Source organism: Glycine max, chromosome 6, assembly GCF_000004515.6.
Source record: "Glycine max cultivar Williams 82 chromosome 6, Glycine_max_v4.0, whole genome shotgun sequence".
In the NCBI taxonomy this organism is placed as follows: Eukaryota; Viridiplantae; Streptophyta; class Magnoliopsida; order Fabales; family Fabaceae; genus Glycine; species Glycine max.
Window position 1 is genome coordinate 18,120,396 of NC_038242.2, and position 72,089 is coordinate 18,192,484.

The 72,089-nt window shown below is 33.5% G+C and overlaps 4 protein-coding genes and 1 long non-coding RNA gene across 25 annotated transcripts; 1 reads left to right on the plus strand and 4 right to left on the minus strand.

Annotated features, from left to right (window-relative positions):
* Positions 1 to 13,104: 13,104 nt before the first annotated feature.
* On the plus strand, positions 13,105 to 18,581 carry LOC100806170 (heparanase-like protein 1). 3 transcript variants are annotated; one of them, XM_041016617.1, is made up of 11 exons: positions 13,105 to 13,481; positions 13,677 to 13,747; positions 14,243 to 14,510; positions 14,634 to 14,670; positions 14,835 to 15,018; positions 15,717 to 15,865; positions 15,943 to 16,176; positions 16,897 to 17,086; positions 17,229 to 17,354; positions 17,496 to 17,598; positions 18,011 to 18,581. In XM_041016617.1, the coding sequence occupies exons 3-11, from the start codon at positions 14,301 to 14,303 to the stop codon at positions 18,419 to 18,421; spliced, it is 1,644 nt and encodes a 547-aa protein (XP_040872551.1). In that variant the 5' UTR covers positions 13,105 to 13,481; positions 13,677 to 13,747; positions 14,243 to 14,300; the 3' UTR covers positions 18,422 to 18,581. The 3 variants fall into 3 exon arrangements, with proteins under 3 accessions (XP_040872551.1, XP_003527099.1, XP_006581995.1); XM_003527051.5 differs by lacking the exon at positions 13,677 to 13,747; XM_006581932.4 differs by lacking the exon at positions 13,677 to 13,747 and having other exon boundaries at positions 13,106 to 13,350.
* A 2,030-nt stretch (positions 18,582 to 20,611) lies between these two features.
* On the minus strand, positions 20,612 to 23,107 carry LOC100806698 (SNAP25 homologous protein SNAP33). Of its 2 annotated transcripts, none has more exons than XM_003527052.4 (6): positions 22,928 to 23,107; positions 22,180 to 22,693; positions 21,959 to 22,052; positions 21,524 to 21,654; positions 21,053 to 21,150; positions 20,612 to 20,870 (listed from the first exon to the last, which is right to left on the minus strand). In XM_003527052.4, the coding sequence occupies exons 2-6, from the start codon at positions 22,633 to 22,635 to the stop codon at positions 20,771 to 20,773; spliced, it is 879 nt and encodes a 292-aa protein (XP_003527100.1). In that variant the 5' UTR covers positions 22,636 to 22,693; positions 22,928 to 23,107; the 3' UTR covers positions 20,612 to 20,770. The 2 variants fall into 2 exon arrangements, with proteins under 2 accessions (XP_003527100.1, XP_014632074.1); XM_014776588.3 differs by having other exon boundaries at positions 22,180 to 22,687; positions 22,928 to 23,091.
* Positions 23,108 to 25,693: 2,586 nt separating this feature from the next.
* On the minus strand, positions 25,694 to 32,226 carry LOC102669583 (uncharacterized). Of its 18 annotated transcripts, none has more exons than XR_005892065.1 (13): positions 31,615 to 32,226; positions 31,472 to 31,519; positions 30,924 to 30,989; positions 30,739 to 30,819; positions 30,540 to 30,611; positions 30,313 to 30,465; positions 30,019 to 30,091; positions 29,868 to 29,938; positions 29,595 to 29,644; positions 27,458 to 29,418; positions 26,372 to 26,772; positions 26,126 to 26,277; positions 25,694 to 25,880 (listed from the first exon to the last, which is right to left on the minus strand). It is a non-coding gene; the product is annotated as an uncharacterized lncRNA (long non-coding RNA). The 18 variants fall into 18 exon arrangements; XR_005892063.1 differs by having other exon boundaries at positions 30,313 to 30,468; positions 30,540 to 30,654; XR_005892070.1 differs by having other exon boundaries at positions 30,313 to 30,373; positions 30,917 to 30,989.
* A 1,955-nt stretch (positions 32,227 to 34,181) lies between these two features.
* Positions 34,182 to 47,961, minus strand: LOC102669438 (exocyst complex component EXO70B1). Its single transcript, XM_006581938.3, has 2 exons — positions 47,852 to 47,961; positions 34,182 to 36,069 (listed from the first exon to the last, which is right to left on the minus strand). Exon 2 carries the CDS (start codon positions 35,819 to 35,821, stop codon positions 34,586 to 34,588), a length of 1,236 nt encoding a protein of 411 aa, XP_006582001.2. The 5' UTR covers positions 35,822 to 36,069; positions 47,852 to 47,961; the 3' UTR covers positions 34,182 to 34,585.
* On the minus strand, positions 45,516 to 48,001 carry LOC100789752 (exocyst complex component EXO70B1). Its single transcript, XM_003528166.4, has one exon. The coding sequence runs from the start codon at positions 47,903 to 47,905 to the stop codon at positions 45,932 to 45,934; it is 1,974 nt and encodes a 657-aa protein (XP_003528214.1). The 5' UTR covers positions 47,906 to 48,001; the 3' UTR covers positions 45,516 to 45,931.
* Positions 48,002 to 72,089: the final 24,088 nt, after the last annotated feature.

Sequence of the window (72,089 nt, forward strand, 5' to 3'; positions counted from 1 at the left end):
AAGTTAATTTTTAAGACTTACGGATCAACTTCATCCGTAAGTCTTTTACGGATCAAGTTACAGATCAACTTGATCCGTAAGTCTTTTACGGATCAAGTTGATCCGTAAGTTTTTTACGGATCAAGTTGATCCGTAAGTTTTTTACGGATCAAGTTGATCCATAAGTATTAAAAATCAACTTACGGATCAACTTGATCCGTAAGGGGAGAAATTAGCAGGGACAGTTTTTCCATTTTAAAAGAATGTTGGGTGCACCAGCAATAATGCTGGGTGCACCTAGCAACACTCGGGAGTTAATTGGTATACCCATGGCTTCCACAAACTTTGTATTTCTTCAAAAAATCTATATCTCTATAATAAATGAACAACCAAAACGCACACTCTGTTCCCAATTTTGCGCAATTTCCCAATTTTGTTTCCTCTATTTTTCTTCCGCTAATTTCACAGTTTTTTTCAAAATTCCAAATTTCAAAATTCACAAATTATGGTTTCTTCCTCTAGCCGAGGTACCTACATCTGCACCTCCGAGCTAGCATAGATGTGGAAGTACACTACCCAAACCTATGAGGTCACGCCGCCGAGCTAGGAAGTTTGTTCATGTCAACATACAATCCCAACCTCAGCAAATTTTTGTGTTTCCATCTTGTGCACTGGAAGCTTTTGCACCTCTGCATGTTTAACCACCTCATCTCATTGAGCAACGTTACCCCATCAAAGGGATTTGTGTGGGTTAGTAATCGTCGTCCACTTCAGTCTTACTTTGGAAAGCATTTTTGTATCTATCGTCTCATGCTTTGTTTTAAAGTTAATTAATGGTATTTTAATGAATGTCAACAACCTTAAAATTATTGTGTTTTTTTTAAGTATTTAAAATTTTCTAAACTTTGCAGTTCTTTTAAGTATATGTTGGTCACCCTAGTAGAGGATAATTGTATTGATAATAAATCTTTAAATGGTATGTCATCCAATTGACATGAGACAGGGGCTAATTGTGCTTAGCTGGTGTAACAGATCTCAGTAAATGTGGATCAGACTCAACAAAGGCTGAGAAGCATTACTACCTCAAAATATGATTTGTATTCAATTAGTCATACAACACTACTAATAGGTTAAATAACAATCAAACAAATGAGTAACACCAAATAACTTACACTATCAATAACATCATTATTCTCGTGCACCAATGATATAGATGGCTCATCTTCATCCTTAGTAATATAATAACCAAGCTAGTTAATAACTAATGCACTCAATATTAAATAGACAACTACTTATTAAACGTTACCCGAAGGTCCAAGCTTGGAAACTTAGCAAGAACAAAGCTGATTAATGCCTCATCTTAAGATAACTGAGAAACAGAATGACGTGTATTGCCAGGGACTACCTTGAATCTAAAGGCCAATCTTTTTCCCAATACACGATTAAGTGCTTCAGGTATATCTATTGGATCAAAAACTCCTTCCTATGTAATTAAATATATGAAACCATTAATATGGCACTACAATATTATCTGTGCAAAAGGAATATTGACACATGATGGTAGATATAATATGTTTTACCTCATAAATAATTATCTGCTTAATGTCAGTTGCAGTCTCATTTATCAGAGCATAACATTCACGATCCCAGAGTGTAAAAATGGCATATTCAAGAGATTGAGCTACTCTAACCTCTACACGAAACCTATGGCACAACTTGATGAATTAAGAGCTATACACAAAAATAATAAAATTGATTCCATGAAAATTGTTATTTACAAATCAGACAAGCTCAACTTACTTTGGTATTGTACTTGCACTTTCATTACCACAACCAACACAAATAAAAGACAAAGCCTCTTCATAAACCTTTTTGTTACATTTGAGACAGGCTTCATAAATCCAACCATTGGCTACCAACAAATTCGTTATAGTAGCCACAATCACACACATACACTCCTACAACAAAGTTAGGACATTAAATCACAAATAAAAAAACTGAAAGCCAAAGAATGTATCAATATTAATTCAAACCTTTTTCACTTGGCTAACTTTATCAAAACATTTGACATGTGCATTATGCAAAAAGCGATCTCCAAAAAAATACAATGAAGATCCAAAAGTCTGACTTCCTCTTTGGATACAAGGAATCATCGTTATTTGACTTGGATCCATTCTGAAATAAGGAAAGAAATGTAATGATAACTAAACATTAACTACTAATAACTACATGATAACAAAGATTTCATCAATACGAAGTAGCCAATCGATCCTTGAATTCCACAATTTCCTTCATGTTGTTATTCACAAATATTTGGGAACCATACACTGTATTGCTATAGGATAACATATATCAAACGAAACAATCTTTACGTTAATCATTGGCTACATAGAAACATGCCTATAAATTGGAATCTATAAACATTAATTCTAGCTTAAAAATGAATAACCTCTAGCTTCTTTCATTTTAGCCATACTTAACAATAACACCACCGACCTAGTAACATGCCTATCCAAATAGTCCTTAAGCTCCATAGCTAGTGCCTCCCACAAAGTACAATTGTTGATACTTCCACTGTGACATATTAGGAATGAATTATAAATGTAGGTAACATTAAATAACAACTCTGGTTCTTATAATAAACTAATGAATATCATTCATCTTTCATTGTAAAAACTACTTTCTTTGGCTTCCCATGCAAATTCCACTAACCAATTTCAACAACCTCACCAATAACATCTTCAAGGAAAAACCAAAATTAAACAACATAACGACATTAACATGTTAAAAATATCATTTTTCAAATATTCAAAAATTGTACTCGTTAAATAGTTAGGGGTGGCAGAGCCATTTACAATGGCATCAAACATTGTGAAATTGTACATTGTCTCAGATATTTCAGATATTTCGTGTATTTTGTGTGGCGTAATTTAGTTGCTTTCACAAAGTTAATTTTAAAAGCATGGTGTGTAGCCTTATATTGACCACTATTGCTCTCTACTACAAAGTTCTGAATAACATAAGTTTGGCCAACTTGAAAATTTACATTCTCCATTTGAACATCAATATTCTTCATTTGAGCTAGAATTTTATCACCCTATACAATCAACATTTGAAGTCACAATTTACAAAAGTATTGTTGTAAACAACTAACAACAACCAATAGATACACATAACCGAAAAAAAAAAAAATTAACCTGACTTTCTTGTCAACTAAAATTAGCTCAATCGTAAACTTACGTGATCTTGGTATAGTCCACATGTTTATAAGTCGAACAACAACCTTCAAAGTTTCCTTGTCGTCATTTATTTCGGCTATGGAATTCAATCTACAAAATAGTGCTAAACAAATACACGAATGATAGTTATATGCAAATTTCATAATGATTTCTATTATTATCAACAAAATGGATCCATAACACTAGTATTAGATCAATAAGAACCACTACATTGAAAAAAAAAAGTAACACATTTAAATCCTTACCAACCGCTATTAACCTTAGCTCTACAATTGCAAAGTTTAGAAAATTTTAAATACTTAAAAAAACACAATAATACAGAAAGAAGGTTGTTAACACTCATTAAAATGCCATTAATCTAACTTTAAAACAGAGCATGGGATGATAGATAGAAAAATGCTTTCCAAGGTGAGACTGAGGTGGACGACGATTACTGACCCACACAAATCCCTCTGACGAGGTAACATTGCTCAATAAGGTGAGGTTGTTTAACATGCACAGGTGTAGAAGCTTACTAGAACGAAAGATGGAAATGGAGAAATGAGCTGACATTGCTCAACATGCATAGGTGCAAGAGCTTCCTGTACACAAGATGGAAACACAAAAATGAGCTGAGGTTGGGATTGTATGTTGACATGCACAAACTTCCTAGCTTGGTGACGTTACCTCATAGGTTTGGGTAGTATACTTCTACATCTATGCTCGCTCAAAGGTGTAGAGGTAGGTATCTCGATCAAGGAAAGAAACCGTAATTTGTGGATTTTGAAATTTGAAATTTTGAAAAAAAAACCAGGAAATATGAAGAAGAAGAATAGAGAAAACAAAATTAGAAATAAAGGATTGTGCGAAATTGGAAATAGAGAAAACAAATTTATTTTAATAGATGAAAATTTGTGAGTGTAACACATGTGGGTTTTGGTTGTTCTTTTATTAAAGAGATATAGATTTTTAAAAAGATCTTTTCTTTTAGAAAAGCATATTTATTTATTACAGCCTTACATTTGAGAGGCGGGGAACTCCTTTACAACTACAAAATTATATACTTAAATACTAAAGACAAAATATTCTACTTTTATTACCGATCATTACGTGCATACATTAATTAATAATCTCGTTGAAAATTATCGCAGTCAACTCAATTATTTTATGTAAGAAAGTAAAATGGAAAGCATTAATCAGTCAAGAGATTTTTTGTCCGAAATTTTTAGAATAACTTTCCATTATTATTTTATTTTGACTTTATTAATATTTTAAGAAGTTAGAAAAAAGAAAAACCTTTAAACTCGAGTAGAATAAGACAAAATTTTGCACTTAACATATTGCAGGTTTTAAGCCTTTCACTCGGTTTTTTATAGTGAGATAATAACAAAACATTATAAGTATTTTTAAAATTTGAAGACTTTTCCTTATTTTGGAATGGAGTATAATTTCTTTCTCCTAAAATTTTATTAATAACAATATATAGAAGTTTAAAAAGAATCGAAAAAAAAAAATCTTGGCTGAAAATTTTTGCATCATTACTCTTGCATGAGAAAGATGTTGCCATGGACATCGTTTGTATAAATTAATCTAATCAATGATAAACATGATCATTTAATTTTGAACTATTTGACAACCACATTTAAATCCTGATAATTTTTAACTAAATTTCTGCGTGAATATGTGACATTAATTTGAGTCAATTGCAGATTATGGAATTAAACCACATCGAACAACATTCTTGCTGGCATCAAAAGCAAAGAAGAAAACATCCCCTATGGCCTATTCTAGGGAATATGGTTCTCCACAAAAGCAACTTAAGCGTTTCCCTCAAGGCAGCGAGATAAATTATTTATTAGGTTGGACGTTAAATAATAGTATTTCAACACTATTAAATTATAAATAATATGGGATGGACTAACGAGCTTCCTTGACGTTCTATTTGTGATTTCAAATAAAAATTATCTAATTTTACATATTGAATATTTTTAAAATTTTTAAGAAATAAAAATAATTTAATTAGAAAAAGTAAGAAACATTTTTACTCAGTATTTTTATTTTTAAGATATCCTTAACAAGACTCTCATAAATGCCAAAGAATTTTTATTACATTTAATTGATGATAATATTAATAGGTTTTCTTATTAAATTAATTTATTCAGCAACCTAAATTTTTAAAAAATTAACTTAATTTTGTCAATTTTTAGCTATATGTTTAACTATTTTGTTTTTTTCATTTAAAAAAACTATTTTGGTTCCGTTATTATTTTAACATTTTTTTATATGAGATCTCAATCCTTTAATTATGAAACGGTGCATTAGGTCCTTTTTATGAATGGACACTTCTACACAGAAACGTATTTTCCTTCACCATCAATTTGCACATCTATTGTTTCCATATTAATTGTCATTTTATTTAATACACCAATTACTATTGTTAGTAAAATTAGATGCGTAATAAATGGTAGGGGTAAAGCATATTAATGATAAATTAAGGCAGAGAAATACTTAAAAAGTGGCAAATAAAATGAGATAAGAGAGCAACATTTTTTATATAAAAACAATAAAAAAAAAATTGATGTGCTGTTAAACCCATCCATTTTTCTTGATCAAAATAATTTTTTTTGTCGGACTTTACTTAGATTCTAATCAAATATTGAATTAATCAAGATTTCTTTAAATCATAAACGGAGGGTTAAGACAAATTAAAACCCATTCAATCCAATCTTTAATTATTATTATTATTATTCTCATGTTTTTAATCCAAAGTATTTATTGACTTTTCTATAACTAATTTTTATTAAAAAATTTATTGGTTGATCAATTTTAATGAAATATTTCTTTATAATTACATTTTTATATTCATCAAATTCAAAATTTTACATAAAAAAATCAAGTCTAATAATACTCTATCCAATGTCTTGTTGATAACCCATACAATCTAATATAAATTGTAAAACTGAAAATTAATTGAATAAACAAAATAAAAAACGTTTTATTCAATTAAATTCAACTCAACTTATAATACATACCAAGTTCTATTTATAAAATTAGTAAATTACCATATAACTCATATTTATAAAATTACCATATAGATTAAATAAAATATACTATCTTTTTAGTTCTTAAACTTTTTAAATTTTTTTAATTATGAATTTTCATTTTTATCTTTTTTAATTATTTAATTTTCTTTCATTCTTACTTTTAGTCCCTTCACTTTTTTGTTAAGGACTAAAAATTAAAAAACAATAAAAAACTTATAAAAATAAAAATCCTACAAAATTTAGGGAATAAAAAAATAATTAATTTAATTAAATATTTACATAGATATTTAACAAATAAGTATACTAATTTATTTATTCATTCTTACCATCTAAAGTTATCTTATTATTCTAATATATTTTATAAACGATTAATTATGAATTAATGTAAATTCATTTTTATCTCTTATCCTATTTTGTTATACAATTGTGCTTTATATAATAAATTTTAGTATAAAAAACATAAATAGAAAAAATACCTAGAGGGGAAAAATAGATAACTTATTTTAACTAAGTTACTTACCAACAACATTTAACATAAGTGGTAATGACTTGTATCTCTCAACTAAGTAGTTCATAATTCGAATCTTGGTTACCCTTTGGATATAGAATAAATCATGTTGGGAGGGGAATACCCACCTTATGCACACTCAAGGTCCCTTATGAAGATTTGTCACTACTTTCAGCTGGAATAACTTGAAGGCTTTTCCTACCTTAGAGTGAGTGTCATCCCGTGGATATTTTCTTTCCAACATGATTTATTTCATACCTTAGAACTAACTAAGATTAGCACCCTAGACTACTTGATTAAAGAACCTAATATCTACCACTTTGTGTCAACTGTTGTTGATTTTATAATTGTAATATAATGAATCAAATTTGACATGCTCTTTTTTTTTTTTTATTTCAATTATTCTTTTGTCAAGAGTCAATAACTAGATGTTGACATTTATTTAAGGGAATGTAATCTCTACAAATTTTGATGTGGTATTTAAACTAATTTATATTGAACTAAATTTATTTTATACCTAGATCAAATGGTTTTTTAACCTAAAATTTGATTCAGTGTGCCCAAGGTCCCTGACAAAAATTTTCCACTGCTTTTGACGAGAACAACTTGAAGGCTTTTCCTGCCTTGGACCGAGTGCATCTGATCCCTCTAAATTTTTCTATAAAAAAACAAATAGAATTGAACTCCTTAAATACATATCAATATTCTTAACTTTTGATCGAGGGCAAAAAAAATATTAACAAAAAAAGAATGAAGAATCCAATCCAATTCAAACTATTTTTATTTGTAATTTTTTTTCTGACCACGATATTGGTACAATTTTACCCCCGTTGGAAGACTAGTCTTTGTTGGGAATCTTGAGTGTGCACAATGTGAATATTATTCTCCTAACACGATTTATTCCATACCTTAGGGTCAACCAGGATTAGAGCCCTAGATCACTTGGTTAAGGAACTCAATATCTACCACTTGTATCAACCGTTGTTGGTTTTTATAATTGTAATATAATTAATCAAATTTGGTGTGTTCTTTTTTTTTTGAATTCAATTATTCTTTTGTCAAGAGTCAAGAACTAGATATTGAGATTTATTTAAGGGAATATCATCTCTCTACAAATTTGATGTGGTATTTAAACTAGTCTAAATTGAACTATATTTATTTTTATACCAATATCAAATTATTATTTTTTAACCTAAAATTTGATGCAAACCAATTTTTGAACACATTTAACTTGGATTCACAACAATGTTAGGCAAGTTTTCAGCTACATTTTATTGTGTTTAAAAATTAGAAGTGTATTACAATGTGGGTTTGCCCCTAACTTAACCCTACAAAATCAACTTGTAAGGTAAGAATTATTTCTCACATATATACTCTATCTCGATACCATCTCTAGCTAATGTGGGACTTCAACTCACCCTTTTGCACATGACTATCCACCACAATGTGGAACTTCACACGCCTTTTTGCCCACGACTACCCGCTACAACTGGATGATACAATTTGAAGATCCTAGAGGAATTTCTCTCTTTTAGAGATGATAATACAAATTGAAGTTCCTAGATGATCTCTCAATAGATTTGCAAGTGTTTGTCCAAGAGCTGTTGAGAGAGTATTTGACAATTAAGTTCTCTTAGAATATCTCTCTCTTACTTTTCGAAGTCAGACACACATATAAATAGGCAACCCACTAGCCTTTTCAAAATGGTTTGAAGAGATGTGCCTTTTCAAAAAGCTTTTTCTAAAATTCTTCACTGGTAATCGATTACAGATTTCTGACAATTGATTACACAGTTATATTTTGAAGGGTCATGACTTTTTAAATTGAATTTCAAGAGTTCCATTGCTGGTAATCAATTAAACATCAATGGTAATCGATTACAACTTTTAAATTCAAATTTCAAAACCCTTCTAAAAGCTGATTTTTCAAAATTATCTTCTGGTAATCGATTACACTGCCTAATAATCAATTACCAGAGCCTTGGATGTCTTGGAAACACTTTGTTTTGAGGCAAAGCTTGATCTTGAATTAATTTGTCTTTTAGTAATCGATTACCAGAACCTTGATCTCTTGGAAACACTTTGTTTTGAGGCAAAAGCTTGATCTTGAATTAATTTGTCCTCTGGTAATTGATTACACTGCCTGGTAATCGATTACCAAAGCCTTAATCTCTTGGAAACACTTTGTTGTGAGGCAAAAACTTGATCTTGAATTAATCTTGAAGCAATGCTTGTTTGTTGAAGCAACCTTGTATTAATATTGAAGCAATGCTTAACCTTTGAATGTTTGTTGAAGTAATCTTGAAAGCCACCTTATTTGATTATTCTTTGGCATCATCATAATCATGTATTCATACATTCATACTCTAGGTGTTCACATTCTCCCCCTTTTTGATGATGACAATCATTATCAAGTGAATTCTTTTCGACATCATCAAAACCTGCATGATTCACAAATGTGTGTTCGAATATACAATAGATGTGTGTTTATATAGGTTAATTACATTAATTATGCATAAATAGAAGATATTTTGTCCTCTAAACAAAAAATAATGTGTCTATAAACCGTTATTATTAATAGAATCAAAATATTATATTATGATTTTCAACACTCCTCTTCAAGCTGAAGCTTACTAAGCTTTTGGCTTCTTATAAGAAAATAATTTATTCCCAACAAATAAATAGAAAACATAATAGATTGAGCTCCAACAAACATAATAGCTTGAAAAATAACTCAAGGATGTTGGAGAAGACAAATATCCTTGCCAGATAGCTAGAATGACCATCATTAGTGAGAGAAAATTTATGGCAACCAAAGTAAGGTTCGTTCTTTTTTAAACCACATTGGGAAGTTTCAAATCATAAATGTTGGAGACCCAATTTATTTAAACTTCAAGCTAACACATGGCAATGGAAGCCATTATCGAACAAGAAAACAAAGGCAACAGTGAAATAAATGCAAACCAAAATAAGGCCCGACAAATGATAGAGTCTCGAAATGACCCAAAATTGATTGACTTTGTGCTCCTCAGTCCAACAAACCAATCACTAGAAACGATGACGAAAAAGGTGGTTGGACGTGCTACCACATGCCATAGAAGTGCCTAACGCGAAAACTATTTAGTGTACCTTGGAGACGCGCACGAGGGCGTGTTAGAGGTCAATTTGCGACTTCATAAATGATGGCTTCCAGATTGGCCAAAGGTATGTCAAATGGCGGGTTCGGTTGGCAAAAAACTCATCGACTTAGTGGCTGAAAAATCTGTTGAAAAAAGACAACATTAAAAAAAGACAACTATTACTAGAGTTAGAATATTATATTTTGATTTTCAACTTGTACCATCCAATTCTTCTGTAAAAAAAAGTCATATTTTTATATATACTGTAGGGTTTTATTAGCTTTTTTCTTATATACCATAGATATCTTTCATTGAAAACAATCTTGTTTGAGCCTGGTAGGATCACTATGAGCAACAAAGTTCTCCTTCCTAGTGTTTAATGCAACTGCATGACTTGAACTCGAGACCTCATGCTAGTTTATTAACTAGTGTTATGTGTATTAGTTAAGAAATTAATGAATAATTTTTTTGATTAAAAAATGTGTTGAAGTTTATTGGAAATCAAGATAAGAGAAGCCAGCATTGTCGCATATTGCATAGATAGATTGGCTATTGGAGGAATGCTAGCGATACTTTCTCTAACACTTTCTCTATATTGGTTGAAATTTATTAGAAATTATCAATTTGGTAGATCATACTTCTCATTGAATAACTCTCTCTCTCTCTCTCTTGATTTAGAAGTGAAATTCACCAAAATTTATGATTTCAAATAATTTTTAATCAATCATAAAGAGATGAAGCTTAATTGTAATTAAAAGTTTAATTGGATCCATCAATTATTAAAAAGTTCAATAAGACCCTTTAATTGTTTAAAAACACTAAATCGTACCCTTTATATCACCAAAATAAACATTTTTACATTAGTTTCCAATACAACTAATGCAAAACAATAAATTTTTACATCAATTGATGTAAAAAATAACGTCCTTGTTAACAATTGTGGTTGCTATAAAGTATAAATAGACATTTTTATATCAACTTTCAATACAACCGATGTAAAAAGACAATTTTATATTGGTTGACAATATAACGGATTATAAAGTCTATTTATACAACTTCCGCCAATCAAACTATTTGTGGTGATGAAAAGGACACAATTGTAGTGTTTTTAAACAATTAGAGAATTTGATTAAACTTTTTAATAATTAAGGAATTCAATTAAACTTTTTAATAATTATGTAATTCAATTAAACTTTTAATTATAATAAATAAACCAATTATATAATTAAGCCTATCTTTAAAGACTTATCGATGTGGTGTATATGTTTCTAAGATTTAACAGTTTCATCGTAATAATTGTTGGGACAACAAATTTAGTAAAATAATTTTTTATGTGAACTAAAAACTCAAAGGTAAATGAAGAAAACTTCTAAATATATTTATATGAGACAATAATACATGCATGTGAAAAAATTCTTATATTATCAAATAATCACAAATTATACGTTAATACCTCTATTTCTATATATAACCCAAATTATAAGTGATGTTTGTTCTATTATTAATTTTTTATCATTAATATTTATAAGTGGATAAATCATGTGTTTTGGTCTTCAAATTTTTTGTCATTTATGGTTTTGGTCCTTAAACTTTGTGGAAGCTTATCAACGTCCCTAAAGTTTTTTCATCCAATGTTTTCATCCTTTCCGTCCATTTTGACTGTTAAGTGATGATGTGATGTTTGTTTTATTACTAATTTATTACCATTCATTTTTTGGTGGCTAAAGACCACCAAAAATTGAAGAACCCATATGAAAAAATCAACCAAAATGAAGAACACACGAACCAAACAAAATCAAACCTGTCCAAAAAACAGTGAATCAAGTCGCGTTCGATAACAAGAAGATCTGTTTTGTTCATGCAACTTAGGCAACGAAATCAAGCATATGAGTATGCGTTTTGCTTGTCTACTCATGGGAAACAAAACCCCTCAATTAATTTTGAAGATCGTTGAACAATGAAGGAGAAATGTGAGAAGGTCGAAGATGTGTTTACAAATAGCACCCATAATAGATTTTTTTTTCAAATAATCTTTCATTTTTTTTAACGAAAATCCAAGTTTAAATATGAGTTTTGCTCGATATTAATAGATATACTAAAACTCTCTATCAATTTTGAGAAATGATTGTCCATACAAGAACAATTCAATTCAAAAGTTTTTAGGATTTGAAGGTTTCACGAGAAACTAAATTTTCTCAATTCTCTTAAATTTGTTCATGAAATTGTATGAATCTTTGATATCTTATTTCAGTTATAACATTGAACAAAAAGACCTTTGAAACAAGTTAACTTAAACAATTTCTGGCATTTTTTAATCACAAAAATGTAATAAAATAAAATAATAATAAAATGAACTCTATGTCGTCACTTAATGGTCAAAATGGATGAAAGGACCACAACATTTAGAGGAGAGAGATGAGCATTAAAGATAATGATAGTTTTGGAAAAATATAAAAAAGTAGGATAAATTTATTAATTAAATTAATTATTTTTCTTAATTTTGATGAATTAGATAATTTAATATTATAAATTGGAACAAAGGTAATAATTTTATTGACTTTTATAATATAAAAAGTTATTTTCATTATGATTTATGATTAGTTAACACTCTAATAGTCTTTTATATTCTAAATGCATAGGTTAGATTTTAAACTGAACGGATAACAAAACTTAGTGTTAAATCATGCTTAAAAATAAGGTAAGATCAGGTCAAAGAGATCAAGTTAAAATAAAATATCTATTTTTACAAGTATTAAATATTTAAATTGATTAAAAAAGGTATTTCTAAATTAATTAATTAGAAATATTGTCCATTTTAAATATTTAACAATATATATACCATAAATAGGAGATACCATTTCAATAACTTATATTGATTAACATTGACTTATACTATATAATCTTCTCTTTATGTCTTTATGAAATAAGTGTCATACTTAGTAATTACTTAAATTTAGGTTGTTTTAGAATATACTTTTTTTTATTGATTTTTAATTTTATCTTCTTCAATCTAAATTAATACTTACTAATTATTTTTTTAATGATAACATATTAGTAACCTATATTTCGTTTATTTTTCCATAACCATCTAAAGTCTAAACAACACATATGTCATACATAATGTAGCAATCATTTCGCCCCCTATGTAATTAATAAGTTTAGCTTATTTTATCCACAACTTTCTACTTATTCTGCGATTTCAAACGCGAACGTAGAAAAGAAGTGAACGTAAGCGTCACATTATTTATTATCCTTTTTCCTTTCAACTTTCAAAACCAAGGACTCATGTTTTCTAACTAATCTGTTGGATTATGAATTTTTTTTATTACTATTGTGATTGTGACACAAATCTCAGCAGTATACCGACACTGAAAACCAGAGAAAAGAAAAGCACCTTTTTTCCGCCATTATTGGCCCTTCTTGAAACTTGGTCATCAATTGCGATGAAGGACTCAACATCTTGACACCACCCCATTTCCTAAGTTTGCTCCTTTCTCTGCTCCTTCTTATTGGTTTTCATTTTTGTCTTCTGGGGTTCCCTTTGTTCTTTTCATGTGTGATGTGTTCATGATTCATAGCTCCACATTTTGCATCTATCAATCAGTCATGTCAGGTCAAAACCCACTTCACTTTACTCTTTTCCAAGATTTTAAATTGCAGTCGTGATCTGTGAGAAATGGCAGACAAATACGATTGATGTAATTACAAATCTTGATGTTGCAGCTGAAATTGTGGTTTTTTAAAACCTTGTGCCTTCTTATTTAATATCTTCTACTATGATCTCATGATTTTTTAATGTATCATTCAGATCTCCCTCTCTTTATATATACTATAACTTATTATCCGTGTGGATACAGTCTCTGTCTCTGGTTGACCTAGGTAATGAATTTATTTTATTTAATTAACGTGTGATTGGGAACATAATAATAAGAATTCTGACTTTGAAAGTTGCTTCTGCAATGCTCAAAATCTTGAGAAGCAGTTCTCAGTTTTTGTTGTTGCCTTTTGGTACAATAAAGTTGTTTTGGACACTATTGATCATGATAGGGACACATCATGGTAGGACACAAATGTTGCTCTTCACTGTTACCATCATCTAACTAGTGTTAACTTATGTTTTGAAATTATCAATTTGGGGATCATAATACTCATTTCATTTCATATTTTTTTTTGAAAATGATTACGACTATTATCATTTTCCATTTCGGAAAAATTAGACATTCATAATGTTCATTCCCCTTTTAGTCTTTTAATTTTAGTTTCTACTTAACAATTTAACCATGACCAACCATTAGGTAGTGCTAACAGCTCATGATTGCAATAATGTAGCTTCATAAGATCTGCTTGTAAATTTTCTTTTATTCTTTACTCCAGTTGATTTGGATTAGTCGTGTTGGACCTGGATGCTGCTGCTAATACAGTTGATCCACAAATGAGATTCCGCATTGCATTGTTTCTCTTTTTGGCTTCTCTTCAAGCCACTTTAAGTCAAGATATTGAACATGGTTCACTTCTAGTAGATGGAGCTCAGACTAAGGCTGAAACAGGTGATAACTTTATTTGTGCCACTATTGATTGGTGGCCTCATGATAAGTGTGACTATAACCATTGCCCTTGGGGATATTCTTCTGTTGTAAATTTGGTGAGTGTTTTGGAATGCATTTGTATAGAAATTGAAATGAACACTTTAGAATTTATGTTTCCCTTCCACTCTCAATCAAGTAATTTTATTTATTGTTCACTTCAATGTGGATTGATTTTTCAGGACTTGTCTCATCCTTTCCTAGCCAAGGCAATCCAAGGTGTGTATATCTGCATTACTTCTATATGATTTAGAAAATCACTTACTCTGATGACATTCTATTGTTTTGTGACTGCATAAGGTTACAATGTATTTTATGAAATATCTTTTTGGAGTAATTATGTTAAGCATGATATTATTCTTTTCATAATGGTTGGATGATAGCCCTCAAGCCATTGAGGATAAGACTTGGAGGTTCTTTGCAAGACCGGGTGCTGTATGATGTAGGAAGTTTGAAGTCTCCTTGCCATCCCCTTCAAAGTGTTAAAGGTGAATTGTTTGGATTTTCAAAAGGATGTTTACACATGAAAAGGTGGGATGAGCTGAATCAGTTTTTCAACGAGACAGGGTGAGAATTTTAACATTGAGACTTATTGTTATCTTCACCACCTTTCTCATCCCCTCTTCCTTCGAGCCAAAGCAAAAGTATGAAAAATAAAATGAGGTATTTAATTTGGGTACTTTAAAAAAGAAATAACTTTCATTTGCTTGATAGCTGCTGAAGGAAGTTCCCGTTTCTGTTTATGTTTTATCTCAAGAATACATGCTACTGGACATCCCCCTTCATTGGTGCATGAGGCTCACTACTTGCATTCTGAGTTATTTCCTCGACCTTAGTTTGGGACGACTCTTCCAACTTAGTTGCTTATTCTAATGATATGCAGTTCTTATACCTCCATTGGTGGTATAATAGGCTCTCTAGTTGCATCACTGAGTTATTTTGTCACTCTTGATCATGCTAAAGAAAGGATATAATTTCAAAGTAGTCGCTTTGCCCTGATGTTTTATTTATTCTTATTGTTGAAGATCATCAGTTATGGTCTTCTGTACATCAGAAATAGTTTTTGTTATGATGAATATCTGAGATATTAGGCTATGATCTATAAGCTTGATTCCATTCTTGTAACCTCACTTTGTGTGAATAAATTAAGACAGAATTTGAATGTCAGTGTGTGCATGATTTAATATACTACGTATTTATATGCATTATGTAAGAAAGGGATGAGGGAGGGGTGATGTAATTTAACTGGAGTCCTTCACTTGCAGGGCCATTGTGACATTTGGCTTGAATTTACTCCATGGGAAGCACCAGATTAGTCATAATGTTTGGGAAGGCGCCTGGGACCCTACAAATGCTTATAATTTTATAGAGTACACTATTTCAAAGGGATACAAGATTGATTCATGGGAACTTGGTAGGATAACAGGCATGTTTATTTGTTATGTTCATTTTTGGTTTGATTTAGCCTTATTCTTGCATCTGCTGCTATAGGTAATGAGTTGAGTGGTAAGGGCATTGGTGCAAGTGTTGGTGTTGCACAATATGGGAAAGACTTGATAAAGCTTAAACAAATTCTAAGCACATTATACGAGAACTCCAATTTCAAGCCTTCACTTGTGGCACCTGGGGGATTTTATGAAAAGCATTGGTATGACAGGCTTCTTCAGGTTTCGGGTTCAGGCATAATCAATGTTCTGACTCATCATATATATAATTTGGGCCCAGGTTTGTTTGTCACTAACTTAATTCTTTCAACTATATAGGCTTTCTTACCAAATATTTTATAATCTAAAATATCTAGACAATCCTTCCTTTGCTTTTATTGTCATTTCTTGTGAGTAGTAGTACGCTGGCATGAAATCAGTTGAGGCAATAAGTCATGTTTAATTGGTAGACTATTGCTTCTCTTTCATTAACAAGATGGATGATGTTTATTTTCGTATTTGTTTGTTCCTTTTCTATGTATTACATTCTTTAAAAAGAAAATACTGTAATTTCTTAAAAACCAAATAATTGCAAGAGATTTTACTAAAATAGACCATGAAAGGCCTCTTTTGACAAAACTCATTATCTAGAGAGCTAGTATATGAAGGTTGGAATTGCTAATTTATGTAGAGATCGTCTTAGCCTCCAATCTCCTTGATTATCTTCAAAGCTACCAAAAGATGCTTACACGAATATGAATGCCAACATGGAATTGGCCATGCAGAACTACCTCGTCATATACTCTAAATACACTCAGCATTTCTGTTTAATTTATTTTTCTCACGAGTGCTTACTTTTTCCTTGCATCGAAAGACATGCACTGGCATTTGGTATATTTATTTCAATATTTAACCTTATCAGCTTATCTTGTACCAAGGGTGATACACTCCGTTCACTTGCTTGAAAAATACTATTGTCTGTCATCCATGATCAGTGTTTCTAAGTTGATTTTGCTTTCAGGTAGTGACGAGCATCTTGAAAGGAAGATTCTAGATCCTGAACGCTTGAGCAGGGTGGAATCAATTTTCAGCAATCTTTCAGAAACCATTCAAAAATATGGTCCTTGGTGTTCTGCATGGGTTGGAGAAGCTGGAGGGGCATACAACAGTGGTGGCAATGATGTTTCTAACAGATTTCTAAACAGCTTTTGGTGGGTAAAATTGGTTGTCCATTTCTTCCATCATTTTCTGTTCTTTTTAATTTCGAAAGGATGGATTATGATGTTTTTTTGTTATATTCAGCAAAAAAACTACTTGTGATTTATTGTAAGTTTTGAACTTTAAATGACTCAGGTACTTAGATCAACTTGGAATGGCATCCAGCTACAGCACTAAAGTCTATTGCAGGCAGACTTTAATTGGAGGAAACTATGGCCTTCTCAATACCACCACCTTTGCTCCCAATCCTGACTACTACAGGCAAGTACTAATTGAAAATTGCAAAAAATGAAAAGAGAATTCTCTCTTTATTTCCTTGAAGGTTACTTCAAGATTTTTGGTGATTATTATGTCATGTTTTGAACATATCTAATCCTTGGTTCTGGCTTTGTTTCTAAACAGTGCACTTTTGTGGCATCAGTTAATGGGGAAGAAGGTTCTTGCAGTTTCAAGTGATGTTTCTTCACCCTTTTTACGCACTTATGCCCATTGTGCAAAGGACAGAGTAAGTTTCCTAAGTTAGTTCGACTCGTATAGCAAGAGACAATATTAGAGTCTCATTAATGTGTGGTTCATTATATGATGTTTTATTACCATTCCAATTACTAAAACTTCAAACATCATATGAGGCTTAACATACTGACATATGATATGTAAATTTGATCGTTAGAATAAGGAATGTGACACGTTTGAGTTATATGCACAAAAGTTTACAACAGATTGAATTTTTCCCAACCTCCCAATAAAAAAACTTTGCCAGTCTTAATATGCTAGCAATTCTCCTTATTTAAGTGAAATTTGCAAGAATTTGAGTTTTATATCCTTTAAGATTCTACAAGGCATCTAAAGAATCTGTTCTGACTCTTTCAGTATTTACTTTCGCCATCTTTCCAGTTCTCATAAATTTCATTGTACAGGCAGGTGTAACGTTACTTCTGATCAACCTAAGCAATCAGACTGATTTCATACTCACTGTTCGAAACCCGGTGACTGCAAGTGTTGTAGAAAATGAAGTGGCCACAGGCACCCATAAGGAAAGTTCATTCTTTGATAAACTCAAGAAAACATTTTCTTGGGTTGGAACAAAAGGGTCAGAGGTCACATTCAGAGAAGAGTACCACTTGACTCCAAAAGATGGTTACCTCAGAAGCCAAACCATGGTGCTGAATGGCATTCCATTGGAGTTAACAGACGAAGGAGATCTTCCACGGTTGGATCCAGTGCGCAATAACTTGCGATCTCCAATATACATGACTCCTTTGTCCATTGCATTTGTTGTATACCCTAACTTTGATGCTCCAGCTTGTGCTACTCACAGAAAACTTTAGTCTAAGGTTTCTATAATAAACCAAGTAACTTAGGCACTAGGTGGAATGCAATTGCAAGCTCATGGTAATTGTAAGTAGTGAGCTATTGTTGTCTTCACAAGAAAGTTTCAACCTTTGCAATAATTTGATATTGAAGAAGCATGCAAGTTGTATCATCTAATTGTGAGTAAATTGTTTGATCCAATTCAGTTTTTGAGTTCCATGAAAGTGATTTTGTTTCACTCTTCAGTAGCCAATGCCATCGATTAATTTCATTTGTAATTGCACACATGTAAATTTTCACCAGTTTCAAATTATAATGAAGAGATTGAGTTAAATATATTCTGTCTTTAAAAATACCATGATACTAAATTTTCTCAGTCCTTGTAATTTATTTTATTATTTATAGTCTTTATATTTTACAAAATAAAGCGGATTTAGCTCCTCAGTCCTCAATAAGGACTAAAAACACGTTGGGACACTAAAATCACACCAAAAGTGAATAAAACTTTTATAGTGACTAATAGTATGTATGATTTAGAAAAGAAAAATGGGTAATGAAAGAAAAGAGAAGCAAAAAAAAAAAAAAATGAATAGAAAGAGATGATTTTGCAGCTTATTTGATAGGAAATAAAGTTAAAAAAAATATTTTCTATTATTTGGTTATTATGCAGAAAGTGAAAAGAAAAAAAAAGTATATGAAATGATCTAAATATATCTAACAAAAATAGTAGTATTCAAAAGTAAGAGTAAATTAGCCATTTTATTTCACAAAATCTAATTTTCCTTTTTTACTCCATCCATTTTGGACGATTTAAAAAATTTATAGGTCTCATGTACTTTTGCATCCTCCCTTCTCTCCTGGAACCAAAACAAATGGCGGAAGGAATGAATTTGACTATTTTTTTTCCATCGCCTCTTCTTCTGTCTTCGCACTTTCGGCTGTTTCAAACAGCCCATATTTTTTTTTTAAAAATGTGATATTTTCAAGAGTAAAATATTTGAACTAAAGAGATTAATGGCCAAAATCTAACTCATTCTGACATTTGATGATGGGTGTATGACTGTATGTGTGTTGCATGGGCTATACTTAATAGTATTTTAAGTTCAGCCCTCTCTTTTTGCTTAGCACACCTCCAATTTTTGTCAAAAATTACTCCAATGCTCTTTGTAACATGTTTGATTTTATTCTTTAGGAAATTACATTCCAGAAGTAATAACCCACACACACAATGCACTATCCTTCTCTTTTCATCTTTTATTTTTCCTCCCACTGCCTCATCACAATTCAATATTGTTCTCCACTCCATTCCCTTTTCCCTCCATATTGTGGCCTAAGAGTCAAAAACATGAAAACAAGAAATGCTTCAGAATTTTCACTTTGCAAGAGCTAACATATGCCACCAACAGTTTCAATGAGAAGCTCATGATTGGAGAAGAGGATTTCGGGAATGTATATAAAGTATGCACACAAGCAAAAATTCACAAACTTTTGGAATTCAGTTTCAAGTATGCAACATTTTGACACTTTCACAATTCAATTTCCGGAACTATGGATCCAACCATGTATACAAAGAGACATTATTGGAATAAATTTTGAAAAGAAAACAGAAGAGAGATGTGCTTAGGAAAAAAGGAATGTATAAATAAAGGGCCTTAAAGTTAAGCAGAGCTGTTCTATATGGGCCTAAAGAACTGAGCCCAGTATAACGTTGATTATAAAAGCCCAAAACCCGGGACAAAATGGATCTCTAACAGTGAACGTAGAGATGTTAAATTTCAAAAAAATTATAAATTTTTTTTTTGGAAAATTCTCTCAACAAGCTGACAAAAAAAATCCTAATCAAACATTCAGACGAAACATCTAAATGTAATAATTGATTTGAATCAGTTCAAAAGACCAAAGCATTAAAGAGAAAAACCATGATGTTTGACAATGTCAAGTCTAATTAACATATATTCCTAGAAAACATTGGAGAACCGTACTTAAGGACAAACCCTCTCCCACTAAACCTAGGAAGAATAGCATGAAGAACGCTTGAAAGTTGAAACATTCTGTAATACAAAGTGTTACTTTTATGTGAAAGAATTATATTATATGCACTTATCCGTTTCCTAGTCAAAGAGAACAAGGTTATGAAATGAATCATGCCAGAAAATTAAGGTAGCGTAGGAATCACCAACATTGACGATAGAGATTAGAATCATAAATAATCTCAAATCAACCAATACAATATATATTTCAGAGACAAATATTTCACAAGCGGATTGTACATTACTATATTTGAAACCAGTATCCTGGAACATTGGAAGCTCCTTTAATTGAATAATGCAAGGTAAAAATTAGTATCAATCTCATGATATACGCCCCTATTTCCCAAGCAAACGATGACTACGTTGATTAGCACCATTCACACGGACGGTCAACTTCTCCATATCATTGTCAAAACCGTCCAAGGCTTGGTTTTGCCTGCAACATTACCAAAATCAGTAAATTATGCCATCTTGAAGAAAGTGAAATGGTTCTGAACAACTAAGCAACTATTAACTGTTAGTTAAACTATTCACTTTTGCAAAAGATTTCAATCAGTTCAGTGTTAAAGAATCTCAGTAAGGTAAAATTAGAGAAATCATAGAATCCAATCAATTTACCTCCCGATTTCAGATCCCATGTCAATGGCCATGCCTTTCAGTTCTCCCAAGAGATCACTTAAATCTGACAGTGCATCATCTTGCTTCCCTTTTTCAACCTGTTTCAGGACATTCTATTCAGTTTCTGAATTCAATGTTGAGAATTAATATAGCAGTATTGTACATGGCAAAGGTGAAAATCATAACATGAAAATTACAGGCTTCAGGATGGAATAAACTATAGAACATGGATGGCTTATGGGGATTGGGGAGAAACAAAAAAGAGGTTAGTTGCAAAATTGTCCTTGATTTTAAATAAAATGGTTGGCTCCAAATTAGTGACTTGGTCATTATGGACAGGGAGGACAATACTAAAAACACACATTCAGATATTAATCACATATCAAAGCAGTAAGGAACTGAAGCTTTATCATGTTCAGCGCTTCATATGACTTTAAACAACAGTTAAATCTTCATCAAGTAAATACGGACCTCAACTTTTTCGAGCGCATTTGATGGCTCAGAAAGTGTTGGCCGTGACTTCGACTGCCCTTTTGGGGCAGAAGTCAATCCTAACTTCTCCCTTTGCTCCAAGTGGTTGCCCTTTCTTCTCACCGGATCATCTGTATCATGAAGCACATAACATATACAATTGTCATACAACCCAAATTAGTTGAAATTAAAAGGAGTAAATTATATTGACACTCCCTAAATATCTACCTCTACACTAACTCCCTTGATTGTTCAAAAAACATTGCACTAACCACCTTAATTGTTTGAAAAACATTATACCGTGTCCCCCTTACAAGGGAGGTAGCTGTAATCCTTTAAAAAACATGGGGAGTTTGTGCAATCTCATGAAACTTCAGGGGTTGCCAGTGTAAATTACTCAATTAAAGAATATGAGCAGGGAGAGAAAATACTAACCTCCAAAAACAACAGGGCCAGTTATTGTGCCTGTCTTCTTTGGTTTCCAAGTTTTGGAGAACATGCCACCAAGACTTCCCAAAAGCTTTTCTCCCTGTAAACACAGCAACAAACACAGTCAAAAGATAGTCCAAAATACCAATTGAAAGCAACAACAATGTTTTTCACAACATGAAGAAGCTGTCCACACAGGAAACACTGAGGGATAACAAGATCCATACCCGACTCAAATCGTGATCAATATCAGCAGCAACATGGTGACTCCTTGTAATCTGCTCACCCTGATGGTGCAGCATCACCAAAGTCTTGGTAGCATCCTCTCTCATTTCCTCTGCTATCTTCAAACAGCTGTTCACTGAGTTTGTTGTCTCTTCAGCCTTGTAAACAGCATAGTTCTCCAATTCCTGCACAGATTGACTCTCCAATCCCCCAGAGTCGCGGAAATCGCTCTTATACCTATTTCGATGGGAGGACGAAAGGCCATAAGAAGACGACGAAGAGTGGCCAGTGGCATCAACATCAACTTCATCATCAAAGGGGTTGGTGTTGGTCAAAGTCTTCTTAGAGGAATTATACTTTTTATCGTTCGTCTCTTCATCAGAATCAAAGGGGTTATGGGCATGGCCAACAGAACTAGGTTTAGCATCTCTCAGAGGAGTTTTCTTTGAACCAAACATCCTCTCTCAATCTCTCTCTAAAAAAACAGTGATCTTGTGTATCAATTTGGTCCTGGAACTTCAAAACAAGCAAAAATCCAAAGATCAAATTCAAGTTCTTTAGCATAAACCCTCCACTAAAAATTGAATTTTGAAATTAAGATGAATCCAAATTCATATCAATTAAAGTGGAATTATGTAAATTGAAGTTCAAAGAAATGTATAATCGCAGAACTGAAAGTGAAAACTAGATAAGAATGATAAAAAGAAAGGCCAGAACAGAACATAGTTGTAGAAAGAGAAAAAAAGGTACCTGATGATGAAAAAAATGTAATTACACGAAGGAAGGAGGGAAGTATAGACAACGAATATGAGGCTAAGAGGGTTGGATGGTTTCAACGCGGAAGCTCTGCAAAATCCCGTTGAAAATTCACGCGATTGCTCACCGCTGATGTATGCGCTCGTTTGAATTATTATGACAGAGTTGCCAGCGATGACATTTTCTTTAAATCATCAATATTATATTATTACTAGTCACTAACCCGTGCGTACTCACAGGTTGCTCGATTAACCAAACCTAAAAGATTGATGTTCATGTGAATTTGAAACCTGTACATACGTATGGGGTCACTTGATTTAGGGATTTCAAAGGTTGATGTTTATGCGAATTTAGAACTTGTGCATACACATAGATCATTAAGAAAACTTGATGTTCATGCAAAACAATTGTTTCACATGATAAAATTAACAAAATAAATGTTTAAAACTAAAAGAGTTAAAAAGTAAAAAGAAAGTGTAATTAAATTGAGAATTGAAATTTCAAATAAGTCAAATAGTTTTTTTTATAAATATAAATTATAATATAAATTATTCCATATTTACATTTGTCAGGTCACATAACAATTGTTAATTTACACTTAAACACTGAATTTCAAACACCTCAACAATGACCACATTATTTCCTCTAATTACCTGCAATAAAAGAGAGAAAAATTATCAATTTTAAATCCATGTTCATGTTCTATTAACTGCACTGTCTTAACAACTTAAATTTAAAAGATACAAAAGAATAGGTCTCACCACCATTCCTATGGGATTTTTTTCATTGTCATTCACTTCACCACAAAAAAAACTTCAAGTGAAAGATGAGAGGAACACTAATGTCTTAAAATCCCGTGAAAAAACATGAAACAAACAATAATAACTAAATAATAATGATAACACATAATAATAATAATAATAATAATAATAATGAAATAAATTAATTAATTAAATACAAAAAGAGAAAGTAAGGAAAATTTCTACTTTTCATTACACTACCAACGTGATTTGTCTCTCGTGTGAATCTCAGTATTAAAGTTGGTAGAGTATTTTCAATTATAATAAATAAGAAATTCAGAGTATAATTTGTTTTCACTCATAAATATAAAGAGAAATAACTAAAATACACAGAAAATCAGAAATATATTATGTACATAAAAATGCAGGAAGCAATCAGCAATATAAAAATAGAAACATTATTAATTAACTGAAAAAGAAAAAGACGATTTAAAAAATAAAACATAAAAAAGGATATATAATAAGTTGAAAAGTTAATAAGATAAAAAATAAACACACTTGCTAAAGTTAAATAAAAAACACATAATAATAATAATAATAATAATAATAATAATAATAATAATAATAATAATAATAATAAAATAAATAAATAAATAAATAAATTAAATACAAAAAGAGAAAGTAAGGAAAACTTCTAATTTTCATTGCATTATCGACGTGATTTATCTCCCGTGTGAATCTCAGCATTAAAGTTGATAGAGTATTTTCAATTACAATAAATAAAAAATTCAGAGTATAATTTGTTTTCACCCATAAATATAAAGAGAAATAACTAAAATACACAGAAAATCAAAAAATATATTATGTAAATAAAAGTGCAGGAAGCAATCAGCAAGATAAAAATAGAAACATTATTAATTAAATGAAAAAGAAAAAGGTGACTAACCCTTTATTCTTTTTATATAAAAATTTTCAAACCCCTCCAGAAAAAGAAAAACTACTTGACATATCCTATTTTATACATCCAGTTTATCAAAACATGGGCTTTCAATTTAATTATAACTCATTAAGTATCGTAATCAAGTGACATAGACATCCTCTTGATGATTTCATTTTCATCCAGAAAAGGGAAAACTACATTGCAATATGAAACTCTCTTTCACTCTCACAGATCAAACTAACTTATATATGATCAATACAACATATATTGTAAAATAGAAATTATATATAATATTTTGTTTATTTCTTATTTCGCTGATCTTACTATTACACCCTTCATCCACAATTTCTGTAATTTGGCCAAAGGTGACGCACGGTAGACAGCAAGTTATCAAACCTGCATTATTGATAATTACAAATTAATCATTGAATCATGTAAGAAATCAATTTTAATTTTTTATTGAATTGTATCGTACTAATTATGTAGCAAAAAAAATGTACAACTTAGGAGCGAGAGATGATGTTTCTATTTCGTCAATGTCTCGGAGCTACATATATTATATTATATTGATCATATAAATAGATATAGATATAGATTTTACATGTCTTGGGGTCTTCTCCACAGCCACAAAATTTTCCCTTGTCAATATATTTATACCTACCCAACAGATTGGATAATTATTCTTAAAGAAAGAAATGAAAGAAAAAAAGCACTATTAATGAATGAAATAAGACAAAATGAAAGGTTGTCAGAGAAAAGAATATATATAGACAACAATAGGATATTGTAAAGTGGCTGGAAAAACGGCCAATTCTTATTCTCTGACATTAAGCCAAATAGATATTAAATAATGCATTGTGAATGTGAAATGCAGGAAAAATAGCATGCCTGATAAAATTCTTACTTTCTTTCCCACCCATTATTTTTTATTGATCAAACTATAAACTGGTTGTGTGTTTCAAGCTGTTTATTTTTTATTATCTTGTTAGAAAATTAGACTAAGGTTTCAAATCAATCGAACTATGACTATTTTTTTTATTAATGCAATCTGTTTTCAAAATATTACATGAGACATTTATATTGAAGCTAGAGAAATTAAATGATTTCTATGATTCTATTCCTCCATTCTCTTGTTCTCCAAAAGAGGGACAACGGCGAGTATGATTCTGAGTTATCATAGACTTCACACTCTTCCTTTGCTTGCTCTTGGCTTTTCCCCTAAATAACAGCATAAAAACCAATAACCGCTATGGCTGCTCCAAGCACACTGTACATAAACAAAACCATACTTACATAATTGTATTCCTTCTAAGATTAAAGTATTTTTAAGTTGCATTCACACACATGCAAACAAAAGGTCCCCCTTTCATAATTGTAGTCCTTAGACTAAAGTATTTTTTAAATTGCATTCATTCACACGAAAACAAAATGCTCTCATTAATAAAATCATAAGTCCATAAGTGGACACACCTCCAATTTTTCTTATGATTGAGACATGAAAGAAACGTATACCTTCCAAGATTAATAGAGCCACAAAGAAAGCCAATTCCCATGATGATTGCAAAGATGATTCCAATTGGATTAAACATTGCAACATAGAGAGGGCCCTTCTTGCTCATGACCCATATATGAACAATAATTCGAAGGGATACACCAAAAATTTCCTACATTCAGACGCAGATCAAGTTAATCGAAATTCAGAGCAAGAAATAGAAGACTCATGTTGATATAGGAAATAGTATCACTATTTATTCTTACTTGCAATGCAATAGCTATCAAATTCACATCAAATCCTAATCTCAAAGCTTTTGGATCCGTTACTGAAATCAGTCAAGGTGGGATAGATAGAAAAAAGAAGTGGCAACCTTATTGTCTCCTGCATCAAAAACAAAAAAAAAAGGAAAAAAGAAGCAAGTGAAACAATGGAACAATTTTGAAACATAAAGAAATTACTTAATTGCTGGTAATTTTAATTAAAAAAAATATCACCTTTGAAATCTTACATATGTTGGTAGCATCTATTATATCTTACTGTATATGTTGTATATGTTCTCGTATAAGGCTCAGAGATACCCAAGACGCAAAGCAACAAAGATCTTTATGGATTCCATCAGCCATCCTCTAACGTGAAAGAAATCGTGCAGAACCAATATATCCAACTGAAACATGGAAGAATGTGCAGAACCTATATATCAAAATGAATAAAGAAGAAGAAGAAAAATATAGCAGCAATACAAATAAATCAATGATATAAACAGTGTTTGAGTAGATGACATAAACTATACAGGAATGAGAACCGAATGAGGACTAATCCATATACAGAATCTACACATACTAATCTAAAAGCTATAATTGTTTGAAGGGTGCATGAGAAAATTCCTTACTCTTTAACTAAGGCAAAAATTTCACAGCATCATTCGACCTTGTTTTCAAATTGAAAGACTAATTTAACCACTTACAAACACAAACCAAATTACACATCAATTTTTTGTCGGATAAGAGGTAAATTATATATCTAAGTTTAAATTTGTGTGTAAACTTATGGGTATTAATTACTATCTATCTATAAATTCAATTGTATAAATATTATCAGTAATGCTATGTAGCACGAAAGTTTTCTGCACAAACACTATAAGAAAACAAAAGCTGAAATGTGATTGGTTGAGTTTAGATGAACAATTTTGTAATCAAATCCTTTGACACAAATTAACGGTGGTGAGCAGTGGTAAAACATTTCGTGCTAGAACGAATTCGTACTGATAAACATTTTCCAAATATTATATAGTGAGATATAATGGAACTTTGGAAATTAATGATAGCAAGCTAAGATTTAGTGAAACTTACCATGGCAAGAGAGAGGTGAGAAATACATAACAATGTTTAAGCCTGCTCCCATAACACCAACAACACCACCACGAGCTTCTCTTTGCAATGCTAATTGAGTAGTAACTACTGCTATTGTCGAAATTGCCACATCCAAAATCACAACCAAAATGACAGTTCTACCTTGAAATCAGATTCAAATTAATCTATCACCACTTAACAATAAACAGGATTTTGTAAGGTGAATTAATTAGAAATTGGCTTATATAATTATAATATAATTAATTCATTAATATAGTACATATTGATTTTCTCTGCTAATAAAACTAAGAATATTAATAATTAACATTTGTTGTTAAAAAAAAGAAATATATACTACACACCCTTATCCCTTTTGGAGCATATATGAGAAATAGAATAACATAGATTGTCTCCACCACAATGCCAAAGCCATCGGCAGTAGCCACGAGGTACTCTCTAGCCTTTATGATTCCATAGTAAGTCCATAAGGAACAATTAAGCAATGTGCAAATGTAAGGAAGGCTTGAGAAATCTTCCGTAGATCCGTGCTTCTTTATTTTCTAAAACGTAGGTCTGCATCCTTTTGTTTAATTTATGTATCATCCAGTAGCAATAAATATGAGATATATTATAATCTAGAATGCAAATTAAGCAATGAAAAGTGAACTCTGCAATATTAGTTGATAGACTATTTACTAATAAACAAAAATTTGTATTTTGAATATTTGTTTATTATCACCTACATGATGTGCTGGTGCTTCCAAATGATAGAATAAGTGTGGAAGTTTCTGGTGGGGTCGAACCAGAGATAAAACATGTATTTGAAGACAGGGATAAATCATGTTCTTCCATGAATAATCAATGCTAAAGCAACCTAAAAGAAGAAGAAAAAACATACACACATACAAAAAAGTCTACAGTATCACTGTATTAGCTCATATGAAGAAGGAAAGAAACTAATAATTTGAATTAGTCTATTTTTCTTATAGTAAAAGCAAGGTAAATGAGTATACAAAAAAAAAAGATAAGAAACATGATAATAGCACAAAACAATTTTTTAATTTGGAAAAAAATAGAAAATATATTGGAATATGGACAAAATTTAAATACACTAAAAGTATTATTCTGTGATCAGAATTAGAGTTTTACTTCACTAATCTAATCGGTGTGTTGACATTTATTACGAACCTATATTACCCAAATTATCCAGGTAAAACTGTAATTTAGATTAAAAAATAATACTGATGGGTCATCAACTTTTATAAGTTTATGTTGACATTTGTTAATTTATGTTGAGCAGGAACAGGAGAAAGATGTTGCCCAAATAATACCTTAGAGCTTACACAGGAGAAAGAAACATGAGAATTGAGATGATGTTGCCTCCATCAAATTAACAAAGAACAAACAATATTTATATATGAAGCACCCCTTTTTGGGGCATTAATCAAGATTGGTCATCAACTTGGCAAAACCGTGAAAGAATGATTACCTATGACTCCAACAAAGAAACTTGCATCTGCCATGATATTTTGCAGACCAAGAAGCAATAAGGTTATTTTCCAAATGGGGTGGTTTTGTTGGGTTAATGAAAGGGTTTCATTTTTTATCTAGCAATCAAAATCTTAATCGAGGGTTGTGAGAGGATTTATCAGCATTGCATAACCACTGCATTGTCATATAAAAGTTTGCCTCGTCGTACAAATGTCCATGGAATTAATAATGATAATGAGATGCTCCCTATCAAACTTGGTAGAGAAGAATACTTATTCACATATAATAATCCCCCTTATCATTTCATTCACCCAGTATGCGTTCTGCCCAAATTCAGTTATTTTATTTTTCACATTTAACATGGGGATCATTCTGATTTTAGTTTGATTTAGTCATTTATATTGAAAACAAACCTGAACAGCAGATATACTGATGGCCCCATCCATAACTCCAGGACGAATTCCTAGACACTGAAATCAAATGACAAAGTGACAGAAAAACAGTAAGCCAAGGTGCAGAGCATGGATGTCATTTTTATTTTGTCAATAATAAAGTGATCAAGATAGATTAGTTCAAACATAAAAACTCAAGTGTAAGTTTCCCTGCATATAGCAAAGCTTTTCACATAGAATTTTGCAAGCAATACCTTTCTCCATAAGTCAATACCTGCCTTTCTATATTCTCTGATGCAATCATCTGCAAAAGCAATGAGTTTTGAAACACATGACGTACTATATGAAATCAAACCAACCCTATACCCCTTTCTAGATGTGACAAAGAAATCCATAATAGATCATAATATAGAAGGAAACAAAGATGCAAGAGAGACAAATTATTTTTAATTCAGGTGCGGAGAGAAGAGTAAATGAAAGAAATTCCATATCATTCAAACTACCAGTGAGAGTTAGAGAGAGCATACTCTGGACTCTAAATTCATTACAACTGCAGACTCCGTGGATGTCTTGGCATGGTCAAGCTGTACCTGTGTAACTGTCATTGCAGGAAGCCTATATTTAATTTGGCACATACCAGGATTCACAGCAAGAGAAAAAAAGTAACCCAGATTAAACCTTGTCCCGGTGATGCAATTGCTATTAATTCTCTGGCTGCTAAATCCACAACTTTTGGCACAAAATCAGAGGCCTATATTGATGCATAAGAAAAAGCACTCAATTTTGATAAAAATAAATAAAGATTTGGTTAGAGGAATGAAATTGAAATTAAGGCAGATTAATAAAAATAAATAAAGATTTTAGGTATTAGATAATGTTTATCCATGTAGCACTATATATTAATGCTGCCTGAATTGTATATACTCAAGGAAATACATTTTATTTGGAAGTTGTAAACTACAAATGAACAACCTCTATTGCCATACACCCTCCTTGACCAAGATTTGGTTGCATTGGATGTGCTGCATCACCTCTGTATAATCATATGTTCTCATGTTTCTGATATGAGTGCAATCAGTTCATCACACCAATTACCAAAGAGATCCAAAAGCCTATTCTTCTTACCTGCTGTTACTCAGACAAATGAATTTGTTTCAATTACAATAACAATTGATACACACAACAAAAGGTAAACATACCTTTTGGGAAAGGGTCACTTGAAGGGGGTTCCCCATGGAAAGCATACCACCGCATCTTGCCATGGCCAACATCTGAAGCAACAAAGTACTGGTTCAAGCCCAAGAACACCGATACCTTCATGTAATCACCAAAACAGAAACTTTAAATAGTAGAACAGTTTATAACATTGTCCCAACATTTTATTTGGGAATGAAGTACCCTATCTTAGCTTGTTAATCCACTATAGCATGTGAAACCCGAGTAATTTGCTTCTTGCCGCCCAAAGAGTTTTGAACGCACCTAAGAAAAAAAAAAAGAATAGATTGAATGGTAAAAGCAAGAAAAAGAAGAAACTCATTTGTTAATAAAGCTAGAAGGGAAGGATGGTATATTTTACTTCTGACCATATTCCATCTGCTCTTATTAAAATATCACCATCATGTTGCTCTCCATTTTCAAGGATCACTAACCTGATGTGAATGAAAAGATTATTCAAAATTGGAAAACCACTAACATAAGTCTTAATCAATCAGAAATTAGTTGTGCAGAGAAACTTAAACCTTGTTAGGTTCCTGAATAAAATATTAAGCATCAAATTTTGATGCTGCAAAAGAAAAATGAACAGTAAAACAATTTCCAACACAAACAACAAAGCCACAGACATCCTGATCCAAATAAAAATCACAAAAAACACAAAAAGATACTGTGAGGTGCAGAGCTTGCATGCAAATCCAGATAATTAAGAATTGAGGAAAATGCATAAAAACTCATAAACTTTCCCATAAAAGTCTGAACAAAATAAAAAATATGAGTTTTAGAAAAAAACAACAACGAAGCATAAAAAAACACAAAAAATCAGACAAAAAACGGTGATGATCATGCTTTCTAGACATTATAAATGAAGTAGTCGGTAAAAGACATTGATTCGTGTCAGTGAAGTATGAATACTCACAATCTGCAACTTGACGGTTTTCCCTTCTAGCTCCACGATTCTGATTTTCTGAAAATAAAATAAAAATGAGTGTTGGACCATAAATAGAAATAACAAAAGAGAAGAAGAGTGATAATTACGAAATCAACTCCAATAGTACTTACGTAGCTGTCGACCTAGGAGTCATCCTGAAACGAAATGAAGAAACAAAGGAAGTGAATAAAAAGAGAGATTAGGAGAAGCAAATAAAGTAATGACTCATAGCGAATCTGAGAAGCAAGCAAGATTTTCAACGGAAAAGTCGCCGATTAGGAGAAGCTTGATTAGATAATCGTTGAAACCAAACCAAACCCCAAATTAAACTCGGAGGCTAAATTTATAGTCTAAAGCCAAGCACAGAAAGGGAAACTCGGTTGAGTGCAGGAACGACGGCGAGATAAAGCATGGCTACCCAACCCATCCTCAAAGCCAAACCAAAATCGTTAAAAAAAATAAAAATAGAATGAAGATGAGAAGAGAAACAAAAAACAAAAAATGCTTAGACTTTGTGTAAAGAAGAGAAGAGATGAAGAGAGAGAAAACATCTCAACGTGACAGAAAAAAGGCAACACAGGAGGCAGGTGGCACAAACCAAAGCAACAGGTGGCACAAAACCAAAGCAAAGCTGGAGGGCTATAAAATGACCAAAAAAACAAAAAATTGAACAACTGTCAAGCTCTCAGCCATGGGTATTTTGACCAAAAAACCAAAAAATTGGACAACTGTCAAGCTCTCAGCCATAGGTATTTTAGTATATTCCACATACTTCAATTTTAGTATATAGATATTGATATTGATTAGGCTTAATTTTAAAATTCGTTTATTATTTTACAAATTTCACTCAATTCGTTTATTATTTTTTAATTCACTATCTTACATAAAAAAATAAAACTTATATATATATATATTAACTTATTCAAAAATAAAATTTAATTTTATATATTTTATTTTAAAAGATAATATATAAGATAATAAAAATATAATAAATTAAAAAAATTAAATTTTAAACTATTTTCACATCAATAAATATTACCAACTACCCAAATAGACAAATAGGTACAGTGATAAAAGAGTTTGTTTCTTATTTTAAAAATAAAGACCATGATTCTTACTTTAAAGGTTAAAATTAGCTCTAAACTAAGATAATGTATTTTAAGATATAAGATAACTCAAATAGTGAATTAAAAAATAGAAATATCGATTTAGTGTAATAAACAAATAAGGAACAAATTTTACAATTAAGCCTTTTATATAAAGTCAGTGCATAATTTTTTTTTTCACTTTTTATATTTACAATATCATTTTAATATAATTAATACATACATAATTTTCATATATTATATTTACAATATCATTATATTATTTTTAAGTGATATATAAAGTTTTCAGTTATTTTATTTTTATACCTGCGCATTACCCTGGATCACAATCTAGTTTATAATTTACAATAAACAAATGCATGAAGATCGCAAAACTTAAATTTTAGTATTCAAGTAGAAACTTACACAGTTAACCCGAAGAAAATCTGGGTGGATTACTAATTTTAAAGCTAATGACAAGATTATTTTACGGGTACCATATATTTGATAATGATAATACTGAGAATTTTAAAAATACAGCCTAATAAACAATATTAACATATCTATATGATTTAGGGGTTGCTCTTATTCATTACAGAGGTAGTGAATGAAAAAAAGAATTGAAGAAGAGTATAATCTTTTAACATACGGAATTTAGGAAAACCATCAATCTATATTGACCAAAGTAAAAGTCTCTGTATATCATAAAATGAACAAAGTTGAGGAAGAAAGAAATTTGAGGGATTAAGAATTATTGATAGAGTTCAAAAGCCCGCAGAGTTGAATTCAGAGACGCTAACATGTCAACTCCACTGCTTTAGTTTCAGATTTTATAAAATTAACGTATACAACAAGTATTTGAAGACCTCAATTTGATAAAAAGCTAGAAATTGATGAATTGAACATCACCAAATTTTAAATTTCAAACTCTTCCCAATAAAATATAAAACTTAACACCCTCCAGAGAAATCATTTTGGCACGGGAGCTATTCAAAGCTGAAGCAGAATGGTTAACATTGTAGGCGTACCAAATTGTTCTAAAACTACTCTATTTTTGCAAATTGTTTTTTTTTATTATGACTTTCATAGAAAAAAGTCATATAATTGCAATATTTATGGCATCCTTATTGACTGGAAATTGATTTTTTTTTTTGCTCCTCTAACTAGGAAATTTTTTCAGATTTGTCATTGCCAAAGTTTAAAATGATGCCACTTCAAGTCTGCTGGTGCTTAACAACAACAAAAAGCTCAAAATGATGGAAATACTGGGAGCAGAGATTAATATATTTCCTATCTAAATATCCAAAGTTTTTTCTTTTTTATTAAGCATACTTTATGAAGATTTGTGGACTTTATGTCATGTGTACTTGAAGTGCTTTGTTTTGCTCTAACATAAGGTTTTAAGATTCCACTAAGTGTGGTAGGTTCTATTATTTCAGTTATTATGTTGTATCTTTGATTTCTACTAGTGAGACCTCACATTTTTTTCCAACAATGATGTTGCATATTTGTTCTAATGTTCTCCTTTTTCACACAATGAAAGCATGCACGTAAAATCAGGAGTGTTAAGCTTGATTTTCAATGATGCATTTAGATTAATGACACAGATTAAATAGGCTACTCGAACGGTAATGGTACAACTGGTGATGTGCTACCTTTACTCGGAAAGACACCTATGTTAACCCTTACTACCAAATAACAGTCATATAGGTAATTGCTATACTGGATCTAACGTGTGCATGCACCATTTGTACAACATGTGGCAAAGGCAATACATGAACAATCACCATGATGATTATCGTTCTTGGATTTAACCAATCTTAAACATGGAAACAAATTAAAGAGGAATCCTTACACAGTTGGGATTTTGTGTTGAGACATACAGTGGAATAAATATACGACAATGGGACAAATCCTTTGCAACTATGTTTGCAACGAATGATGATAATAATATTTTTGTATTCTAAATCAATGCAAACTTGTGTCTCCTTTCCTTCTCTTCTGACATCAGATTCATCTACTCTCTTACAAGAAACAAATTGTTGAGTCTATCTTTAACGTCAAACAATCCATACTCAATGTGCTCATAAGCTTCCTTACCAAGAAAATCCTGCAACCTCCCAATGAAGTTTCCATATGCTGGCAACAAGATCTTTTCTATGGATTCTATCATTATTCTCCTTAGCCCCTCAGTTGAGACAAACCACGTAGACTGAACGTTGCATATATCATCGAAGTGTCCGTTGAAGGAACGAAGCTTGTTTTTCATTAACTGTGCCGCAACATTAGGCTCTGACTCATTGATGTCCAGCTTCAAAATATCCAAGATCTTATTCCATGAGTTTCTCAGATAGAGTTGAAGGTTTTCTTGGATACTAGTTGTGTTTTTTTCAATCCAGTCATTTCCAAGAATATATCTCAATTCACGCTGCATTGCCCTTTGCTGTATGTAGCTTCGATTGTTGATGATGAAAACGTAACCCAAAATAGGATCATGGTAATTTTGGGAGTTGGCTTCCAAACTGCTGTCTAACAGGTCTGTTATCATGGCTATGCTATTCAGTGGAAATCCTTCTTCATAAGTCATGGGGTTCAATGAATGCAAATAATGAATCCCAGCGTAGTCCAGCACATCAAGGGTAATCTGATGAACCCTGCCGCCGGGAACAATGGCTTTCTCCTTAACACCGTAAGTAAGACTTAACAATTCCCCGAACTGACGTATTCCGTGTAATGGTGAGACAATGTCCAAATCTATCAACAACTTGTCCCGCAATGCAGGGTAACTGTCCAAACTCTTCCGAAACCCGAACCTATGTATTCCGGGTAATGCAGGGTACTTATCCTCAAGGGGAATGAACCCTTCAAAGACGCATTCACAGAGTCTTCTTTCATTGGGTAATAGTATCCTATCAGCTAAGCACAAAGCTTTTATAAAAAACTCGGTCTTAATCGTGTTGCCAATTTTGAGCTCTATCCACCCTGATAGTATCTCACTCAGAAACTCCCTCCGCCAAGTAATGTACACGTCAATGCATTCCTCCCTTAACCCTGCTGTCACCATCAGCCTTACACATTCACGAAGGTCATTGATAATAACTGATGGCAGAGAATCCACCACCAAGTTGTCATCGCAATGCAATTGCAGATCTGGAGTCTGGACAAGACTAGCTTTGAGGTATTCCTCAGCATGCTTGAAAATTGTTAAAATAACATTTTCATTCTCCTTCTTAAGCGCCTCTATGCAACCCATGAACTGTGTCACAATACTATTGTTATCACTATCATTAATTCTTTGTTGTGATTCAGTGACTAACAATCCTAGATCCTCAATTTCTTGAGGGGAATCAGCCTCTTGTGCCACAGATGCAATAGCCTGGGGGGAATCCACTTGAGTAACACTAGGACTGGTTCTTGTTCCTTGCGATTGTGCATGTGAACCAAAGTCAATGACTACATGATCATGATCTCGGTCTTGGAGTCCATGATGATACCCACTTCCTGGAGCAACCAAAGAGGAACGAAGAATGATGAGGGAATAACTGAAACTCCCTCCAACAATGACTAACCATAACTTTATTTTCATGAGTTGTAATATTAGGAGTCCACTGAAAAAGACTAAGAGATCAACCTCAAAACCAAAATGACTCAATCTTGATAAAGCCAAAGACATGATAGCAAATGCAGCACATGAAGCAAGGCTATATGCGTCTGGTTTCCCTTTCACTACTTTATCGAAGAAAAAAGAGTACACAGAAGTGATCATCAAAATAAAAAAGGCCATGTGAGCTTCCACCCGAGGAGAGGTGGAGCACTCCCAAACATTTGCAAACAAGACAGTAAGGCAGATAATGAAAATAAAACCAATGTAAAGTAATATCTTCCACCATGTCCACTTTCCAAATAGATTATTGAAAGAAGAGCTGAAAGCGTAACAGAGGAGTCCAACAACAGATGAAAAGAAACACACAAATCTCCATACCTTTGACTTCTGCAGCCAACTCTGAATATTGATCATGATCAACATGAAGACCATACTCTTTCTCAAGCTAGCAAAGTTTGTATTCTGGAAAATAGAAGCTGATAGCCACCACGAGTTTTGACTTGGGATAAGATAAACCCTTCATCTTTTCATAGAAATTTCAAGGAAAGGGAATGGGAATGGAGAGCTTCACTTCTATTAAAATTTGTGTGGGTCCGGAGGGTGTTAGAATAGAAATTTCAAGGAAAGGGAATGGAATCTGAAAGCTACTACATTTCTATTAAAATAGTGAATTATAATTTTAAAAAATTTATAATTGATGCACACGCAAAAGAAAAGTGATCTGACTAATAAAAGTATAGTGACGGTTGACTTTTTTCAGTGCTTTGCATGATGAGGACGAATTGAATATGAGTAAAGATGAACCGGTCGTCAGGTCTACCTCCATAATTTGACCAGTTCAATCCTAAGTTGCTGATGTCATTAGGTGCTAGCTATGTTGCTGATATCATGAGGTTTAAATACATTTGCAATTGGCTAAATTTTACTCTATTTTTTTCAGTTTAATTCCTTATGTTTTGAAAGGTTGAATTGTGTTTCTTAAAGTCTTTTCACAAATATTTTATAAAGACACAATGAAGGAAGACAGACAAAGCAACTCACAAATTTGAACACTTTCAGCAACTCACAAACCAAAGGTATCGTCCTATGGATGAAATATAGTTTTGTAAATCTTGTTTTGAAAAATTTGGTAAACACTGCAGAGTTAGCTGCAAACAGGTTGAATCCAAGATCGAGATTAATTGTTTTGTAAAATTGGATAATGTGATCGAAGACAATCTTCAGGATTATCCTAAAAAGTTTGAGTTGTTGAAAAGTGATAATAAAAAATTGTACAAAATTAATGACATGTAAAAGAGAGCATTAAGAACTTGCCGAAAGTAATAAACAAAAGGTAAAAATGAAAAATTGGTTCCCCACTTTATCTCCAGTATCGGATTTGGTCTCCCAGTTTTTTAGTTCACGAATTTTGTCCTCCTATGTTGTAAAATCTTATCATGTTGGTCCCACAGGACACAATTGGACGTTGACCGTTAGGCAGTGACGTTGACTGTCACGTGTCAATGTCTGATAGACACGTAAAAAGGTTTGCAATTTTTTACCTTATGTGTTTTTTACCCCAACCCTAAAGCTTGGTTTTTGGAACCGCTATCCCATAAATCGCAAACCCTTGCCTGAAGGTTTCACCGTTTGTGTTTGTTAGTGGTTGTGGTATGCGTGAAAAATCGCTGTTGAACGTCGTAGGAACATGGAAGTGACTTTTGTTTTCAAGTAAGTTATGTTATTTGTGGGGTTTGTTTGTTGATGTGGTCCAGAGGGTGGTTTTGTGTATTTGTGTGGTTGTTGTGGGTGGATAGTTTTGTCTATTTGTGTGGGGTTCGTTGGTGGTGGTTGTGTACGAATAGTTTTGTCTATTTTTGTTGAGGTTTTGGGGTCCACGAGGTCTTTAGTAGTTTTTTTTGTTGTGTTGGTCTTTTATGTGTTCGTTGGTGGTGTGGTCCCGATTTTGTGTTTGACGGGGTTTGTGCTTTAATTTCTTTTTGTTGTGGTGGTCCCTTATGTGTTGAGCTGGAAACATGAATACTGGTTTTTTTTTTTTGTGGTGGTGGTCCTGATTTTGGCTTTTGTTTTCGTTTTGTTTTGAAAACCTTTGGTGATGGGTGTTGTTTTGATTAATTTTTTGTGCTTTGTTGTCGTTCGTGTTTTTTGCAGGCCAATCGAAGAACAAACAGTGAGGTTAAAGATTCACCATGGAGGGATGTTTATTTATAAGCCATCTATGACACCTTCTACCCCATACACATATGTACTAATAAAATGAAAAGAAATCATAATTAATTAAAAGTTTTTAAAACACATTTAAATAAAATCCTTTCAACATGGTAAAAGGCTCACATTCACTTTCTTTTACGTCATATTCAAAGTTGTCCAAATAAATAATAAAGTCATCTCTGCTCAAACAAGACTACCTAAGACTTCATACAATTAATAAGAAACCTATATCCCAATGTCACATCCTATTAGAGCATTGTGTCCCGACGTCCTTCAACACAAGGTTCCTTAAAGCAATTCACCTAGTCATCCTCATCTAACTAAAATGCATAACAAAACTCTTAGCACGAAACATGATTCCCAAGGGTCAATAGCAACCTTATGATACACCCCATAATCCAACTTAACTGGAAACACACTAAACACTAATCATTGAAACCACTACAAGAGCTAACTCAGGGTGGGAGATCCTGTCCATGCATCCCACGAACACACAAAGGCATTGATCTTGTCAAGACATGACTAGGTACACGTAAAAGGCCATGAAAGATACTAAGGTAGTCATTGGAGCATCCTCAGATTTTTCCCATATTAAGGTAAGGAGAACTAAGATTTATCTCGCTAATCATACAACTATTATCAATAATCTTCTAGGTCACCTACCTTACGCAAGAACACTCACTCTCGAACCCTTCCATGCTTAACAATTAATGCCTTACTAAATACCTTACACTCTTCTTAAGGTTTCACACTAAATCTCTTAACTATTCTTCACAACTTTTTCAACTACTATATATTCCTAAACAACTCTTTACAAGTTATCTCCTAGGAACTACGGTTACAATTTTCTATGGGTACTACACTTATAAGATTCTCAATCTCGCACTTAGGTGGTAACTAAGCACATCCTCAAGGAACACATGTACATGACTTACTAAGTTGGCTTTCATCTATAGGTAACAAGGATAATGCCCACTCAAGTATTTTCCTCTCAAAACACCTTAACATGATTAACAAGAGCGAAGTCTCTCTCTATTTGTAACAGAAGTAATAACATGACAGATTATCAAGCGGTTTGACAAGACATGATTGGAAGATGAGCAACCAATAACAAAATAAACACTTAATTAATTAGGAGGCAATAATTTTAAATCAAGAATGATCACTTATTCATAATTAACAACAAATATTCTGAAAGAATTATATAAACGAAAACATGAACACAATGTACACCCATGTGGAGATGTTAACAATCATTTGATTGTGATAGAAACATCAATAATAAAAAACTATTTGACGTAGGCTTGCAACACAAAGAATGAGTTATACTATGGCTTGCAAGTATAATCGAGTTACTTGACTTCAACACGTAACACAAGAAAATGGGTTGCACTAGAACTCGAAGGTATAGTCAAAATAGTATTCCTTATGAAATATATCCCGATATGGGTCATCGAACTATAAGGTATTAGCATCGCTAAGAACAAGAAATCACAAACAACCATATCATTTATACAATTAAGGGAGAACACCTTACTACAAACATACATAGAATTATAAGGTTTCTATAACAAGCATATAGCATACATATAAGGAGTAAGAATTAAAAAGTCATTAGGATGTATTTAACGAATCACAAGTTTCAACAATCACGTTTATGATCACTCACTAAGAAAAGAAAGGATTAGCCAACACATGTTAACACATTGATTAAACACACTCATTCACAACACACCTGCAAGTTCAAGGTTCTTGACGACATTAATACACACATCAAGTTTTCAAGATAACTTATATCACTTAATGGCTTGCCATGACATCCTACTGCACTTCACAAATTATAGAGATGGCCAGTCTCATAACTCATGACTCAACAGTGGATTTATGGTATAACAGACATTAAGGATGCAATGCACATCACAAGCATCATTCAGTCTCATTTAATCATGCAAGGAAAAAAACAGTTAATAATTCAAGCATGCTCAACAAAAATATTCATAAGTAATCACAAAGAGCACACACCAGCATATGGTAAACACATAACACACTAGCTGAAAGGTTCGACCTGCTCTGATACCACTAAATGTGACACCCTCTACCCCATACATATATGTACTAATAAAAGGAAAAAAATCATAATTAATTAAAAGTTTTTAAAACACATTTAAATAAAATCCTTTCAACAGGGTAAAAGGCTCACATTCACTTTCTTATACATCATATTCAAACTTGTCCAAATAAATAATAAAGTCATCTCAGCTCAAACAAGACCGCCTAATTCATACAATTAATATAGAAACCTATACCCCAATGTCACATCCTATCAGAGCATTGTGTCCCGACGTCCTTCAACACAAGGTTCCTTAAAACAATTCACCTAGTCATCTGCTCCCCCGAACACGATGTTCAAGATCATCACATGATTCAAACACAAACAACACATAGGGAGTGAGTTATCACATTCATAACTAATAGAGAAACAAGACAACTAGATATACATATCATATAAATGAGATACAACTTACTTAAACATAACTCACATAATTCCACCACTTTGTCATTTAAAATTCACTTTTCAATCATCAATCACATTACACATGAATCACACACTCCGATCGAGACATAATAACACATCAATTTCATAATAGACAATTAGTAAGCGTATGCAATAGTTATGCTAAGACTCAAGCCTATATGCAATGTGGTACCATGTCAGTGAAAAACCTCCCTGGGACGCTTAGGAGTACATAACAAGACACATCATAACATGGATATCTTAAGTTACTCTCACTAAGTAAAATCATAGGGAGATCAGTAAGGGTTACACTGTTTTGCGAGAATGCTCCAACCATGTGGGATCGGCACAGACTTAAAGGAGCACTCAAACTGGGTGTATTTACCCCCAAGGCCTACACTCCGAAGAGTCCGTCAGGGTCTCTCCCTCCTGATTCAGGTCCAACCCCTAAAATAATTTTTTACATGCAGACAGTGCTCATGAACTATACAATACCCACGACCTAACACTTGCGTTTTAAACACGTTTAACACATTGCGCTACAATTTAACACTGGTTCCTAAATAAGAAACCTACACTTTCTCTTTAACACTGGTTCCTAAATAGGAAACCTACACTTTTTCTTTAACACTGCGCATTAACACTTTTCTCAAGATAACACTGGTCGTGTTATTGTATAATTCACAGCTCACAACACAAGTAATGTCACATCAAGTGTTAACCACACACTTATTCACAACTAAAACTTGTTCACAATTTCACATCTCATAATGTCACAATCCATCATCATATGTTTACATGTATATCACAGATTAACACATATTCAACTTTGCACTTATACTCAATCTCGATAACAATATTATAATTTCAAAGCAATATGTTATTCCACAATTCATGACAAATTTAATTTATAGACACTGCTCATGAATTATACAATACCCACGACCTCATACTCGTGTTTTAAACACGTTTAACACATTGCGCTACTATTTAACACTGGTTCATAAATAGGAAATCTATACTTTCTCTTTAATACTATACATAAGCATTTTCTCAACATCAACACTGGTCGGATTATTGTATAATTCACAGCTTACAACATAATTATTGTCACATAAGTATTAAACACAAACACACTTATTCACAACCAAATATCATGCCCACAATAATTTGTATAAAATAAGTCATTGAATAATATAGTTTAGAATATAATTCACGTTAATAAAAAGAGTTCAATTTTTTTAAGGGTTCACACTCAACACAAGAACGCATCAATTTCACAGCAATTTCTCATTGGGACATCAACTGGTTCATCAAACATATATAATTCACAGTTATAATTATAATTATAAAATAAAAAATTACGGAAACACTCCAAAATCCATTCCAATTGATACTCTAAGGATCCCTACACATGTTCTCGCTAATCCCCATTACCTCGATGTAGTCACTCAAGCGTTCTCCATTATCAATTGTGGCATTTTTGGTGCTCTCTAGAGCTCCTCCTCTGGTTGCTCTGTTAGGGTTTCTAAACGTTAGAGAGAAGGAGAAGGGATTGAAGCCTCAATTCCATTGTCCTACGTGCGATGCAACTTTCTCCGTTCACAAACATTCTTTTGTAAATCTCAATGGTGAAGGTGTTCAGAATTAAATTTCGAACCACATATCAAAATTTCACAACAATCCAACAGTTAACAAACATAATGGTAGTTTTACCGAGACAATTATGAGTTTCTGCAGGAAAGAAAAAGTTACAATGTGAAGGGTATTTCTATCAGCTCCGACAATTTTTCGTAATTCCCAACGGTGAGAAGGCTCGGAATTGAGTTAAGAACCTGGTGCTTAAATTTTACGACGATCCAACGGTAAATGAGTCCGAGATCATTGTTTTTTTGAGATAGGTTTGGTGGTATACAGAAAAAAGAGAGAGTTTTGGGAGAAGGAGAGGGAAAAACGAAATTGAGAGTAAGAGAAGGCATTGGTGTGAAAACTAACCTAATACGTTTCTATTTATAGCTAGGGTACTTAGAACTTATCATTTACTCTATTTATTTATTTTTATTATTTTATAAAAAAAATTCTATTTTATTCCCTATCAAATGAATAAATAAAATACTTTTTTCTCTCAAATCATTATTTTAATTAATAAAATTATTTCTCCTTATTTATTTAATTACAAAAGCCTCATCATTTTAAAACTCTATTTATTTTAAATGAAAAACCTTTTTAATTTAATTTACGAAAAATGGGATGTTACACCATCTACTGTGTATGTCAATGGTGAGATCGTTGAAGAAGAATGGGGTTGGGATGTGGATACTATGTCATATATTGACTTGACGAAGGTGATTAAGTCTATCGGGTATAAAGCATTCAAGTGCTTATGGTACATGTACCCCTGAAAAGCACTTTGCAGAGGGTTGAATCCACTTAATTGTGACTCAGATATTTTGCAATTGGCTGAAGATGTTTCTGTGTTTGATGTGGTTGAAGTGTATGTGGAAGAGGGGGTGTTTGACAAATTTGAAAAAAAGTTGAATGATTTTAAGGGAGATGAGGTTGTTGTAATTGATGGAGTGAAGGCTGAACCAGTTGTGAAGGGTGAAGATGAGGCTGAGGTTCTGGTGGAGGGTGAGGTTAAGGTGGAGGCTGAGGTTCAGCTTGATGAGAAAAGTTTGGTGGAGGTTGAGATGCAAGGTGAAGATGAGGCTGGTGTTGTAGGTGAGATGGAGGTTGTTGTTGAGGGTGTGGATGATGATGATGTTGGGGCTAAGGCAGATGATGATGATGTGGGGGCTGAAGAAACTGATGATGATGATGTTGGGGCTGATGAAGATGATAATGATAGTAGCGACTGTAGTGATGTTTCAGATAGTGACTTTGAAGAAAGCTCGGATTGGACAACATGGTTGGACTCTCAAACATTTAGTCAAAGTACTAACCCCACATTTGATACTAATAAAGTAGACTTAACAAATTGTGATTTTGCTGATGAAGGTGGATATTCTGATGAGTTGGATACTCCACCTGGAAGTGAAGATGAAGGTCCCCCAAAAGTTAGATTTTCTCGTTTTAAGGTGCCTGAAAATGATGAAGATGTCAAGTTTGAGATTGGGTTATGCACTCATTAAGTTTTTAGCATTTGCTGTCATTAAAGTCTGAACAATATTAACACTACCAAATACTTAAATAAGCAAGTAGGTATAGTGATAAAAGAGTTTATTTCTTACTTTAATCATAAGGATCATGATTCTTACTTTAATTGTTAAAATCACCTCTAGACTAAGATAATGTATTTTAAGATATAAGTAAAATAGAAAGATGGATTTAGTGTAATAAGCAAAATAGAAAACAAATTTTGCAATGAAGCCTTTTATATAAAGTCAGTGCATAAATTATTTTTCACTTTTTATATTTACAATATCATTTTAATATAATTAATACATACATAATTTTCATATATTATATTTACAATATCATTATATTATTTTTAAGTGATGTATAAAGTTTTCAATTATTTTATTTTTATACCTGCGCATTGCCCTGGATCACAATCTAGTTTATAATTTACAACAAACCAATGCATGAAGATCGCAAAACTTAAATTTTAGTATTCAAGTAGAAACTTACATAGTTAACCCGAAGAAAATCTGGGTGGATTACTAAATTTTAAGCTAATGACAAGATTATTTTACGGGTACCATATATTTGATAATGATAATATTGAGAATTTTAAAAATACTGCCTAATAAGCAATATTAACATATCTATATGATTTAGGGGTTGCTCTTATTCATTACAGAGGTAGTGACAATGAAAAAAAGAATTGAAGAAGAGTATAATCTTTTAACATACGGAATTTTGGAAAACCATCAATCTATATTGACCAAAGTAAAAGTCCCTGTTTATCATAAAATGAAAAAAGTTGAGGAAGAAAGAAATTTGAGGGATTAAGAATTATTGATAGAGTTCAAAAGCCAGCAGAGTTGAATTCAGAGACGCTAACATGTCAACTCCACTGCTTTAGTTTCAGATTTTATAAAATTAACGTATACAACAAGTATTTGAAGACCTCAATTTGATAAACAGCTAGAAATTGATGAATTGAACATCACCAAATTTTAAATTTTAAACTCTTCCCAATAAAATATAAAATTTAACACCCTCCAGAGAAATCATTTTGGCACGGGAGTTATTCAAAGCTGAAGCAGAATGGTTAACATCGGAGGCGTACCAAATTGTTCTAAAACTACTCTATTTTTGTAAATTGTTCTTTATTATTATTACTTTCATAGAAAAAAGTCATATAATTGCAATATTTATGGCATCCTTATTGACTGGAAATTGATTTTTTATTTTGCTCCTCTTAACTAGGAAATTTTTTCAGATTTGTCATTGCCAAAGTTTAAAATGATACCACTTCAAGTCTGCCGGTGCTTAACAACAACAAATTGCTTAAAATCAGTTCGTAGGAATTTTTCACTGAGCCCTCATGATATGTTGTTGGTTTTGATGGTTGCATATTTGTTCTAATGTCTCCTTTTTCAGACAATGAAAGCATGCACATAAAATCAGGAATGTTAAGCTTAAATTTCAATAATGCATTTGGATTAATGGCACAGATTAAATAGGCCACTTGAACGGTAATGGTACAACTCTTGATGTGCTACCTTTACTCGGAAAGACACCTATGTTAACCCTTACTACCAAATAACAGTCGTACAGGAAATTGCTATATATACTGGATTTAGTGCGTGCATGCACCATTTGTACAACATGTGGCAAAGGCAATACATGAACAATCACCATGATGATTATCGTTCTTGGATTTAACCAATCTTAAACATGGAAACAAATTAAAGAGGAATCCTTACACAGTTGGGATTTTGTGTTGAGACATACAGTGGAATAAATGTACAACAATGGCACAAATCCTTTGCAACTATGTTTGCAATGAATGATGATGATATTTTTGTATTCTAAATCAATGCAAACTTGTGTCTCCTTTCCTTCTCTTCTGGCATCAGATTCATCTACTCTCTTACAAGAAATAAATTGTTGAGTCTATCTTGAATGTCAAACATTCCATACTCAATGTGCTCATAAGCTTGGTTACCAATAAAATCCTGCAACCTCCCAATGAAGTTTCCATATGCTGGCAACAAGATCTTTTCTATGGATTGTATAATTTTTCTCCTTAGCTCCTTAGTGAAGACAAACCACGTACACTGAATGTTGCATATATCGTCGAAGTGTTCGTTGAAGGAAAGAAGCTTGTTTTTCATTAACTGTGCCGCAACATTAGGCTCTGACTCATTGATGTCCAGCTTCAAAATATCCAAGATCTTATTCCATGAGCTTCTCAGATAGAGTTGAAGGTTTTCTTTGATACTAGTTGTGTTTTTTCGAATCCAGTCATTTCCAAGAATATGTCTCAATCCACCCCGCATTGCCCTTTGCCGTATGTAGCTTCGATTGTTGATGATGAAAACGTAACCCAAAATAGGATCATGGTAATTTTGGGAGTTGGCTTCCAAACTGCTGTCTAACAGGTTTGTTATCATGGCTATGTTATTCAGTGGAAACTTTCCTTCCAAACTGCTGTCTAACAGGTCTGTTAACTGCACATCTATAATCCCAGCGTAGTCCAGCACATCAAGGGTAATCTGATGAACCCTGCCGCCGGGAACAATGGCTTTCTCCTTAACACCGTAAGTAAGACTTAACAATTCCCCGAACTTACGTCCATGTATTGTTTCGGGCAATCCAGGATAACTGTCCAAACTCTTCCGAAACCCGAACCTATGTATTCCCGGTAATGCAGGGTACTTATCCTCAAAGGGAATGGACCCCTCAAAGACGCATTCACATAGTCTTCTTTCATTGGGTAATAATATCCTATCAGCTACGCACAAAGCTTTTATATAAAACCGGGCAATTTTGAGCTTTATCAACCATGATAGCATCTCACCCAGAAACTCCCTCCGCCAAGTAATGTACACGTCAATGCATTCCTCCTTTAACCCTGCTGTCACCATCAGCCTTACACATTCACGAAGGTCATTGATAATAACTGATGGCAGAGAATCCACCACCAAGTTGTCATCGCAATGCAATTGCAGCACTGGAGTCTGGACAAGACTAGCTTTGAGGTATTCCTCAGCATGCTTGAAAATTGTGAAAATAACTTTCTCTTTCTCCTTCTTAAGCGCCTCTATGCAACCCATGAACTGTGTCACAATACTATTGTTATCACTATCATTATTTCTTTGTTGCGATTCAGTGACTTGGAATCCTAGATCTTCAATTTCTGGAGGGGAATCAGTCTCTTGTGCCATGATAACAATAGCTTGGGACGTATCTACTTGAGTAGTGCTAGAACTGGTTCTGGTTCCCTGTGATTCTGAATGTGAACCAAATTCAATGACTACATGATGATGATTTTGATCTTGGAGTCCATGATACCCACTTCTCGCAGCAACCAAAGAGGAACGAAGAATGACGAGGGAATAACTGAAACTTCCTCCAACAATGACTAACCATAACTTTATTTTCATGAGTTGTATTGTTAGGACTCCACTGAAAAAGTGTAAGAGATCAACCTCAAAACCAAAATGACTCAATCTTGATAAAGCCAAAGACATGATTGCAAATGCAGCACATGAAACAAGGCTATATGCGTCTGGTTTCCCTTTCACTTCTTTATCGAAGAAAAAAGCATACACAGAAGTGATCATCAAAATAAAAAAGGCCATGTGAGCTTCCACCCGAGGAGAGGTGGAGCACTCCCAAACCTTTGCAAACAAGACAGTAAGGCAGATAATGAAACTAAAACCAATGTAAAGTAATATCTTCCACCATGTCCACTTTCCAAATAGATTATTGAAAGAAGAGCTGAAAGCGTAACAGAGCAGTCCAACAACAGATGAAAAGAAACACACAAATCTCCATACCTTTCGCTTCTGCAGCCAACTCTGAATATTGATCATGATCAACATGAAGACCATGCCTCTTTCTCAAGCTAGCAAAGTTTGTATTCTGGAAAATAGAAGCTGATAGCCACCACCAGTTTTGACTTGGGATAAGATAAACCCTTCATCTTTTCATAGAAATTTCAAGGAAAGGGAATGGAAAGTGAAAGCTACTAAGTTTCTATTAAAATAGTGAATTATAATTTTCAAAAAATTTATAATTGATGCACCAGCGCGAAAGAAAAGTGGTCTCACTAATAAAAGTATAGTGACGGTTGACTTCTGCAGTGCTTTGCATGATGAGGACCAATTAATACGTGTAACATCCAATTTTTCATTTTTCATGAAATAAATTAAAATAAATAGAATTTTAAAAAAATAATAAGTTTTTCGTAATTAAAAAAATAAGAGAAATATTTTAATTAATTAAAATAATAATTTTAAGGTAACTAAAATAAATATATGCTTTTAGAAAAAAATATATTTTTATTTATTCATTTGAGAGAGACTAAAATAGATTTTCTTCATATTAAATGATAAAATAAAAAAAAAATAAAGTAAATATTCCCAGAATATACTAGTTATAAATAGAGGCTTAATAAGTCACCTTTTATGTTTATGACATGTCTTCGCGCACTCTCTTCTTCTCAAATTTGTTTTTCCTCCTTCCTTTCTCAAACCCCCCCCCCCCCCCTTTTTTTTACTTACACTCAAACTTGTCTGAGTAAAATGACAACGATCCCAGAATCGCTAACCATTGGATCCTCCTGAAATTTGAACGTGTGGTTCAGAACTTATTTTCGCACATATCCACTGTTGGGATTTTTGAGATAATATCTATGGTGGAAGAAATATCCCTTGCACCGAGCTTTCTCTTTTCCTGCAGACACCCAAAACCTGTCCTAGTAAAATTATGATCTTGGACTCATCAATCGTTGGATCGTTGTAGAATTTGAACACCACCTTTGGAACACATTTTCACCATTGTGATTTGCGAATTAATGATTTTGCAGAGATAAATTAGTCTCACACGTTGACAGTAAAATAGAGGCTACAATCTCTTCCCCTTCTCTCTAACACTTGAAAACTCTAACAAAGCAAACATGAGAAAAGTTTGAGGAATCTTAGGAAACAACTAGAGATGTCGCTATCACTGTGGAACTACACACGTGAACCCGCTTAGAGGTAATGGATGAGTTTATCACAATAGGGGTTAGAATGAACATGTGTAGAGATCTTTAGGGGATCAAATTGAGGTTTATTTTGGGATGTTTATTGTATTATAATTCTTCATGTATAATTATAATTGCCAGGATTTTATATTGGAATCATGAAATTGGGTGTATATGATAATTTGAATATGTGATGAATTATGAGATAACATGTTGCATTGAGATCATAAAATTGTTATTGAGATTGGGTATAAGTGCAAAGTTGAACATGATGTGATGGTGGATTATGACATTATGAGATGTTAAATTGTAGATATGAGATTTGACTTTGAATAAGTGTATGATTAATACTTGATGATACAATACTTGTGTTGTGAGCTGTGAATTATACAATAACTCGATTGGTGTTTACCTTGAGAAAAGTGATTATGCGCAGTGTTAAAGGGAAAGTGTAGGATTCCTAGTTAGGAACCTAAAGTGTTAAATTTTAACGCAATGTGTTAAACATGTTTGAAACACGAGTGTGAGGTCGTGGTTATTGTATAATTCATTAGCAGTGTTTGGGTGTAAAAATTATTTTAGGGGTTGGACCTGAATCAGGAAGGTGAGGCCCTAACAGATTCTTTGAAGTCTAGGCCATAGGGGTAAAGACACTCGGTTTGAGTGTTCCTTTAAGTCTATGTTGATCCCATATAGTTGGAATATTCTCACAAAATATAGTAACATTGACTGGTCACCTTATGATTTCTTATGATTTTACTTAGTGAGAGTCACCTAACATACCCATTGTATGGTGTGTCTTGTTATGCACTCCTAAGCGCCCCAGTGTGGTTTTTCACTAACATGGTACCGCATTACATATAGCTTGAGTCTTAGTATAATTGTTCCATAACATCGGCTAATTTTTTATTATGAAATTGATGAGTGTTCTTATGTCTTAATCCGAGTGTGTGATTCATGCGTAATGTGATTGATGATTGAAAAATGAATTTTAAATGATAAAATGCTGAAATGACGTGGATTGTATTAAGTTGAGCTATGTTATAATTACTTTCATGATTTATTTTGATTACGTCTTTGTTTATTTGTATTTTTTTTAGAAATGTGAAAACTCACTTCTTGTGTGCTATTTGTGTTTGGATCCTGTAATGATCTCGAACCTTGTGTTCGTGGGAGTAGATGACTTTAAAGAACCACGTGCTAGAGGATGCTGGGACACAATGATATGATAGAATGTGACATTGGGGATGAGTTTTATTTTAATTGCATGATGTAATTTAATCACAAAATATACATATACATAGTAGTTATCAAGGCGCGACATATTAAAATTATTTTGAAAATAATTGAGGAGTCGTGTGTTTTGTATAGTTCATAGATAGAGTATGTGTGTTAAAATATTTTTTGGGTTGGATTAGAATAAGGAGAGAGAGGCCCTAACAGCCTCTTCAGAATCTAGGGCTTGGGGATAAATACACCCGGTTTGAGTGTTCCTTTAAGCCAGTGTCAATCCCACATGGTTAGAGCATTCTCGCAAAACAACATGATCCTGACTGGTCTCCCTATGATTTTACCTAGTGAGAATGACCTGACTTACCATGTGTAGTTTGTCTTGTCATGTACTCCTAAGCGTCCGATGAGGTTTTTCACTGACATGGTACCACATTGCATATAGGATTGAGTCTTAGTATATCTATTGCATAACGCCTATGTAATTATTATAGCAAACAACAAACATAATATATGATTAAAAAAATACTAAAATTTTGGTGTACAAAAAAATAATATATACAATACTAATAATGATCACTATTATTAGCTTCATCAATAAAATCATTTTCTTCATCTTTTGCTAAATCAATAATTTCATCATCACTTTCTTCTTCTTTGCGGTCAACAACTTCTGAAGGTATAACTGGTTTTCCATCAACTATGGAACGGGCTAAATCATTCCTATCCCAAGACAATCCTTGATCATTATGTAGGACATTAGATGTAAAGGGAATCGAGCCAATATCATCATTTTCTTGACTAACCTCAAGTGTAGTTTTCTTAGGCACATCATACAAGTCTTAAGGCTTTGTTTTCTGAACAACTAACCAATTAGGATCTTTGGTACCTTTAACATAATATACTTGTTGAGACTGATTGGTCAAGAAATATGGCTCATTAGTTCTTAATTTATGACTACTATTAATAAGAAAGAATCCATATTTGTCATTAGGATACATCTAAAGATATCTCATTGGCCTAACAATCCTTACCTCATCTACCAAGTGAATGGACAGATGGATCATTATGTCAAAAAAAGAAGGAGGAAATATTTTCTCTAACTTGCATAAGGTTAGAACTATTGTTCTTTGTAGCAAGTCTAAGTTCTCCAAACTCAATGTCTATACAATTCCCCAAACTTACGTCCATGTATTGTTTCGGGCAATCCAGGATAACTATCCAAACTATTCCGAAACCCAAACCTATGTATTCCTGGTATTGCAGGGTACTTATCCTCAAGGGGAATGGACCCTTCAAAGATGCATTCACAGAGTCTTCTTTCATTGGGTAAAATATCCTATCAGCTACGCACAAAGCTTTTATATAAAACTGGGTGTTGTCAATTTTGAGCTCTATCAACCATGATAGTATCTCACACAGAAACTCCCTCCGCCAAGTAATGTACATGTCAATGCATTCCTCCTTTAACCCTGCTATCACCATCACCCTTACATATTCACGAAGGTCATTGATAATAGCTGATGTTAGAGAATCCACCACCAAGTTGTCATAGCAATGCAATTGCAGCACTGGAGTTTGGACAAGACTAGCTTTGAGGTATTCCTCATCATGCTTGAAAATTGTCAAAACAACTTTCTGATTATCCTTCTTAAGCGCCTCTATGCAACCCATGAACTGTTTCACAATACTATTGTTATCACTATCATTATTTCTTTGTTGTGATTCAGTGACTTTGAATCCTAGATCCTCAATTTCTGGAGAGGAAATAGCTTCCTGTGCCATGATAACAATAGCTTGGGACGTATCTACTTGAGTAGTGCTAGAACTGGTTCTAGTTCCTTGTGATTCTGAATGTGAACCAAATTCAATGACTACATGATGATGATTTTGATCTTGGAGTCCATGATACCCACTTCTCGCAGCAACCAAAGAGGAACGAAGAATGACGAGGGAATAACTGAAACTCCCTCCAACAATGACTAACCATAACTTTATTTTCATGAGTTGTATTGTTAGGACTCCACTGAAAAGTGTAAAAGATCAACCTCAAAACCGAAATGACTCAATCTTGATAAAGCCAAAGACATGATAGCAAATGCAGCACATGAAACAAGGCTATATGCATCTGGTTTCCCTTTCACTTCTTTATCGAAGAAAAAAGCATACACAGAAGTGATCATCAAAATAAAAAAGGCCATGTGAGCTTCCGCCCGAGGAGAGGTGGAGCACTCCCAAACCTTTGCAAACAAGACAGTAAGGCAGATAATGAAACTAAAACCAATGTAAAGTAATATCTTCCACCATGTCCACTTTCCAAATAGATTATTGAAAGAAGAGCTGAAAGTGTAACAGAGCAGTCCAACAACAGATGAAAAGAAACACACAAATCTCCATACCTTTGGCATCTGCAGCCAACTCTGACTATTGATCATGATCAACATGAAGACCATGCTCTTTCTCAAGCTAGCAAAGTTTGTATTCTAGAAAATAGAAGCTGATAGCCACTACTAGTTTTGACTTGGGAAAAAATAAACCCTTCATCTTTCCATAGAAATTTCAAGGAAAGGGAATGGAAATTGAAAGCTACTACGTTTCTATTAAAATAGTGAATTATAATTTTCAAAAATTTATAATTGATGCATACGCAAAAGAAAAGTGATTTGACTAATAAAAGTATAGTGACGGTTGACTTCTTTCAGTGCTTTGCATGATGAGGAAGAATTGAATATGAGTAAAGATGAACCGGTCGTCAGGTCTACCTCCATAATTTGACCAGTTCAATCCTAAGTTGCTGATGTCACTAGGTGCTAGCTACGCTGCTGATATCATGAGGTTTAAATACATTTGCAATTGGGTAAATTTTACTCTATTTTTTTCAGTTTAATTTCTTATGTTTTGAAAGGTTGAATTGTGTTTCTTAAAGTCTTTTCACAAATATTTTATAAAGACGCAATGAAGGAAGACAAACAAAGCAACTCACAAATTTGAAGACTTTCAACAACCCAAACCAAAGGTATCGTCCTATGGATGAAGTATAGTTTTGTAAATCTTGTTTTGAAAAATTTGGTAAACACTGCAGAGTTAGCAACTCTGCAAACAGGTTGAATCCAAGATCGAGATTAATTGTTTTGTAAAAATGGATGATGTGATCGAAGAGAATCTTCAGGATTATCCTAAAAAGTTTGAGTTGTTGAAAAGTGATAATAAAAAATTGAACAAAATTAATGACAAGTAAAAGAGAACATTAAGAACTTGCAAAAAGTAATAAACAAAAGACAAAATTACAAAATTGGTCTCCCACTTTATCTCCAGTTTCAGATTTGGTCCCCCAGTTTTTTAATTCACGAATTTTGTCCTCCTATTTTGTAAAATCTTGCAATGTTGGTCCCACAGGTCACAATTGGACGTTGATTGTCACGTGTCAACGTCTGATAGGCACGTAAAAAGGTTTGCGATTTTACCATCTGTGTTTTTTACCCCAACCCTAAAGCTTGGTTTTTGGAACCGCTATCCCATAAACCGCAAACCTGTGCCTGAAGGTTTCACTGTTCGTGTTTGTTGGTGGTTGTGGTGTGCGTGAAGAATCGTTGTTGAACGTCGTAGGAACATGAAAGTGGTTTTCGTTTTCAAGTTATGTTATTTGTGGTGTTTGTTTGTTGATGTGGTCCAGAGAGTGGTTTTGTGTATTTGTGTGGTGGTTGTGTGTGGTCCCAATTTTGTGTTTGACGGGGTTTGTGCTTTAATTTTTTTTTTTTTTTGTGGTGGTCCCTTATGTGTTGAGTTGGAAACATGAATATTGGTTTTTTTTTTGTGGTGGTGGTCCCGATTTTGGCTTTTGTTTTTGTTTTGTTCGAAAACCTTTGGTGGTGAGTGTTGTTTTGATTAATTTTTTGTGCTTTGTTGTCGTTCGTGTTTTTCACAGGCCAACCGAAGAACAAACAGCGAGGTTAAATATTCACCATGGAGAAATGTTTATTTATAAGTCATCTGTGATACCCTCTACCCCATACATATATATATACGAATAAAAGAAAAAGAAATCATAATTAGTTAAAAGTTTTTAAAACACATTTAAATAAAATCCTTTCAACAGGGTAAAAGACTCACATTCACTTTCTTTTACATCATATTCAAACTTGTCCAAATAAATAATAAAGTCATCTCGGCTCAAACTAGGCCGCCTAAGACTTCATACAATTAATATAGAAACCTATACCCCAATGTCACATCCTATCAGAGATTATGTCCCAATGTCCTTCAGTACAAGGTTCCTTAAAGCAATTCAGCTAGTCATCCTCATCTAACAAAAATGCATAACAAAACTCTTAGCACAAAACATGATTCCTAAAGGTCAATAGAAACCTTATGATACACCCCATAATCCAACTTAACTGGAAACACACTAAACACTAATCATCGAAACCACTATAAGAGCTAATTCAGGGTGGGAGATCCTGTCCATGCATCCCATGAACACACAAAGGCATTGATCTTATCAAGACATGATCAGGTACACATAAAAGGCCACGAAAGATACTAAGGTAGTCATTGGAGTATCCTCAGACTTTTCCTATATTAAGGTAAGGAGAACTAAGATTTATCTCGCTAATCATACAACTATCATCAATAATCCTCTAAGTCACCTACCTTACGCAATAACACTCACTCTCGAACCCTTCCATGCTTAGCAATTAATGCCTTACTAAATACCTTACACTCTTCTTAAGGTTTCACACTAAATCTCTTAACTATTCTTCACAACTTTTTCAACTACTATATATTCTTAAACAACTCTTTACCAGTTATCTCCTCTCGAAACACCTTAACATGATTAACAAGAGCGAAGTATCTCTCTATTCATAACAAAAGTAATAACATGACAGATTATCAAGCAATTTGACAAGACATGATTGGAAGATGAGCAACCAATAACAAAATAAACACTCAATTAATTAGGAGGCGACAATTTTAAATCAAGAATGATCACTTATTCATAATTAACAACAAATATTCCGAAAGAAATATATAAACGAAAACATGAACACAATGTACACCCATATGGAGATGTTGTAACATCCTAGAAATTTCTACCCGGAGTTTTCGGAAACGATGTATTTTGAATGATTATATATATATAAGTATTATTCAGTGTATATGCATATATATGTTCTTGGTAGAAATAGGAGTAGTGGGGGCAAGATATGCGGATTAGGCTAATTAAGGAAGAGAAATCCATAACTGGGAGGTTATGGGTTAATTCCTAATTAATTAGTTAAAAATCATCGTTTTGCGTGCGACTTAAAATTCAACGAAACCAACCTCTGAACCACGCTCGGGGTTCTATTCTGAGCGTTTTGATATATATATTGGTTACTTTCGAAAATTGGCCCCGACGAACGCAGAGAAACGCAAGGAACTGGAACCAGAGAAACGACACGCAAACCGAGGCAGGATTTTAGCGTTTCAAAGGTCAGATTTTCTCACTTTTGTGATTGAGTATAGGTCACAATCAAAAGAGAAAGTGGGCCCTTTTTGCTCCACTCAAATGGGGACATGTGGCAGAGCTTGAATAAAATAATAGAAAAAGAGAAAACCCTTTTTATTTAAAACCAAAAAGCTTTTCTCTCTCTTCACTCAGCCCCCACACTTTTTCAGACAGCTCTCTCTCTCCCTCACGTTGCCATTTTCTTCTCCCTCATTCTCCATTGAAGCTCCAAACAAAGCTTCAACCTTTGGCCATCATTTCTGCCCCAAATCGCGAAAGGAGGGCATTTTTGGAGTCGTGAAGTGCGTGGCTACGAGTCGGACTTCGAAATTTCAGGTTTGGGTGGACTTCTTTCTCCTTTGATTTTCGTGGGTATGGGGTTTGGGGAGATATGATGGGTAGTCTTGCTAGGTTTCTGCTGTGTGATGATTATTTGTGAAGACATTTGTTGAAAGCTTGTTGAAACTGCCATGTTTGGATGAGTTAGACATACCCATTCTATTTTAGGGTTTTTGTGATGATGTTTGTGATGTTTATATGCTGAAATTGCCCATGGAAAACTGTTAGAGATGAAATGTAGAGTTAACCTAGGGTTGGAAAGTGAGAATGTGGTGTTATGAGTGGAAAAAGAGTGAGGCGTTGAGAGTTGGAAGGCTAAGTCTGAATTCTGTGGTAAATGGAGGTTAAAGTGAGTTAATCCTAGCTTGAAATATCATTTAGGACTTATGAGAAAGCTTGGACTGTGCTAGAGAGAAAAATAAATGACCAAAGTGAACAAAGAGCCATTTCTAGGGCAAATTTGGGTGTTGAAGAGTCAAATTTTAATTCGGTGAGATTTTAGGTGTAAATCCAGTTTGAGCAAGTCTAAATAGATGTTATGGACTGGTGTGAGGTGAGAGTTTGCTTCAAATTTACCTCATTCTAAATTTCACTTTTCAAACCTAGAAAACCCATTGAATTGAGGGGTTGTGGACACCTAGATTCTGTGTTGCTGTGTTTTGAAGCTTGACTTTGGGTTAGACATGGTTGATACATGATTTGGGACTTGTAGGAATTGATTTGGGCAAGATTGGATGAGGGAAAGTGGAATTTTCGAAATCTGCACTTATGCAGAATTTTGCTGTCAAAATAGGTGCAACAGGATTTTGGTTTGTGCAGAAAAATGCTTGTGTGTGGTTGGCTGTGGAAAGAGCAGTGCAGAATGAGTTTTGGATGTTTTCTAGTAGATCCCAACGGTCAAAATGTAGGCTTAAGTACTAGAGACTTCCAGTAAAATTTTCGAGTCGATCCAACGGTTAACGAATTGGAACGAAGGAATTGTTACTGGGGTCTTTAAGTGAGAAAAGCTGTGATTTTGGTTGGTGTTTTGGCAGAGTTGTCTGCCTTTGCTCTGTTTTGCTTGGCTGTGATAGCTTGTGCTGTTTGAATGTTGTTTTGCTTGGATGTTGTGGAAGCTTGGGAGGATTGATGGGGACCCGGTGTTGAGAGAAACGAGGATATGGGCTACGTGGGAGTACGTGAGCTCAGATGGAGGTGGGCAACAGGGGATGGTGGGTTTATGCGCGCATTGTGGATGTGGAAAACTTGTTGTGCACCATCGCCCGACCGCCACCTAGTACCACATGTGATGAGTACCCCATAATCCTACAGGCTTGAGATGAGGAAGTGTTGAAGGGTGAAACTTCCTGCTTTTATTGTTGACCACAGAGTGGTACCTGAAGATATGTCGCGGGGGTCAGGAGACCTTGGGGACGTCAGGTGGGGTGCTAATACCCAAAACCAAGCTTGACCAATCCCGACCCAACCCGGGCATAGTCGGTCAGTGAGAACCTGTGATGTACCTAAGCAGGCGAGCTCCTGGCAATCAACAGATAAAAGGAACAAAGACCACAAAGCAAGGGGGCTTGTGGTGGCTGGCCAGCTGTGAATTTTGTGTGATATGTGGATTATGGCCTCTGGTAATCGATTACCAAGGGTGGGTAATCAATTACAAGGCTTAAAATTAAAGACAGGAGGCTAAGATGGTCTCTGGTAATCGATTACCACGGGGTGTAATCGATTACCAGGCTTGAAAACGAAGTCAGGAAACTAAGGGAGCCTCTGGTAATCGATTACCAGCCTGTGTAATCGATTACACAAAGGGATGGGTCACTGGTAATCGATTACCAGGTATGTGTAATCGATTACACAGTGCATTTTTGCATATTTTATGTCCTGAGGCTGTGTTATTCAAGTTTAGCCTCTGGTAATCGATTACCAAGTCTGTGTAATCGATTACCAGAGATGAAAAGCCTTAAAATACCCCTTTTAATTGCATGTAGTGGTTATGAGACGCATTGTGTGGCGGCATAGTAGATTCTTGTGAAAGAGTCTACCCCTTTCTCTTCTTTCTTGTAGATCGTGATGGCGGCGCAGCTAATCCGTGATCGAGTAGAGATGGAATGCCTAGAGGGAGCTTGGGAGACCCTCGAAGGCAACACGAGGTGCCGATTTCGGGGCACTATTCGATTTACGGTGACTTCTTTAGTGCATCCAGATGAGCCCGCACGGACGCTTCAGCGCACGGTGGAGTGGATACTACCCACGCCTACACCATATCGTCTAGTGGAGCCCGTCCAAGTGATCGAGGTAACGTCATCCGAGGAAGACCCTGAGGAGGATCTGGAGAAGCTACCTCCTGAGCCTGCTGTGGATGCCCTTGACTTTCTAGAGGGTGATGAGGATCCACTTCTTGAGGTGGATTCTCCCGAGGAAGTCATGTCGGCATCTGAGGCAGACTCTACGGAGGATGGTGGCCCGGGGGAGATGGCGATCAGCGGAGGCTCTTCATCCTAGTGGACAGCTCTTTGGATTCGTTTTGTATATTTTTGAGGGTGGGTGTATCTAGGACTGACTGTTAGGTTTACTCTTTTGTTTTTGTATGGGTAGACCTGATGTATAGGAATTTGATGATTGTATACATATGGCTGAAGCCACCACTATGAACACCTTTGCTCTGGATGACACTATGTATTTTGTAAAACTCCCATATTTTGGACAGCTTTAAATGATGAATGCATTTATGATCGATCTTGTTATTTGAAAAGAAAGCATTAGCAACTTTATTTGTAAAAGAGTTTATCGACCGTATTTTATTCTTTTATTTTCATGTGACGACCTAAAGTAATGGCTGGTACATTCTTCCTTTGAAACAGCAAAATAGTTTAGAGATTATGAGCGGTAAGAAAGAAATGACTCCGAATAGAGTTGTGAACTGGCCATTCAGGACTCTGTATGAGGATTTTCCTTCTAAACCTAGTTATGGTGAAAAGAGAAAGAAATGAAAAAGAAAAAGAAAAAAAAAATTTACCATGGTTTTTGTTATTTAAATTATTACTATTAAACCAGTCATTAATTTAGGGACGCCACAGATGTTAACAATCATTTGATTGTGATAGAAACATCAGTAATAAAAAACTATTTGACGTAGGCTCACAACACAAAGAATGAGTTATACTATGGCTTGCAAGCATAATCGAATTACTTGACTTCAACACGCAACACAAGAAAATAGGTTGCACTAGAATTGGAAGGTATAGTCAAAATAGTATTCCTTATGAAATATATCCCGATATGGGTCATCAAACTATAAGGTATTAGCATCGCTAAGAACAAGAAATCACAAACAACCATATTATCTATACAATTAAGGGAGAACACCTTACTACAAGCACACATAGAATTATAAGGTTTCTATAACGACTATATAGCATACATATAAGGAGTAAGAATTAAAAAGTCACTAGGATGTATTTAACGAATCACAAGTTTCAACAATCACGTTTATGATCACCCACTAAGAAAAGAAGGGATTAGCCAACACATGTTAACACATTGATTAAACACACTCATTCACAACACACCTGCAAGTTCAAGGTTCTTGACGACATTGATACACACATCAAGTTTTCAAGATAACTTATATCACTTAATGGCTTGCCATGACATCCTACCGCACTTCACAAATAATAGAGATGACTAGTCTCATAACTCATGACTCAATAGTGGATTTATGGTATAGTAGACATTAAGGATGCAATACACATCACAAGCATCATTCAGTCTCATTTAATCATCCAAGAAAAAAAACAATTAATAATTCAAGCATGCTCAACAAAAATATTCATAAGTAATCACAGAGAGCACACACCAGAATATGGTAAGCACATAACACACTGGCCGAAAGGTTCGACCTGCTTTGATACCACTAAATGTGACACCCTCTACCCTATACATATATGTACTAATAAAAGAAAAGAAATCATAATTAATTAAAAGTTTTAAAAACACATTTAAATAAAATCCTTTCAACAGGGTAAAAGGCTCACATTTATTTTCTTTTACATCATATTCAAACTTGTCCAAATAAATAATAAAGTCATCTCAGCTCAAACAAGGCCGCCTAAGACTTCATACAATTAATATAGAAACCCATATCCCAATGTCACATCCTATCAGAACATTGTGTCCCGACATCCTTCAGCACAAGGTTCCTTAAAGCAATTCACCTAGTCATCTGCTCCCCCGAACACAAAGTTCAAGATCATCACAGGATCCAAACACAAACAACATATAGAGAGTGAGTTATCACATTCCTAACTAATAGAGAAACAAGATAACTAGATATACATATCATATAAATGAGATACAACTTACTTAAACATAACTCTCATAATTCCACCCCTTTGTCATTTAAAATTCACTTTTCAATCATCAATCACATTACACATGAATCACAGACTCCGATCGAGACATAATAACACATCAATTTCATAATAGACAATTAGGAAGCGTATGGAACAATTATACTAAGACTAAAGCCTATATGCAATGTGGTACCGTGTCAGTGAAAAACCACCCTGGGACGCTTAGGAGTACATAACAAGACACACCACAACATAGGTATGTCAGGTTACTCTCACTAAGTAAAATCATAGGGAGACCAGTCAGGGTCACGCTGTTTTGCGAGAATGTTCCAACCATGTGGGATCGACATAGGCTTAAAGGAGCACTCAAACTGGGTGTATTTACCCCTACACTCTGAAGAGTCCGTCAGGGCCTCTCCCTCCTGATTCAGGTCCAACCCCTAAAATAATTTCTTGCATGCAGACACTGCTCATGAATTATACAATACTCACGACCTCACACTCGTGTTTTAAACGCGTTTAACACATTGCACTACAATTTAACACTGGTTCCTAAATAAGAAAGCTACACTTTCTCTTTAACACTGGTTCCTAAATAGGAAACCTACACTTTCTCTTTAACACTGTGCATAAACACTTTTCTCAAGATAACACTGGTCGGGTTATTGTATAATTCACAACTCACAACACAAGTAATATCACATCAAGTGTTAACCACACACTTATTCATAACTAAAACTTGTTCACAATTTCGCATCTTATAATGTCACAATCCACCATCACATGTTTACATGTATATCACAGATTAACACATATTCAACTTTGCACTTATACTCAATCTCAATAACAATATTATATTCTCAAAGCAACATGTTATTCCAAAATTCATCACAAATTCAATTAACTACAACAAATTTGTTAAATAATGGAGGTTATTTTTTCGTTTAGTGGAGGTTTTTACCCTCCACAAAATAAATTACGGAGGTTTTCAAAAACCTCCGCAGTTAGATTCGCCACAAGCAATTAGCGGCGGTTTTCGAAAACCTCTGGTATTGAGAATATTTTGCAGAGGTTTTTTTGTAGAGGTTTTAAACCTACGCTAACTATGGAGGTTTTTTAAAGAAGGTTTTAAACCTACGCTAACTGTGGAGGTTTATTGGAAGAGGTTTTTATACCTACACTAAATATGGAGGTTTTTTGTAGGAGGTTTTAAACCTATGCTAAATGCGGAGGTTTATTAAAAGAGGTTTTAAAACTATACTATGGAGGGATTTTTTTTAAATCATGCTAGCAATAGATGTTTTACAATTGATTTTCTAATTCTCCTTATTTTCTTGTATATAATGATTTTGTATACTCATTTTAGTTTCATAATCTACATGTATTATAATTTTTCATTTTCTTATGATATCGATAAAAAAAATGTAATAAAAAAACTCATAATGAGGACATAGAAATTATATTTCAATAACCAAAATAATAGCATATAGTTCAAAGATTTATAATTTAAATTTCTATTGTAAATCAAAGTATGACATAAAATCCATAACAAAGTAATATTAGTATTGTACTAAACTTTTAATTTAAATCCAAAATACATTATAAGCAACTAAGGGTTGCTAGCACCAGAAGATCCTCTTGCATCCAAAGGTGTATTAGGAACACTTGAAGCATCATTTGGCTGAAATAAGAAAAAAAAAACACTTAGTCACATATACTATATACAAGGGTGTATCACACATACTAAATCATAATGACCCTTTGTTCTTGCATATAAAATATGTTTGTTCAACAACATTAAATTTGCGTCTCATTCCATAAAATACAAAGATCAATTCCTCCTGAAACGTCGAAACACAAGAAGTGTGGCTGTGCATCAATTAGATCTCTTTAATTCCCTTACAAATTATTCTTTAAAATAACTTATGTTTAACCAAAAATATCAATAGCTGACTTCATTGTATATCACACGCATAACTAAGAGTTTGTATTATACACATTCAATAGGTTGTTAGTGACGTGTGCAACTCCTATACTAAGCATGATAAAAAAAAACTCCTATACGTACCAAAAAACTCCTAAAGAGAATGTCCCCTTGGCTGTTTATTAATAGTGATCAATGTTTAATTACAGTAATAACCTAATCCCTTAATTGTAGGGATAATAATCAAGATAAATCAATTACATACAAATAGTAAGTAGGAAACTAAATCAATAATGTAAATAAGGAAACAATCATATCAAAATGATGTCTTATCCCATTGGTTGAATGTCAATGCATTATCCCCTAACTGGAGTGCACAATTTAGGGTGATTAACAATTAACATCAGCTAGTGGAATTGATTCTTCTATTCTGAAAATGGCGCATAGAATTTATCGTATATAGTATAGAGCTAGAGAGAGAAAAGACTATCAAGGCTTGTAAACTAGCATATCAATTAATAATAAATAAAAAATTAAGGGGCCCCAATTATAACAAGAATGTTCTGCACCAAAAAATGAAGGATATAATCTCTATCACGAGGCCAAAATCTAAATGAAGTATTTTTTCTCTGCACCGCACCGCACTACACAAACATCCATGATTTCTCACGCATACACATTGCAAAACAAAGGAAAGAAATACCAGAGTAAAATAAAAATAATGCCTAGACAATACACATGCCAGAAGATAAGATATATTAAAATAAAATAAAAATAGTGCTTCCGAAGATAACTGCGCAATACCTGGCCTTATTTTCTCTTTGAATCCTTCGAATCTCTCCGAAGATAACTGCCCTCTGCAATAGCAAGCAAAACACATGCTTGTATCAAGTGTGTATTGATTTTGTCCAAATATATACATAAAAAAAAGAAAGAAAAAAACAAAGATGATGATTCGATTAATTAAAACAAAAATAAGAAAAGAGCAACGGACCTTTGAACAAAGAGAGGAAGTACCTTTGAAGAGAGGGGATTTGGGAAGCGAGAGAAGAAAAGAAAAATCAAAGCCTGGAACGAGAAACCGAGAGAAATTTTGGGGGTAATCCGAAGAGAGGGATTTTGGGAATCTTTAATGAAGAGAAATAGGAAGTTGTGACTGAAAGAGGGATTTTGTAATTTTTTTGAGAGGGAATTTTTTTTTGAGGGGTTTTGTGATTTTTTTGAGAGGGAATTTTTTTGGAGGGGGTTTTGTGATTTTTTTGAGAGGGAATTTTTTTTAGGGGTTTTGTGATTTTTTTGAGAGGGATTTTTTTTTTGAGGGGTTTTGTGATTTTTTTGAGAGGGAATTTTTTTTGGAGGGGTTTTGTGATTTTTTTGAGAGGGAATTTTTTTTTTGAGGGGTTTTGTGATTTTTTTGAGAGGAATTTTTTTTTTTTGCCGGAAAGAAAACATGATTTATTTTATTTTAAAGAGAAAATAGTGGGAAAATAATATTTAATTAGCAGAGGTTATAAACCTCCACAAATTAAGCACAAAAAATTGTAGTTTTTAATAAATTATGGAGGTTTTTAAAACCTCCGCAAAATAAGCACAAAAAATTGTAGTTTTTAATAAATTAAGGAGGTTTTTAAAACCTCTGCAAAATAATCTCCATTATTTAACATTTTTTTTTGTAGTGATTTATAGACACTGCTCATGAATTATACAATACCCACGACCTCACACTCATATTTTAAACACGTTCAACACATTGCGCTACAATTTAACACTGGTTCCTAAATAGGAAACCTACATTTTCTCTTTAACACTACGCATAAACATTTTCTCAACATCAACACTGGTCGGGTTATTGTATAATTCACAACTTACAACATAATTATTGTCACATAAGTGTTAAACACACACACACACACACACACTTATTCACAACCAAATATCATGCCCACAATTTAACATCTCATAATGTCACAATCAATCATCTCATATTTATATGTATCTCGCAAATTGACACATTCCACTTTGTACTACTCAATCTCCATAATAATATTATAATGTCATTATAATAATTTATTATACCTCATAACTCATATACACATCACACAGTAATCATATTTGCATGACACAAAACATATATATATATATATATATATATATATATATATATATATATAGTAAATCAAGCTACATTATTTTTAATCAAAAGAGTTTTTATAACAATTAATTTAATATTACATCAAAAGAAATTACCACTAGGCATTAACCGTACAACTTTCTTTAATTTATTATTTTAGTATTACAATAAATATATACACATAACATGTTGATCATCGTCTTAGAAAAAATCAGAACAAGATAATAATTTGTATAAAATAAGTCATTGAATAATATTATTTAGAATATAATTCACGTTAATAAAAAGAGCTCAATTTTTTTAAGGGTTCACACTCAACACAAGAACACATCAATTTCACAGCAATTTCTCATTGGGACATCTGCTGGTTTATCAAACATATATAATTCACAGTTATAATTGTAAGGATAAAATAAAAAATTACGGAAACACCCCAAAACCCATTCCAATTGATACTCTAAGGATCCCTACACATGTTCTCACTAATCCTCAATTGTGAATAACTCATCCCTTACCTTATAGTCACTCAAGCGTTCTCGGTTTTCAATTGTGGCATTTTTGGTGCTCTCTAGAGCTCCTCCTCCGGTTGCTCTGTTAGGGTTCCCAAATGTTTGAGAGAAGGAGAAGGGATTGAAGGTGTTCGATGCAACTTTGTCTGTTCATAGGAATTCTTTTGTAAATCCTAACACTGAAGGTGTGCGGAATTAAATTGTGAACCACATATCAAAATTTCACCATAATCCAACGCTTAATGAGTTCAGGATCATAGTTTTACCGTGAAAGTTCTGGGTTTCTGAGGGAAAGAAAAGGTTACTATGCGAAGGGTATTTCTATCACCTTCAACATCTTTTCATAATTCCTAACGGTGAGAAGGCTCAGAATTGAGTTACGAGCCTGATGCTTAATTTTCACGATGATCTAACAGTGAATGAGTTCGAGATCGTCATTTTTCTGAGATAGGTTTGGTGGTATGCGGGAAAAAGAGAGGGTTTTGGGAGGAGGAGAGGGAAAAACGAAATTGAGAGTAACAGGAAGCATTTTATAAAAAAGAATTTTATTTTATCCCTATCAAATGAATAAATAAAATACCTTTTTTTCTTCTCTCATACCATTATTTTAATTAATAAAATTATTTCTCCTTATTTATTTAATTACAAAAGCCTCATCATTTTTTTTAAAACTCTATTTATTTTAAATGAAAAACCTTTTTAATTTAATTCACGAAAAATGGAATGTTACACCATCTACTGTATATGTCAATGGTGAGATCATTGAAGAAGAATGAGTTTGGGATGTGGATACTATGTCATATATTGACTTGATGAAGGTGATTAAGTCTATCGGGTACAAAGCATTCAAGTGCTTATGGTACAGGCACCCCCTAAAAGCACTTTGTAGAGGGTCGAAGCAACTTAATTGTGACTCTGATATTTTGCAATTGGCTGAAGATGTTTCTAGGTTAATGTGGTTGAAGTGTATGTGGAAGAGGGGGTGTTTGACAAATCTGAAAAAAAGTTGAATGATTTTAAGGGAGATGAGGTTGTTGTAATTGATGGAGTGGAGGTTGAATCAGTTGTGGAGGGTGAAGATGAGGCTGAGGTTGAGGTGGAGGCTGAGGTTCAGCTTTATGAGGAAGGTTTGGTGGAGGTGAGGTGCAGGGTGAAGATGAGGCTGGTGTTGTAGGTGAGATGGAGGTTGTTGTTGAGGGTGTGGATGATGATGATGTGGGGGCTGAAGAAACTCATGATGATGATAATATTGGGGCTGATGAAGATGATAATGATAGCAGCGACTGTAGTGAAGTTTCAGATAGTGACTTTGAAGAAAGCTCGGATTGGACTGTCAGACATTTAGTCAAAGTACTGACCCCACATTTGATACTAATAAAGTAGACTCAACAAATTGTGATTTTGCTGATGAAGGTGGATATTCTTATGAGTTGGATACTCCATCTGGAAGTGAAGATGAAGGTCCCCCAAAAGTTAGATTTCCTTGTTTTAAGGTGCCTGAAAATGATGAAGATATGAAGTTTGATGTTGGGTTACAATTCAGTAGTAAGAAACAAATTCTAGAGGAGGCTTTGTAATGCACTCATTAAGTTTTTAGCATTTGCTGTAATTAAAGTCTGAAAAATATCAAACAATTATGACCTCATCTACAAATGTTGTCAAGACAAATCTCTGAAGTTTATTACAATGTTATATCTGGCTTGTTTTCATTTTGTTTACCCTATTTTCATTTTGGAACTTGCTTTCCTGTCTATGTTCATTAAGGAGGCTTTGTAATGCAGTCATTAAGTTTTTAGCATTTGCTCTAATTAAAGTCTGAACAATATCAAACAATTATGAGCTCATCTACAAATGTAGTCAACACAAATCTCTGAAGTTTATTACACTGTCATAGCTACCTTGTTTTTTGCAATATGGTGATACTACAAATATCGTGGGATACTACAAATCTAACAGTTTAGTAAGATTTATGATGAAGCTCCAAAAATAACCATCATTGTAATTCGTTTTGTTCATGTTTCCTAGTTAAGGAATAAGTCTACACTCTACAAGCTTATGTTAAGAACCACATTTTTTTTGTTAACAACCATCATTGCTTATGAAGAAAGCTAAACCAATATTAACAACTTCGATTCCTATTTAACAGCACCACTGAAACTCAAGTCACAAGACTTAATTTCACAACATTCACAAGAGGTCATTGTAGATTGAGGAATATTTCAGTCACAACTAAACACGTGAAAACCTTGACACAAGCTTAAATTCTCAAAACAGAGTGCCTAAACAAACTTAGTCATATTTCAGTCAAAACATATTTTAAAGCTGAATATAAAATTAATAGCAAATTTGAACACCCATAAAATCTTCTTTCATTAACATAGCCATTGAACAATTCAACAATTACAATATGCAGATTACAAAAAACCAAATTATCACCATTACTTTCTTCCTAAATAAACAACATAATGGTGCCAAATTACTACCATTTGCAGAGATCCAACAAAAAAATCACCAACAACCAATTACATTCCCCTGCTACTACATTGTCAAATTACATTCCCCTGCTACATAATAAAAACAATAACAACCAAACACAGACCCAAGAAAAAACCAATACAATCCCTAAAAATTTTCCCTTTATCTTCGTGTCACTCATCTTGGTTTGCAAATCCTTTTCCCTCAACTTCAATTCATCAACCTTCTTCATCAATGCTACAATAATCTTCTTCTGACGAATGTTGGCAACTGGATCGTGCCACTCAAAATAATTACACCCTTTCCTACCTGTAACCTACATGCCCAAAATAACCGAAAAGAATCAACAAATAAACTATAACATCTGGTCTACCAAATTATTCCTTACCTTGTATAGACTACAACCATAAAAATGCCTCCCTAGATTATCCTCGGTCCACGATGTCACCAGTGGAGCCTCTACGTTAGACAAACACACCACACGACTTTGGGCCTTCGAGGTGTACGATGAGGAACTCCTTTCCATGTCGAGGTTTACAGACGACACCCAAACACTGGGTTTTAGGGGCTACACCAAAACCTTCACCAGGACGACGATCCAGCGACGCCGACCACCTAGCGATGCCGGCAATCCACCCACGAACAAAACTAGGTTTTTGCTTTGATGACCACGAGGACAAAATCGCTGCAGACAATTTTAGGGTTAGGGATTTCTCAATTTGTGGCTTTTAGGGTTTCCTTCACCGTAAAAAAAAATTACCACTACGGGTTAAAAATCGCCAATTATTTTAATGGCCTATCAGACGTTGACACATGGCAGTAAATGTCACTGCCTAACGGTGAATGTCTAATTGTGGCCTGTGGGACCAACATTGCAAGATTTTACAAAATAGGAGGATGAAATTCGTGATTAAAAAACTGGGGGACCAAATTCGAAACTGGAGATAAAGTGGGGGACCAATTTTGTAATTTTGCCTAAACTATAGAAGCAAAGCTTCATGGTGAATCAAAGGCGATTCAAAGGTGTTTTGATGATAACAATAATGATAACAAAAGATGATGACAAAGGTGATGACAAAAAGCTCAAAGATCAATCAAAGAACAACTCAAGTGAATCAAGAACAATTCAAGAGTTCAAGATAGAATCAAGAAGAATTCAAGACTCAAGAGGAAAGTTAAGAGTCAAGAATCAAAGATTCAAGGTTCAAGATCTCAAGAATCAAGATCAAGATTCAAGACTCAAGATTCAAGAATCAAGAGAAGGCTTAATCAAGATAAGTATGAAAAGTTTTTCTCTAAAATTGAGTAGCACATGATTTTTCTCAAAACATGTTTACCAAAGAGTTTTACTCTCTGGTAATCGATTACCAGATTGCTGTAATCGATTACCAGTAGCAAAATGGATTTGAAAAATTTTGAAATTGAATTTTCAACGTTCCAATTAATTTCAAAAAGCTGTAATTGATTACAATGTTTTGGTAATCGATTACTAGTGTCTTTGAACGTTGAAATTCAAATTCAAATGTGAAGAGTCACATCCTTTCGCATAAAAGCCTTGTGTAATCGATTACACTGATTTGGTAATCGATTACCAGTGATTGTTTCTAAACAAATTAAAAGATGTAACTCTTCAAAAGGTTTTTTGACTTTTTCAAATTGGTTTTAAGTTTTTCTAAAAGTTATAACTCTTCTAAATGGTCCTCTTGGCCAGACATGAAGAGTCTATAAAAGCAAGGCTTTGTTTTGCATTTCAATGATCTTGAACACTTATTCAATCAATCTTTTACAAGCCCTAAATCTCTTTGAACTTCTTCTTCTTCTTTGTACCAAAAGCTTTCCAAAGTTTTTTGGTTTTCTAAACCTTAAAAACTTGTGCCATTCATTATTTTCTTCTCTTCTCCCTTTGCCAAAAAGAATTCGCCAAGGACTAACCGCATGAATTCTTTTTGTGTCTCTCTTCTCCCTTTTCCAAAAGAACAAAGGACTAACCGCCTGAATTCTTTTGTGTCTCCCTTCTCCCTTGTCAAAGAATTCAAAACAACACAGTCTGAGAATTCTTTTGATTCTACCCTTTCCCTAATACAAAAGTGTTCAAAGGACTAACCGCCTGAGAATTCTTTTGTATCCCCATTCACAAAGTCTCAAAGGTTTAACAGCCTGAGATCTTTGTCTTAACACATTGGAGGGTACATCCTTTATGGTACAAGTAGAGGGTACATCTACTTGGGTTTGACTGAGAACAAGAGAGGGTACATCTCTTGTGGATCAGTTCTAGTGGAGGGTACATCCACTAGGTTCAAAGAGAACAAGAGAGGGTACATCCCTTATGGATCTTTGCTTGTAAAAGGATTTTTACAAGGTTGAAAGAAATCTCAAGGACCGCAGGTCGCTTGGGGACTGGATGTAGGCACGGGTTGTTGCCGAACCAGTATAAAAACTCTTGTGTGTTTATCTCCTTCTTCCCTACTCTTTTAATTTCCGCTGTGCATTTAATTTCCGCTTTTACTTTCTGTTAAGTTTCTCTTCTACTCCTTATTCTCTTAACAACATAAGTAAAAGCCTTAGAAGAGTAAATTTTTAATTAGTAAAGGTTTAGGAATAATTAATTCAACCCCCCTTCTTAATTATTCTGAGGCCACTTGATCCAACATAAACAAAATGGGAAAAAAGAATTATAAGCACTGAACAATATTCAAAGGTAAGGTTAACTTTCCCTTTAGGCCTTCATCGATCTCTCACTTACAAGAAACAAACAGTGGAGTCTATTTTGGATGTCCAATACTCTATCATCAATATAGTCATAAACACACTTACCATGTGCGTCTTGGAACCTTCCAGTGAGGTTTTCATATGCTGGCAACATGTGTATCCTATTGATCTTATTGTTTATCCTTAGCTGCTAGCTCATCAAGCATAAATCATATATGTTGACTAAGCATTGCATATGTCATAAAAAGTGTCATTGAACTTGATGATATCGTAAATTAATTAGATGAAGATATGCTATTTTTTCAAACAAAAGTTATTTTGAATTTTAAAGCTTTTTCACAACACTTCTGAATGTTTGTCTATTGTTTAATTTTATCTTTCAATGTATAAATTACAACAAAGGTCACAGAACGTAAATTTTAGTATTCTAGTAGAAGTTTACACTGTTAATCAAAAAAGAAAATCTGGGTAGATGACCAATTTTTAAGTTAAGACATCATTATTTTACCGGTATTATATATGATAATGATATAGCATTGAGCTATGTTAAAATACAGCTATGTTAAAACTTTTCTTCTTTATCAACCATCGTGCCAAACAAACCATTCCAATCCCGAAGTGTCATATCAGTATAATCCAACACATCAGGGCTAATCCGATGAAGCCTGCCACAAGGAACAGTGATTTTCTCATAAGATAGATACACAAGACCCCCAAATTTCCCAAACTCTTCAGAATCCTGAACCAATCTATTCTAGGTAATTCAGGGTAAATGTCCAAACTCATCAGAGATCCGAATCTATCTATTCTGGGTAATGAACGTGAAATGTCCAAACTCTTCTGAAAATCAAACCAATCAGCTTCGGGTAATGCAGGGTAACTGCCCTCTATTCTGGGTAATGCAGGGTACTTGTCCTAGAAACTACACCACGATATGATTGCCTTGTTGTGATTAAGTGAATAGGAATCCTAGATCCTCGTGTTCTGTAATAAAAGATTCAAGCAAATCCTCTTGAATAACACTAAAACTGGTTGGCAGTGATTCTGAATGCGAACCAAATTCTTACTACATGACCCTGGTCTTTGAATTCATGATACCTACTTTTTTAGAGCATCCACTACATGACTTTGGCCTTGGAATTCATGATAAGCATCCGAATTGGAACAAAAGAATAATGAGAGAATAATTGAAAATTCATCTAATAATGAATAACCATAATTTAATTTGGATGAGTTGTAATGTTAGAACTCCCCTGAAAAAGTACATGAGATCAATCTTAAATCCCAAGTTACTCAGTCTTGTCAAGGCTAAAGACATAGTAGCAAATGCAGCACTAGAAAACCAAGCTATATGCATCAGGTGTCCTTTTCACTTCTTTATCAGAGAAAACGGAGTACACAGAAGTGATAATCAAAATAAAAAAGTCCACATGTGATTCCAGCCGGGGAGAGCTGGAGCGCGCCTTTGCGAACAAGATGACAAGGCAGATGTAAGGAGATATCTGAATATGCATTTGATTTTGCATTGCACAAATTTGAACAAATTCTTTTTACATACATTTGAGATGTGAAGATGAGACTTCATTATATACAGCTAGATGTAACTACTTTAGCTATAAAGATGGAGTTTTTTATAACAACCTATAGGAAGTTATTTTCCTCTATCCTTTACATCCCCCGCAAACTGATAGTGGGTAATTGATAAACATTCAGTTTGGGTCGAAGGCTCAAAAAAGTACTACTTGAGGGAGCCTCGGTTAGAAGATCAGCTACTTGAAATTATGAGCGTATGTGCTTGACAACTATTTCTCCATTTGCAGCCTTTTCACGGACAAACCAGAGGTCCACTTCAAAATGTGTTGATTTTGAATGCAACACTGTATTAGCTGTTATCATT

Excerpts from the sequence above, each read along its gene's own strand:
- LOC100806170 (XM_041016617.1), top strand. The coding sequence starts at position 14,301 with ATGAGATTCCGCATTGCATTGTTTCTCTTTTTGGCTTCTCTTCAAGCC. Across the intron at positions 17,355-17,495 it reads CCCAATCCTGACTACTACAG|TGCACTTTTGTGGCATCAGT; the intron begins GCAAGTACTAAT and ends GTTTCTAAACAG. Across the intron at positions 17,599-18,010 it reads CCCATTGTGCAAAGGACAGA|GCAGGTGTAACGTTACTTCT; the intron begins GTAAGTTTCCTA and ends TTCATTGTACAG.
- LOC100806698 (XM_003527052.4), bottom strand. The coding sequence starts at position 22,635 with ATGTTTGGTTCAAAGAAAACTCCTCTGAGAGATGCTAAACCTAGTTCT. Across the intron at positions 22,053-22,179 it reads TTGATCACGATTTGAGTCGG|GGAGAAAAGCTTTTGGGAAG; the intron begins GTATGGATCTTG and ends CTGTGTTTACAG. Across the intron at positions 21,655-21,958 it reads TGGCCCTGTTGTTTTTGGAG|ATGATCCGGTGAGAAGAAAG; the intron begins GTTAGTATTTTC and ends TTCATGATACAG.
- LOC102669438 (XM_006581938.3), bottom strand. The coding sequence starts at position 35,821 with ATGGGTTGCATAGAGGCGCTTAAGAAGGAGAATGAAAATGTTATTTTA.
- LOC100789752 (XM_003528166.4), bottom strand. The coding sequence starts at position 47,905 with ATGGTCTTCATGTTGATCATGATCAATATTCAGAGTTGGCTGCAGAAG.